The 60285-nt window shown below is 41.9% G+C and overlaps 2 protein-coding genes and 1 long non-coding RNA gene across 3 annotated transcripts; all 3 read left to right on the forward strand.

Annotated features, from left to right (window-relative positions):
- The first annotated feature begins 18247 nt into the window (after positions 1-18247).
- LOC130715400 (uncharacterized) lies at positions 18248-20823 on the forward strand. The gene is made up of 2 exons (XR_009011643.1): positions 18248-19106; positions 20418-20823. It is a non-coding gene; the product is annotated as an uncharacterized LOC130715400 (long non-coding RNA).
- A 189-nt stretch (positions 20824-21012) lies between these two features.
- LOC130713116 (uncharacterized) lies at positions 21013-21923 on the forward strand. Its single transcript, XM_057562915.1, has 2 exons — positions 21013-21766; positions 21889-21923. Exons 1-2 carry the CDS (start codon positions 21013-21015, stop codon positions 21921-21923), a joined length of 789 nt encoding a protein of 262 aa, XP_057418898.1.
- A 7775-nt stretch (positions 21924-29698) lies between these two features.
- LOC130713117 (uncharacterized) lies at positions 29699-30856 on the forward strand. Its single transcript, XM_057562916.1, has 2 exons — positions 29699-30439; positions 30656-30856. Exons 1-2 carry the CDS (start codon positions 29699-29701, stop codon positions 30854-30856), a joined length of 942 nt encoding a protein of 313 aa, XP_057418899.1.
- The last annotated feature ends 29429 nt before the right edge of the window (positions 30857-60285 follow it).

The raw sequence follows: 60285 nt of genomic DNA on the forward strand, positions 1-60285 counted from the left end.
TTTTTGGTAAGATCTTATTTAATATTAAGTTTGTCTTTTCGAGGTTTATAACTCATGAAATAAATAATAATAAATTTATTTATAATAATTTGAAGTTAATAGTATAAGTTCATAGAATGACAATAGTAAAAAAAGATCAAGAGGAAGGGTTAGGGGAGTTTTTTATTGAATGGCCTTAACTTTTAAGGTTTTTTATTTATATTAATTATTAGTTGATTAATATTTCAACAAATCTAAACTTGTCTTATGAAATTCCCTATATATATATTTTTAGTGATATCATATTTAATATTAATTTTGTCCAATGACATTCCATAACTCAAATGAATTAAATAATAATAAATTCATTTAAAACAATTTTGAGGTTAATAGTAGAATGTTATAAGACTAACATTTATGTAGGAAGTAAAGAGATAGAGATGGTTTTCCTTTTCTTTTTGCATCACATTTTATGATATCAACTATATTAAATTGGACAAAATTAGATTTTGCTTTAGGAATAGTGTCACTTGAAGTCTCTTCAGTTATTGAGATGCTCATTCAAGTAATCATGTATTTGTGCTTTGTGACTCTATATTTTCTAGCAGGTGCTTGAACCATAAAATTCTGAATCGTATAAACTTGTCTTGCACATAGTGTGTTACTAAACTGTGGCATTTGAAAAACTACAATTTTAAAAATTCACTTTGCTATGATAACAATAAATAGTTTGAATTAGGCACCATGAAAGTGAGGATAACAAAGAAATTGAATACATTTTCAATGATTAAGAGCACTTCAATACTATTAACAATTTCAGGTGTTTTGAAATCTCTTGTTTCCCACACATGGAACATACGAACTGTTTGAGTCATCCTACATAACAAAAAGTTGAGCAAATTAATGAGAAAATAATTCTTTAGGTGTTTCAATTTTAGATGATGAAATCAAGTTGAAGATCATCATGAAATAAAAAGCATGTTAGAATACATGTTAACATTCTAGGTTAGCACATCAATAGTTAGCCTTTGGATATATGTACTTGGAAAAATGTCTTGAAACTCTAGCCTTTGAAAAAACACAAGTAAATGCTTCAACAAAACTTATGTGAAGTGTACATGTTGAATGAGTATTAACACTTATTAATTTATATAATTGTAGAAAAAAGGGTTAGAGATAGTCTTTTTTTTCTTTTTGATAAGATCTTATTTGGTATTAAGCATACTTTTTTGAATTTCATATCTCATAAAATAAATAATAATAAATTGATTTAAAGTAATTTTCAATTAATAGATGTCTAGAATGACATTGATGAAGGAAGTTCAAGAGGAAGTGATAGTGGAGTTTTTTTTTTATTGAATGGCCTTTAACTTTTAAAGTTTATTATTAATATTAATAATTAGTTGATTAATACTTCAACAAACCTAAACTAATAATATGTGTCTTATAGAATTCATAAACTAATATCATATTTAATATAAATTTTGACCTATGACATTCCATAACTCATAAATTAAATAATAATAAATTCATTTAAAATAATTTTCAGCTTTATAGTAGAAACTTATATACTAAAATTGATGGAGGAAATTGAAGGGGAATATCGAACGGCTGAGATTAAAAGTCTGTTGTATATTGAACGGTTCTGAAAAATCACATATGAAATAATACATATAATTACTTAAAAGCTCATAGATAAAAATAAATATATGAAACATTGTTTATTGATTGACTATTTTACCCTCGAGGTTACTAAACTTCTCAATATATAAATAAATATAAATATGTTTTGAATTTCATAACTCATATGATATGAGAATAAATAATAATAAATTCATTTATTTCAATTAATAGTAGAAGTCTATAGAATGATATTGATGAAGGAAGTTTAAGAGAAAGGGATATGAGAGTTTTTTTTTTACTTAGTGACCTTTAACTTTTAAGGTTTATTATTAATATTAAATATTAATTGATTAATACTTCAACAAACCTAAACTAATGATATGCGTCTTATGGAATTCATAACTAATATCATATTTGATATTAATATTGACCTAAGAAATTTCATAACTCATATAAATTAAATAATAATAAGTTCATTTAAATTAATTTTGATCTTAATAGTAGAAAATTATATACTAACATTGATGGAGGAAGTTCAAAGGGAATATCGAACGACTGAGATTTAAAGTCTGCTGAATTTCGAACGGGTTCAAAACAAATTACATATAAAATAATATTTATAATTAATTACTCAAAACCTCATAGGTAAAAACAACTATATAAAACCTTTTTTTTTAATTCAAGGATATACTTTCAATAGAAAAAAAGAACAATTAAAACTATTCAAATAGAGTTGATAGATAAAAGGAATAAGAAGGAAAAACAAAACCGAAAATTGAAAAAATAGTGTAAAATTAGTGACCACATTCATAGTGTAAATATCACCTAAAAAATGACATAAATTGAATGAAACTTAAGGTAAACAAATTACATATAAAACAATATTTATAATTAATTACTCAAAACCTCATAGGTAAAAACAACTATATGAAACCTTTTTTTTATTCAAGGATTTACTTTCAATAGAAAAAAAAAGAATTAAAACTCTCCAAATAGAGTTGATAGATAAAAGGAATAAGAAGGAAAAATAAAATCGAAAAATGAAAAAATAGTGTAAAATTAGTGACCACATTCATAGTGTAAATATCACCTAAAAATGACATAAATTGAATGAAACTTAAGGTAGACGATGAAGATGACAACATCGCACCAAGTTGTAAAATAAAATAAAGGTGACTCTCATTTAGTCGACTAAGTTCATAATGAAACAATAAAAATTACGAAAAATGCAAGAAACTTACATGTTTTCAAGATGTAACATTGGAAGTATGGAAAACAACAATGGGAAAATTTGAAAAAAAAAAAACAAATTGAAACTAAATTAATGAAATATAAAAGAGAAAAAGAGGCTTCATTCTACAGGATTAGAAGAAAAGATTATCATTTGGTCAACTAAGTTGAAATAAATTAATCAAAATTAAAAAAAAAAGTAAGAAACTTACATTGGTTGAAGATTAAACAGTCAAATAAATGGAAACAAACATCATAAAATTGTGCAAGAAAAATAATGAAACACAATTAGAGAAATAATCAAGGAGATGACCTTAATAGTTTATGAAAAAAAAATATTTTTGAAATGAAATAGAAGTTACAAACAGATCATAATAATATTGATAATCAACAGCAAAGAACAAAACATGCATAAATTACAAAAGTAAAATAAAATTTGTAACTTTCATCTATTGAATAAGCGATAACAACGTGCATATTGCGAATAAGGATTGTATCTTACAGGAGTGGGAGATGAAGAATGAGAAGAATGAATAAGAAAAAAGATCGCTTGGGAAGAACGTAGCATGAGAACAAAATCTGAAGAAGAAGAAATGGAGAAATCAGAACAAATAAATCAAAAGGATAAATAAGGCGGAAAAAGAAGAGCTTTTACCGGATGGAAGATGATGATGGAGAAAAATGTCAATGCTTGAGAATGAAAAGTGATGAAGAAGAAGTGACTGGTGGAGAAGAAAAGACGCAAAAGAAAATTTTATAACCTGATGAAAGATCTTCTTGTGCTGGAATGATGCTGTTGGAGAATCCAAATCGAAGAGATATAACCTGCACATGAATGGAGATGCTGAAGGTCAAAATGAGAGAGATGAAAATAAATTGAAAGGGAAATGGAAAAGTGTTTTATATATAGGAGAAAAAGGAAGAAACCTTTGGGGATTTTGTAACCATAATCCATAATCAGGAGTTACAAAAGCAACAAATAAAACGGCTAAGAATATGAAAATGTTGTACAAAGGGTTTCATAGGAGAATGATCAACGGTTAGGATTAGAAGCAATGAATGACCAAGATTGATTTCATATTGAATTACTCACAAATTTACGTATATGACCATGGAAAATTTTCCACCCATGTGTATTACAGTATTAAATTACAGTTTTACCCCATGGACTGGGCGAGCCCCTAGAGGGGCAATGCCCAGGGTTCAGCCCACCCAAGGGCGAGAGCCTGGCCTTAAGTTGGGCCTCAACTTAGGAGGCCCAATTGGCCCAATAGGTAGTGCCCAAGCTCTATAAATAGGAGGTAGTTACCAATTGTAGGGGACTTTTTGAGCTCATTTTGATCAAAGGACACATGAAATTCAGCACTCTCTCTCATGATCTTTCTCTCTCTAGCATATTCATCCACACTCTAGGTACTATCCCTCTCTCAAACGACCATTCCTAGAACATTTGGCGCCGTCTATGGGGATCGATAAAATTTCGACTCCCATTCACGTGGATTGATTGTGCAAAAGGTTATCTCTGGTTACGATTAGGCGATTCTACAGTTTTCCGATTCTGATTTTGAGACCGGCATTCGTTTTCCATTCGAGTTTGTGTCATTCCTGGTTTAGATGGAGACTCGACGCAGGAAGCAGCATCATTCGCCGGTGCGGCAGAGAATCTCGCCGCCTCGGCGGCCTCAGCGAGTTGTCTTAGATTCTCCGGTGCGAACAGCGGGGGTACAGGCTACGCGCACTTCTTTGCCGCCTTCTCCTCCTCCATCACCACCACCTCCTCCATCGCCTTCGCAGATCAGATCTCAGGAGCGCTCACCGGAGCATTCACCTACTCCGGAGCGACAACCGGCAGTGACGCAGGAGGAATGGCGCCATATGATGCGCAACATTGGCGACATCCAGCTGCGGAATGCACACTTACAAGCTCAGTTGGATTTCTACTGTCGCGAGCAACAAGACGATGGGGGCAGAGAAGCAGATTCTGTAGCTGAGTTCCGTCCGTTCTCGGAGGACGTTGAGAATGTGGCAATTCTAGACAATATGAAAACGTTGGTTCTGGATTCTTACAGCGGGGATTCTGACCCGAAGGATCACCTTCTGTATTTCAACACGAAGATGGTGATAATTGCGGCATCGGATGCGGTGAAGTGCAGGATGTTTCCATCGACTTTCAAATCAACGGCGATGGCGTGGTTTACAACTTTACCGCGCGGATCGATTTAGAATTTCAGAGACTTCTCATCCAAGTTTCTAGTACAGTTCTCGGCGAATAAGAATCAGCAGGTGACGATCAATGATTTGTACAACATTCGCCAACGAGAAGGAGAGCCATTGAAGAAGTATATGGCCAGGTACAGTGCTGCATCGGTCAAGGTGGAGGATGAGGAGCCTCGAGCTTGTGCTCTGGCGTTCAAGAATGGCTTGTTACCAAGAAGGTTGAACAGCAAGTTGACACGAAAGCCTGCACGGTCAATGGAGGAGATGCGTGCTCGTGCTAGCACTTATATTCTTGATGAGGAGGACGACGCTTTCAAAAGAAAGCGAGCGAAACTGGAAAAAGGCGACACGTCACCCAGGCGTGCGAAAAAAGATAAGTATGGCGAAGGCAAAGGGGATGGACGACGGCAGAGAGAGGATAAAGGAAAGTCAGTGGTTAAACCGTCCAGGGAACAGTTGTATCCACGGCGCGATGATTATGAACAGCGCCGGCCTTGGCAATCTAAATCTCATCGCCAGCGGGAAGAGACTGACATGGTGATGAATACCAATCTAACAGATATGCTCCGTGAGGCGAGAGACGCACATTTGGTGGATGAGCCAGAAGCCCCAAAGTACCAACCACGGGACACCAATCCCAAGAAGTGGTGTGAATACCATCGGTCCATCGGGCATGACACGGATAATTACTGGACTTTGCAGCGGGAGATTGACAAGTTGATTCGGGCAGGACACTTCAGACGTGATGGGCGAGGAGACGAGCGTCAAGGCGATGGACGTCAGGACAATCGTTCCGGTGCTGGGCAATATCGAGGAAATCGCCAAAGGGAGTGGCGCTACAGTGGCGATCGCAACAAAGTGGATAAGCGAGAGGAGGAGCGAACAGACAATAGGGACGCGAGGAAGCAAGAATCAGCGGCTATCGCCACAAGAGAGGCTGATGACACGTTCGCCCACCACTCAGGACCGCCCGTAGGGACCATAAACACCATCGCCGGAGGATTTGGCGGTGGGGGCGACACACACGCGGCGCGGAAACGTCATATTCGTGCTGTTAATTCAGTTTAGGAAGTTGCTTTCGGATTCGTGCACCCTGACATAACAATCTCGATGGCGGACTTTGAGGGGATAAAACCTCACAAGGATGACCCAATAGTGGTGCAATTAAGGTTGAATAGTTTCAATGTTAGAAGGGTACTCCTGGACCAGGGAAGTTCAGCTGATCTTATCTATGGCGACACATTTGACAAGTTGGGACTGACTGACGATGATCTGACTCCGTATTCGGGAACCTTGGTAGGCTTTGCAGGAGAGCAAGTAATGGTGCGCGGATATATTGATCTTGACACCATATTTGGGGAAGATGAGTGTGCTAGGGTCTTGAAAGTAAGGTATCTGGTTCTCCAGGTGGTGGCATCTTATAATGTCATCATTGGGCGAAATACATTGAATCGCCTCTGTGCTGTAATTTCGACAGCCCACTTGGCGGTCAAGTATCCACTAAACAATGGCGGGGTTGGCAAGTTAAAGGTTGACCAGAAGATGGCTAGGGAATGTTATAACAATTGCCTCAACCTGAATGGCAAGAAGAGTGCGTTGGTCGGACACATATGTTATGAAATTGAAACTCCGGATGAAAATCTTGACCCGCGTGGCGAGGGGCGAATGAACAGGCCCACGCCAATTGAGGAAACAAAGGCGCTAAAGATTGGCGACCGCACTTTGAAGATTGGGACCAGATTGACCAACGAGCAGGAGATGCGCTTGACAAAGTTGCTAGGCGAAAACTTAGATTTGTTTGCTTGGAGCTGCAAGGATATGCCTGGGATTGATCCAAACTTCATCTGCCATCGATTAGCTTTGAATCCAAGTGTAAAGCCAGTTTCACAACTCAGGCGGCGCTTAGGCAGAGACAAGGGAAGCGCGGCTCAGCAGGAAGTAGAGAAGTTGCTGGCGGCGGAATTCATCAGGGAAGTGAAGTATCCGACATGGTTGGCGAACGTCGTGATGGTGAAAAAGGCGAATGGAAAATGGCGAATGTGCGTGGACTACACAGGCTTAAACAAGGCGTGCCCAAAGGATTCTTATCCCCTTCCCAGCATTGATAGTCTCGTTGATGGTGCCTCGGGCAACGAACTCCTTAGCTTGATGGATGCTTACTCTGGTTATCATCAAATCCGCATGCACCCGGCAGACGAGGACAAAACAGCTTTCATGACCGCCAGAGTCAATTATTGCTATCGCACCATGCCGTTTGGATTTAAGAATGCTGGGGCGACCTACCAAAGATTGATGGATAGGGTTTTTGCTGGGCAGGTTGGGAGAAACATGGAAGTTTATGTTGATGATATGATCGTCAAATCAGCGTGTGGCTTGGACCATCATCAAGATCTGGAAGAAGCATTTGGCAAGATAAGGAAGCACAATATGCGCCTTAACCCGGAGAAATGTTCTTTTGGTATTCAGGGCGGTAAGTTTTTAGGCTTCATGATCATATCCAGAGGAATAGAGATAAACCCAGACAAATGCAAGGCGATTCAGCAGATGAAAAGCCCTTCTAATGTGAAGGAGGTCCAACGCTTAACAGGGCGAATAACAGCTTTATCTCGATTTCTTCCTAAGTCTGGTGATAAATCCTTCCCTTTTTTCAAGTGCCTGCGGAAAAATGCTACATTTGAGTGGACGGCGGAGTGCGAGGAAGCTTTTGTTCGCCTCAAGGAACTCCTGTCATCACCGCCAATCTTGTCAAAGCCAATGCTGGGACACCCGCTGCACTTGTATTTTGCTGTGAGTGATAGTGCTCTGAGTTCCGTGATACTGCAGGAAATAGATGGCGAGCAGCGAATTGTTTATTTTGTTAGCCACACACTCCAGGGTGCAGAGATCAGGTACCAGAAAATTGAGAAAGCGGCACTGGCGGTCCTTGTCACCGCCCGGCGATTGAGACCTTATTTTCAGAGCTTTCCAGTAAAGGTGCGGACGGATTTGCCTCTGAGACAAGTGTTACAAAAGCCGGATTTGTCAGGTAGATTGGTCGCCTGGTCGGTTGAATTATCTGAATATGGGTTACAATATGATAAGCGAGGCACAGTTGGCGCACAATCACTGGCTGACTTTGTGGTGGAGTTGACCCCAGACCTGTTTGAAAGAGTGGACACCCAGTGGACTCTCTTTGTAGATGGATCTTCCAATAGCAGTGGCAGTGACGCGGGAGTAACGTTGGAAGGGCCAGGGGATCTAGTATTGGAGCAATCGCTGAAATTTGAGTTCAAGGCGACAAACAATCAGGCAGAGTATGAAGCTCTCATCGCCGGATTGAAGTTGGCGCTTGAGGTCAAAATCGGAAGTTTGTTGATAAGAACGGACTCGCAGTTGGTAGAGAGTCAAGTGAAGAGAACTTTCCAGGTCAAGGATCCCAATCTGATCAAATACCTTGAGCGAGTGCGATATTTGATGACACTTTTTCAAGAAGTTGTGGTAGAGTATGTTCCTCGAGCAAAGAATCAGCGGGCAGACGCGTTGGCCGAATTGGCGAGCACACGGAAGCCCGGTAACAACAAAAGTGTGATTCAGGAAACGCTAGCGTGTCCCAGCATTGAAGGCGAACTCGTAGCATGTGTGAACAGAGGGGCGATGTGAATGGGACCCATACTATCTATCTTGGCGGGGGACCCAGCGGAAGTGGAGCAGTGCACGAAGGAGCAACGGCGAGAGGCGAGCCATTATACTCTCATTGACGGACATTTGTATCGCCGTGGTTTTTCGACGCCGCTGTTAAAATGTGTGCCGCCAGAGAAATATGAGGCGATAATGTCTGAGGTGCATGAAGGAGTATGTGCAAGCCACATCGGGGGAAGGTCTTTGGCCTGCAAGGTGTTCAGGGCGGGGTTCTACTGGCCCACCCTCAGGAGGGATTGTATGGACTTTGTGAAGCGGTGTAAAAAATGTCAAGTGTTCGCGGATTTGTCTAAGGTTCTGCCAAAGGAACTGGTAACAATGAGCGCCCCATGGCCTTTCGCCATGTGGGGAGTGGATTTGGTAGGACCATTTCCGACTGCCAGGTCGCAGATGAAGTTTATATTGGTAGCGATGGACTACTTTACTAAATGGATTGAAGCTGAACCCCTAGCCAAAATAACCTCTACAATAATAGTTAACTTTTACTGGAAGCGCATTGTTTGCAGGTTTGGGATCCCAAGGGCGATCGTATCCGACAACGGGACCCAGTTTTCAAGCAACCAGACAAGGGAATTTTGCAAGGAAATGGGCATACAGATGAGGTTCGCCTCTGTGGAGCATCCGCAAACGAACGGGCAAGTAGAATCTGCAAACAGGGTAATTCTGCGCGGATTAAGGCGACGGCTTGAGGAAGCCAAGGGAGCTTGGCTGGATGAACTCCCAGTGGTACTATGGTCATACAACACCACTGAGCAATCTACTACAAGAGAAACTCCTTTTAGAATGACCTATGGGGTAGATTGACAATTTCACATGGCGGACTCAGCCGGATTTCGAAGGCGAGAATCAAACCAATATGGCGATGGAGTTGGATCTTTTGTCTGAAACGCGTGACGAGGCGCACATTCGAGAAACGACGATGAAGCAGCGCGTGGCCGCCAAGTACAATAGCAGGGTTCGCGTCCGGGATATGCAAGTTGGCGATCTGGTTCTCAAGTGGCGATCGGGAACCCCAGGAAACAAGCTGACTCCGAACTGGGAAGGTCCCTACCGCATCGTCAAAGTTTTTGGTACATGGGCCTATCACTTGGAGGAGCTTGATGGAAAGCAACTACCCAGGTCATTCAACGGTTTGAGCCTGCGCTATTATTACAGTTGATCGCGGACGAGAAAGCTGGAAAGGTGGAAAGCTCCAAGGTGGAAAGCTCCAAGGAAGAACTTCTGATGAGCAAGATAAATTCTCCAAAGTTAGATGTCTTTAATTTCTCTAAAAATATCTCCAAACTCTCCAATGTACCGCCATGATAAAAGCGTGCTCTTTTTCTCCGAAAGGAGTTTTTTAACGAGGCGCTCCATCAATAAAATGAAAATTCATGAAATTCATGTCCAAAGATTCCAAGGATTCCCTGACGATCGGAATTGCCGATCGATGTAAAGAATTACGGCGATCACTAGGTGGGACGAGCTTGATCCCCAAAGGGGCTTGCTGGAGCCCTGAAGGTGGCGGCGATTCCACAAATGGCCTTTGACGCCTGGGAATCTCCCCTCGGAAAATCTGATTTGATCGCCGGTCCCGTAAACGATGTGCTGGGTAAGTCTCGCCAGAATACGACGAGCGCCGTTAACTAGGCAAAAGTCTTGGGACCCCCAAATGGCCATTGGGACCCAAGCATTGTAAGCCCCGAGCGGGCAAAGCCCCGAGCGAAGCCCTCAAGAATGGAGGCCATTTATCCCTTTATGGAAAATGTTTAAAGTCTTGACGGAGAAATGTCAAGCAATGAGCCCTAGTTAAAACTAATGCACGAAATCGCTAGGCGTAATTCAATCACATGACGCGTGAAAAATAGCGCAGGATATAAGGTCGGCGAATGAATAAGGTGGAAGGCGAGTGCTTGATCACTCAGGATGTTGAGTATTTTATTACTCCGGTGCGTCGGGTCGTTTAACTATGAAATTCATTCTTAAATTTTTTAACAATAAGAACGCGGCGATTTGCGAAAGGGCGACAAAAGGATTTACGGCGAAAGCAATCATTCAACAAAATTCACAAAGTATTTAAAAGCGGTATAAAAGCAATGGCGAAAAGGTTACTCACACATTGAAATGTTAGAAAAGTGCATTACAGAGAGCGATAACGGCCAGGTAAAAATTAAAGTTACACTATTCATTATTCCCTTCTTCTTCTCTTGTCTCCTCTTCTTCTTCCTCTTCAGTTGTGGTCCAGAGGTGTTGATCAATCAAAAGGGGATCGTCAGGACCAACTAGTCCTTCAGCGGTGATTTCTTTCATTATTCCCATGGCGCTAAAATCAAGATTAGGGAACAAGTGTTGAGCCTGGTCCTTGGCGAGGTAGAAGCCCCGCTCGCGATTGTCATAGGCAATGTCGGCGGTTTGTTCCCTCGCCTCAGTGGCCTTGGCTTTCTCCACAGATAGCTCGTCCTCTAGCTCTTTGATCCTCGCAAGGTGGGAGGTAATCTCAGCATCTTTCGTGGCGAGGGTTGCCCCATGAGCCTCGTTCGCCTTCTTGATCTCTTCAGAAGTAGCCCGCATCGCCGCCTCCAGATCTGCCTTCACCAAAGCCAAAGACTCAGCAGACTTTTTCTCCTGCTCCGCCAGCGCCTTCTTTGCTAGCTCCAGTTCAGCGCCCAATGTTCTAAGCTCTGACTCCTTGGCAGCCAGAGCCTCACCTTTGGCGGCCAAGTCCTTCTCTACTTGATCTTTTTCTTTTTTACAAGCTTGGAGGCTTGCATCAAGGTCGTCCGCCTCCTCCTTCATCAACTTCAAATGGTCTTCCAGCTCGCCGATCCTGTTTCCCGCCGCGCCAATCAACTTGTCGGCCTGGACTTTTTCCTTTCCCGCCTGCGCCACCAGTTTGTCGAAGCGCTTTTCCCAAGCAACAGCGGCTTCTTGGTGCTGAGCACTTTCAGCTTTCAACCGTTCAACTTCAACAGCTGCGGAGTTGAAGTTGTCAAACGCATGGGCGAAGATGCACCCAGCGCGTAGAAGACAGGCAAGGGTTTCTTCCTTGGTCTCGTTAATGCCTCAGCTCAATACTTCTTTTTCTATGACGTCACGGTTGAGGCCAGTGAGCAAGAACTCTGAGGGCTCAATAGCATTGAGAAGCATGTTGAAGTGGCTAGAGGACCCACCTCTGTTACCAGGAGCTTGCTCAATCTGGTCCGCCTTGAAGGTAGTGGCAGCATCGGGAGAGGATCTTTCTTCTTGGCGAGGTGGGGGAGATATGGAACGCTCGTCGTTCGTGGGAAGTGGGCTAGGAGGTGTGTTTTGGCGCGGGGGAGACTTTGGGTTTTCTTTTTCTGTTTCTCTTTCTTTCTCCCCGGTGGAAGCGTTGGAGAATGTGGCGGCAGCTGCGGCGTTTATGCCAGCAGTTGATGACTGGTCAGCAGTTGCGGTAGTGGCGCCTATAGTGACAGAATTGGAGGCGGCAGCGGTGGCTGTACCAGCGGCGGCGGAATTGGGGGCTGTGGCAGTGATAGGCCCAGTGGCTGCGGCGGCGGTAGCTTCGGCGGCAGGATGTTGGCTCGTCCCGTCAGTCGGAGACTTGGAGCTTGCAATGGCAGCAGTGGCGGCAGCTCTTTTGCCTTTGGTCGCAGCGGCAGCGGTAGGTTGAGCGCCGGGGTTGGAGGGGCCGGCGGAGGAGCCTTTGACTAATCTCCTCCTCTCGGGGGCCTGAGCGCCCTCGGCTTGGTTCTCAGCACCGCCCCGTTTTTTCCCGTCGCCCTCAGTGTTGAACTTCAGGGAAAAACGGGCCATTTTCCTCTCACGGGCTTTCAAGAGCTCGGCGTTGGTGAAGTTCATATTTTCTGCAACAATAAATAAAAAAAAAGGGGTTAGTAGCAACATAAGGGAAATGATGATGGGAAATGATGATGAGATAACGAAAGAGAAAACTATAAATGACCTAAGTATTTGGGTGTCCTTGAGAGGCGAGCACCCTCAAGGACTGTGGCGCAGTCAAGGATGGGAAGTGGGGCGAGGAGACTCAAAAAGGCTTTGTCGTTGACAGACAACGATTCATCTTAAGGGTCGGTAATCCCATTGGGCTTTTCCGTCCAGTATAGGGGAAAAGGGGCAGTCCCGTCCCTAAGAGTAAAGGCCTCAGGATAGGCAGGGTGAACCGCCACGCGGAAATATCTCCGGGCGAAGGAGGACTTCGCGTTACTCTTGTGAGGGTTCAGGCATTTACGGCCGGCTTGGGCCTTCAAAGAGATCCATCCTTTATTTTTGATGGACTTGGGGTCAACATCATAAAGATAGAAGAAGCTGGTGGGAGATGGGGCGGTGCCAACGGCGGCGCACAAGATCTCGAAGCACCGGATGAAGGCCCAGGCGTTGGGATGGAGTTGACAAGGAGCCGCATTGATATCGCGGAGAACGGTTTGAACGAAGGGCGAAAAAGGAAGCCTGACTCCAAGCTCGCCAAACATATATTCATATACAAAGAAGAAATGGGATCTCTTCACATCGCCGTCGACCCTGTGAAGCCAGGGGAGGTCCTCAACGCTGCAGGGCCAAATCCTGAGTTTGTCTTTTATCTCATCATTGTCAGACAAACCACCAAGTCTACTCACGAATTCCACGATAAGTTTCCTATCCTGGAAAACGGAGGGTTGGTCTATGGCCTCGTGGGAGGGCGCTATCTGGACTGGAAGGGGTAGGGTAGCAAAGGTTCTTGATCGGTGCTGGGGAATTTCCGGGACCTCTAGACGGAGGCCGCCGGCTGCGGTAGAGTCGGGGTCATTCTCAGAAGAGGAAGAGGTGTGATTAGGGGAGTTAGGGTTTGAGGCCATCTTTGGCAACTAAGTGAGGGAAAAGAAAAGATAAGTAGAGATAAGATGCAGAGATAAGGGAACAAGGACTCACCGGGTAAGGACGTGAAGAGTGGGTAGCGGAAAGGGTGAAAGGCGACGGCACCGGAGCGGAAGTTGGAAGAGGGAGCTTGGTAAGCGATAAGAGAAGTAAAGAGAGGTCTCGGAAAGGGATGATTGTAGGGGAGAAGGGTTTTTATAGGCAAGGGAGGGAAGTTGGAAGGGTGACGCGTGGTGGACGCGTGTGGAAGGTTAGAAGTCATTATGGCTTTTGGGAAGTGGGACGCGTGTGATGGGGAGTTACTGCGCATGATTGGACATTTAAGAGGAGTGAGGTGACGGTTGCGGAGAAAGGGGGAAACTGGCGTAACTGACATATCACGTGGAGCAGTTAGGAATTTAAAAGGTTTTTGAAATAAGGGAAAGCGCGAAAGGCCTCGCCACCATGAAGACCAAACGCCATCGCCTAACAAGCGATGTCGGCAATGAAATTTAGCCGCCTGCCAAGGACATCGCCAGCCAAAGTGATCGTTTCCGCCACCTATGGGCTTGTGGACTTGCCGGTTTGGGTTGCTCGCCAAGACCAGTGGACGGGGCAACTAAAGATGCTTATTTCCTTTGCTTATGCCATGTCGGCGACGTAGTTTCTCTCTTTTTTCCTCAAGCCATGTTGGCAGCTTAGATTCCAGCATGCCATAGGATGCATGTAATAGCATTTAAAAGACACACTTAGCTCTCATACTTCGAGCTCGGTGTCTTGTGGACTTGTGGACTGGGCGAGCCCCTAGAGGGGCAATGCCTAGGGTTCAGCCCGCCCAAGGGCGAGAGCCTGGCCTTAGGTTGGGCCTCAACTTAGGAGGCCCAATAGGTAGTGCCCAAGCTCTATAAATAGGAGGTAGTTACCAATTGTAGGGGACTTTTTGAGCTCATTTTGATCAAAGGACACATGAAATTCAGCACTCTCTCTCATGATCTTTCTCTCTCTAGCATATTCATCCACACTCTAGGTACTATCCCTCTCTCAAACGACCATTCCTAGAACACCCCATAGGTTGCAAAAACTCTCCATTTATATATAGTATAGATAGATAGATAGATAGATACTATAGTGTTGGACTTTATAATTTCGCATTTAATTCGTATGCTGAAATTATGAGTGTGCATTAACTAACTTTTTTAAAAGTAATTCGTGGAATTAACTGCATTGGCTTTAGGTAGTGATTGGAGACATTTAACTAAATGACTACTTTCAAGTAAATTCAAAATTCAAATACAAATTTAATATTTTTTTTGCCTCCAAATTGTTATGAAAAGAATTAATCAAATTTAATATTACAAAAAAATATTATTTTTTATTCTAAAAACAATTAATACAAAAATATGTATTTTCGTACTTTTCTTCAATTATTATTTAAGAAAACACATCTGTATTTCAATATTTAAAAAATAATGATCTGTATTTATTATTTTTAAAGTTCTGTATGTAAAATATTAATTTTTAATTATTTATGATATATTTTCGTTTTTACCAATAAATAGAAATGATTTAAGTATTTACCAATAAATAAAACATAATTTTTTTGGTAACATGTTAGTACATTTGTACATTTTCGTTTTAGTCAACTGCATAATAAGAACCACTGGACCATCGTGTCCTTTAGCAACATATTGTAAAAATTGTTGAGCGAAATCTTCCCACAGTGTACACTTCAAGATTTTACTTCCGCTGGAATTTAATTGCTAAAGTAATTAGATAGTTTTTAAAGTTTAAAAATTGAAAGACAATTAAATTATATTACTTACTTCCGCATACAAATACGTTTGAAACATACCGATCAATTTCTCATCCTCTGTAGAATTTTTAAATATTGAAGGATATGGTGCGAAATTAAACCCGTAAAAGGAAAAATTTTCCAGCTTCTATAGGTTTTACTTCAGTTTGCAACTTGAAAATTGATAGGGACGTTGAGTATGACAATTTCGTTGCACAACCTCTCTTTTAAGACTGACTCAAATTTTACAACGGGGCTACTCCAAACTATACACTCTGAAAAATGTAGGAGTTTCATTAAAACATTTTATGGATGCAAGATTTTTTTTTGGGAAAAAACATCAACATACTCAGATCTTGTAAAAAGCGTTTATCTCTAAAAAAACGCTTGATATGATTTTTTTTAACAAACCTTAGCATTCATGAAGATCATGTCAATGAAGTTCCGCTTTGTCAGATTGTTTTGTGTTGAGGACTCTCCATAGTCATAACACTCTAACAACTATCTTTCAAGCTTTATTGTTCGCAATCCTGATTTTGGAGATATAATTATTAGTTTTAAATACTGCCTTGACTTTAGGCAGTGTTTGGAGAAATTTTATTTTTGCTTTATCTGAAAACATTGGAGAAATACTATTTTAATTGACAAAATTTGAATGTAGTACTATTTTAATTGACAACCATTAGAATTAGTATTTAATTGTTAATTGTTAATGACCACTGTTTTAAAATATGCGTTTTAAAATAAAAAAATTAATATATTAATTTAAATATGGTTGTTCATTAATATAAGTGCTAAACTGAAAATTATAATTTTAATTAAATAAGACAATAATAAATAGGATGAGTCATGAATTTGTATGTTGTGACAAAAAAGTAGAATTTTTTTTTCTTGGAGGGAACAGATGAATTTGGGGTGCCATGTTGAAAAATTGAAAACCATTAGAATTAGTATTCAATTGTTTTTTTTTTCTTTTTTGAAAGATTAGTATTCAATTGTTAATAACCACTGTATTCAATTGGGTGAGCCCTTTCATATATATAGTCTTATAGCTTTTGTAAACTCATGTTTTATTCTTAAAAAAATGATTCACTTCTAAGTGTGACCATAAAAAAAAGTTTCTTGGTTTCATCTTAAAAATTTACACGTTGAGATAATAATACTGTTATAGATGAGTTCAAAAACTAATACTGTCATAGATTTAGAAAAAATAGTTTTATATTCCTTTTTCGTAAATTATTAATTTATTTATTGTGTATTTGGTCATAACTCATAAGTATTATTAAACACCGCAATTAATGTGCCAAAAAAATAGTGAAAATAAGTTTTTTATTTTGGAGGGAAAATGAATTACTTAGGGGGGACATGTGGCATAAGGCTTCTAGAAGAAAACCTTATTTTCATATATATATAGATGACAAAAATTAAAAGTTGTGGGATTGACCATTTCTATCTAGCAAGCCCACATTATTATTAGGCAATTTATATTTGGTTATCATATGTACCTCTGCTGTAATAAATCATTTCATAAGGATTTTTGTGCATCGATCTGATTAAGAAGATTAAGGGATAAAATTTCGTTAATTATATGCTAGCAATAAATACCAGATTAATACTTCATCTGTCCCCTATTATAAATCACTTTTTATGAGTTTTTTATCCTCAAATATAAGTCACTTTACAATATCTATGAAACATTAATTATTTTTTTCATGTCTACCCTTATACTAATACTTAACATTTAATGAATTTTTCAACTTTTCAAAATTTTGCTTTATTTATATGACCATTATCATCTAGAGATAGTGAAATATTAATATAGAGCGAGAACTTTCAATGGGGGTAATTTAGGAAAATTATTAGAAGCCTTCAAATTATTGTTACTATCTAATATTTTTGATCATAGAGAATTATGTAAAAGTGACTTATAATAAGGGACATCGAGTAAGTGATTACTCTATCCTATTATATCATACTTTTGGCTTTTTACCCTACACATTATACAACACTTACCGGTTTTGCTTTCAGTTGAAAACCACATACATTGTATTGAAATTCAAGAACGTGTGTAAGTTTGTGGCCTTGTAACGTGTGAAATGTAAAAGAAATTCAAGATTTTCCTTGACCTTCAGTTGAGTTCTTAAAACCAAACAAGCTATGAATGTACGATTTTAAAACAAATCGTGAATGAGATGAAATTGTTTCACTGAGACAACACTCGTTTTACGTTTTCCCGACTTTAATCCAAAGTCCAAACGTACGCGTGATTTCAATTTCTAAGACTATGTACTCTCTTCATTTCAAAATGATTTATTATTTAAGATTGTATACACAATAGTGTTCATCAATTAATTTAATTTTTTTTTACTAAACCACCTTTGTTTAAAATTGAGCACCTATATGTCAAAAAAAAATTGAGCATCAATGTTCTCGAATGATAGCTCAAGTGGTAAGAGCTTGAGGACATGTGTGTTGGGTGGAGGAGGTTCAGGGATCAATCCTAGAAGGGTGCAATTTATCTTTTCGATAACCAAAAAATAAATTGACACCAATAGCTACCCTGGAAGCATTGATCTCCACATTGAATGTGATCGAGTGTGAAGTCTAGAAGGGCCAAGCCAAGAGTTACGTTTTGTTCTTACATGAACATGGAGGTCCTAGATCTAGGGTTTTGGGAAGTCATTGTTGAGCTTAAGAGAGAACCTGTTTCATACACTGAGAGTCTAGCGTTTTATAGTGGGGCTAAGCCTTTAACTTAGGTCTATTACACATGGGCCTTATTATTGACATGTTGGGCTTGATGATAATAAACCCAAAGATCCTAGCCACGTGCCTATGTAACCTGTCTCGCCTAGTTCTGCCAGGTGTCATCTGTATGGGTCTCGTCGGGCTATACAGGGCAGGACTGTAACGACCTAAATTTTTCCCTCAACTAGAAATAATAGGAGTATTTTAATTAGTATTATTATTAATGCAATTATTATAGTATAATAAAATAAAAATAAAAATCAAGATAAGGATAAGGATGAAATCAAGTTCTAGAGAATTCAAAGGATAAGGATGAGAATAAAAACTTATTTCAGGAAGGACTAAACTGCGAACTGACCTAACTCTGAAGGACCTAACCGTGATTTCAGAAATAGTTTTAATTCAAACTTTGGTCCCTGGTTTTGTCTATAAATACCACCACGAAGTTCAAGTTCAAACCAGCTCAAATTAGAGCAACCCAAGCCTCCAAATCCTTGCTAAACCTTCCCCTCAGCCTCCTAAAGCCTTCCCTAACATCTTCTCCGCCCAACAACCACCATAAAACACCCAACCGAGCTCAAGAAATTCCGAAACTTTAAGCTCTCGGTTCTCCCTCAAATCTCCATCAATTTTGTCGAACCAAGAGTCTATTTTGCTTAGAATTTCACCAGGAAGCTATTCGTGCAAGCATTTTGAAGTTTGGAGGTCTAGATTTCATTCTGCCATTGTTGACCGGAAAAGCTTCACGGTGTTCATCGTTTTGGCCAAACCAGAGACCTTTTCAGCTACCCACCTATACCATTGAGTTCCTGGGAGTGAGAGGAAGCTTTTCCAACCGGTTTCCACCCTTAACTCCACCCTCCCGCCGGAGCTCCGCCGCCAACCACCACCTTCTCCGGCGAGCTCACCGGAAAACTGCTCAGAACTTGGATTTTCTTGCATAGTTCAAATCCTTGTCTTCCATAGGTTCCATATACATATTCGGTTCGGAAAATTAACTTGGTTTGATAGGGTTTCAAGAGACGAGAAGGTATGCAACTTCCCGGCCTTATAACTCACTATTCTTAATGATTCAATGCAAAGTAAGAGTCGATTATGATTCATGGGATTAAAATGAACATTTAGAAAGAAACGGAATGAATTTTGGAGATCCAGAACAAAAGTTATGAATTTTTCAAGTTTAAGCTAAATAATTAATAATTAATTAATTCCTTGGATATTATGGTCGGCTCTGCCGCCTTATCCACCAATGGTCGGCTCTGCCGCCTATCGAAAATGCATGGTCGGCTATGCCGCCTTATAAGTTATATAATGATGGTCGGCTAAGCCGCCTGATTTTAAAGCTATATAACGATGGACGACCTTGCCGCCTAATTATTAAAAAAAAAACCGGATATTAAAGAATAACATGGAATTTTATAACCTTAAGGTGAGAAGTGACTAAAGTGATGTACGACATTATTATTGCAGATAATCGATCGGAGGATTTTTCGAAGAAAGGTAAGGGGGGGAGAATGCTCAACTCATGAGGGAGTATAGTGTGAATAAATAGGTGTTGGACCTCCCTTGGGTCCTATTTGTTTTCAAAAATGATTATTTCAAACGGGATTTATTCCTGAGAATTGACTCGAAGAAGGAGCCTCCGAATTTTTCTTAAACATTTTTTTTGAGGCATCCCGATTTTTAAAAGAAAATATTATTTGATCAATTCTCAGAATAATTCCAAGAGATTTCTATTGGCTTGTGGATACTCTATGAGCAGGAAAGGTCAGTGGCCCCAACTGGACAGTCAAGGCCAGGCTGTGCCATTGGGTAACGCTGTGAGATCTAGGGGATACCGTAAGGGTTGCGGTCCTTGGGGTGTGGTTAGGTGGGACCTACCAACAGGTGATGATGAGGTTTGTCCCATCCGGAACCTAATTCACACTGCAGGCCCTCCGAGGATCATCTTGCCGAGCGGCTTCTCGGTGACTTTCCTGGAGAATGTTGGGCCCACATCCTCATCAAGAGTGTGATGGATTTTTAATGATTGGATTTGATTGTGATCCACATCCTCATCAAGAGTGTGATGGATTTTTAATGATTGGATTTGATTGTGATCCACATCCTCATCAAGAGTGTGATGGATTTTTAATGATTGGATTTGATTGTGATCCACATCCTCGTCTAGAGTGTGTTGAAATCTTGGATGATTTTGTTGGATGCGTTATTACTTTTTACTGGATTTACTTGCTTATTTATTTTACACTGTTTCTCCTGTTTGAGTGTGTTGGATTGCTTCTCACCCCTCTTGTTCTCTGGTTTTCTTGTTTTGATTGGTTGTTCTAATTGAACAACTTAGGGACGGAGTTCGAGGAGAAAGATCTCGAGTGAAAAGTGGTCAAGGCAGGGCGAGCTGTAAATAGTTGTGAATATACGAGAGTGTTCGAGTAGAATAAAGACCAGCCGATGGAAGAAGACGTGTGCGACTGGACTCGTACTCTATCAGACTGTAAAATAAGTATGAAAGCAGTGGGTTTTTTTTTTTGTAATTAAGTTTGTCAAAGTTATCGGGAAAGATTCAGAGGAGTCCATGCGAGACTCTGTGACGTCTTGTCTAAGGAAAGGATCGGAATTGCTTTTAATGACGCTTAGTGAGGCTAACTTTCCTGGAGACGTTCTCAGACTATCAATTGGACATCGATGAATTCTGACCCAAAGGTCTTGTACTTCTTCAAAGTTCATCAATAAAAGTGTTGTTCTCTGAAGATATTCTTATTTTATAGTTAGGTAGGGTGTGAGTTTGGTCGTCACAGAGGTGGTATCAGAGCCTGGTTTTTCTAGGCTAGGGTTAGGGTCTGACGTGCTTCCGAGAGTCGAGAGTCAAGGACTTAGGTTATAGATAATAATAAGTAAGGTTTAGACGGTTTTAACCTTAGGTTTGTTACAGGTGAAGAATGGCTGGTAGACCCCCAAACATCAACGCCAATCTTGCTACCGCTCTAAATGGTCTGACCGAAGTTTTAAGGGCACAGGCGCAGTTCATGCAAGGGGCTTATGTTGTTCCGGGAGGAGAACAACGTGGACTTGATAAGTTTTTGAAGCGGAACCCTCCGAATTTCAAGGGGGAGTACAATCCTGACGGAGCTTATAAATGGATGACCCAAGTAGAAAAGATTCTCAACTCGATGAACTGCACCGACAATCAGAAGGTGAATTATGCCAGTTATCTGCTAGAGGGAGAAGCTGAAACCTGGTGGACCCAGGCTAAACCAAGGATGATCCAAGCTAACCTAATGACTTGGATAGAGTTTAAAAGAGTATTTCTGGAGAAATACTTCCCTGAAGACGTCAAGGCTCGAAAGGAAGTTGAATTTTTGGAGCTGAAACAGGGAAATATGACTATTGGGCAGTATGCAGCTAAATTCGAGGAACTGGCTCAATTTCATCCCTCGTACCGCGATGCTGCAAATGAAAACTCCAAATGTATTACGTTTGAAAACGGATTGAGGCCAGACATCAAAGCTGCCATGGGGTACCAGCAGATTCGAAACTTTTATACGTTGGTAGACAAATGCCGCATATTCGAGAATGACGACAAACAGAGAAGGGAGTACCTGAAAACCCTCGGTCCTCAGAAGAACTTTCGAGGAGGAATTGATAAAAAGAAACAATTCCAGAAAGCTTTCCGATCGCAAGGTCCTTCTTCTGGTAAGAAAAACAAAGACCTGATATACCAGCCGCAAAGTTCTCTCCGATGTTACAATTGTGGAGGGAACCATTATCGGAATGAATGTCCTCACACGCAAGCTGTATGTTACCGGTGCAAACAGCCAGGGCATGTCAGTACAAATTGCCCAAATCCTAAAGTGGAATCTTCCAACAGTGAACGTGGAGGAGCTGGCAACCGCAACAACAACAACAACAATAACAACAAAGGGAAGAAGGAGAACAACAAGGCACCTGCCCGAGGTCGTGTCTTCACTCTGACTGGAGCAGACCTAGAACCAACTGAAGATCTGATTCAAGGTACATGTTTTATGAATGACATTCCTTTAGTTGTTTTGTATGATTCTGGTGCTACCCATTCTTTCATTGCTGTTGATCTCGTGAAACGGTTGCGTTTGGCCACGCAATCTTTATCTCGTAAACTCATAGTATCAACCCCTACTGGAGATACTGTGAGTACTACCTTCCTTTGTAAAGACTGTCCACTTGTAATTCAGGACAGAAATTTTGTGGTAAATCTTATTTGCTTACCACTGTCCCAAATCGATATAATCATGGGAATGGATTGGCTTTCGTCCAATCATGTCCTTCTGGATTGCCATCGTAAAATTATAATCTTCGGATCAGATCCCCCACGTGATGGCAGACTTATTTCTGCTAACAACGTTAACACCTCGGTAAAGCAAGGCGAACAAGTCTATATGCTATTGTGCTCACTGGAAGGAGAGGCGGAACATCCGACGCAGTGCATACCTGTTGTGGAGGAATTTCCGGATGTATTCCCTGATGACATTCCCGGATTACCTCCAGAGAGGGAAGTAGAGTTCGCTATTGACTTGATTCCTGGTACAGGGCCGATATCTATAGCACCCTATAGGATGTCTCCTCTAGAGTTAGCTGAAGTAAAGAGGCAAATCGAGGAGTTGCTAGAAAAGCAATTTATCCGCCCCAGTGTGTCACCATGGGGTGCACCGGTGTTGTTAGTAAAGAAGAAAGACGGTAGTATGAGGATGTGTGTTGATTACCGTCAACTAAACAAGGTGACAATAAAGAATCGATATCCCCTTCCAAGGATAGATGATCTCCTAGATCAGTTGCAAGGAGCCTCGGTGTTCTCAAAGATCGATTTAAGATCAGGATATCATCAAATTCGTGTAAAGGCGGAAGATATTCAGAAGACTGCCTTTCGCACACGATATGGTCATTATGAGTATTTAGTCATGCCTTTTGGAGTGACTAATGCTCCGGCCATATTCATGGATTATATGAATCGAATCTTCCACTCGTTCTTGGACAAGTTTGTCATTGTGTTTATCGATGACATACTTGTATATTCGAAAACAAAGGAGGAGCACGTGGAGCATCTAAGGGCTGTTCTGCAAATATTGAAGGAAAAGCAACTGTATGCCAAGCTATCTAAGTGTGAATTTTGGCTGGATCGGGTTAATTTTCTTGGGCATGTGGTCACTGCTGAGGGAATTTCTGTTGATCCCTCTAAAGTTGAAGCGGTGTTAAAGTGGGAAAGGCCAAAGACTGTTACAGAGATTAGGAGTTTCCTTGGTCTTGCTGGCTATTATCGGAAGTTTATTGAAGGATTTTCGAAACTGGCTTTGCCTTTAACTCGGCTTACTCGCAAAGGAGAACCTTTCGTGTGGACTACGCAATGCGAGGAAAGTTTTCAACAGTTAAAGACCAAGCTGACGACAGCCCCAGTGTTAACTATCCCTGATCCTAAACAAGACTTTGAAGTGTATTGTGACGCTTCTAAGCAGGGTCTTGGATGCGTGCTAATGCAACAAGGAAAGGTTGTGGCGTATGCTTCACGACAACTCCGACCTCATGAAGAAAACTATCCCACTCATGACTTGGAATTGGCCGCTATTGTGTTTGCCCTGAAGTTATGGCGACATTACTTGTATGGAGCCAAGTTCGTGGTATACAGTGACCATAAGAGTCTAAAATTTCTATTTAGCCAGAAGGAGATGAATATGAGACAGCGAAGGTGGATGGATTTCTTGCAGGATTATGATTTTGACCTGCAATATTACCCTGGGAAAGCTAATTTGGTAGCTGATGCTTTGAGTCGCAAATCTCTTCATGTTTCAGCTATGATGATCAAGGAGCTGGAACTAATCGAAGAGTTCAGTAATCTGAATCTGGCAGTAGAAACTACCCCCACCAACTTAAAACTGGGAATGTTAAAAATTTCCAATGATTTTCTGGAGCAAGTAAAGGAGGCACAACAAAATGATGAGTATCTCCAAAAACGAAAAGAGGCTGGCGCTGAGATTAGAGAAGATGCCACAGGAATTTTGCGACTCAACAACAGAATCTGTGTACCCAATGATGCAACTTTGAGAAGGTTGATCTTGGATGAAGCACATAAGAGTAATTTGAGCATTCATCCAGGAACCAATAAGATGTACGCAGATCTAAAGAAAATGTTTTGGTGGCGAGGAATGAAGAAGGATGTGGCAAAATATGTAGCGGCTTGCCTGGTGTGCCAAAAAGCGAAAGTTGAGCATCAGAAGCCTGCTGGGATGCTACAACCCCTAGAGATTCCGGTATGGAAGTGGGATGCTATAGCCATGGATTTTGTATCCGGATTACCAAGAACTTCTTCTGGATACGACGCTATATGGGTAATTGTGGATCGATTGACAAAGTCAGCACACTTTTTACCCATCAAAGTTACCCATTCTCTGGAGAAGTTAACCCAGTTATATATAAAAGAAATAGTAAGATTACATGGAATCCCAACAACTATTGTCTCAGATCGAGATCCCAGATTCCTATCAAGATTCTGGGGAAGTTTACATCAAGCTTTGGGAACTCAACTACGACTAAGCTCCGCTTATCATCCTCAAACTGATGGTCAGTCGGAAAGAACCATTCAGACTCTCGAGGATTTGCTGCGAGCTTGTGTACTAGAATACAAAGGGAGCTGGGATCAATACCTTCCTTTGATCGAATTTACTTATAATAACAGTTTTCATTCCAGTATCGGAATGGCACCGTATGAGGCGTTATACAGAAGAAAGTGTCGAACACCACTATGCTGGTTCAATGATGGAGATAAGCTGACCGGAAGTGGTGCAAAGGATGACAGAGATAGTAAGAGACATACGAGAGAAGATGAGAATGTCTCAAGATCGACAAAAGAGTTATTACGATCAAAGGAGGAAACCTCTGGAATTCCAAGAAGGAGACCATGTTTTCTTAAAGGTAAACCCGACCACGGGAGTAGGACGAGTATTGAAGGCCAAGAAACTTACTCCAAAATTTATTGGGCCTTATCAAATTATAAAAAGGGTTGGCCCAGTCGCATACCAGATTGCTTTGCCACCAGTATTATCAAATCTTCATAATGTATTCCACGTATCTCAACTGCGAAAATATGTACCTGACCCTTCCCATGTACTGGAACCGGAGACCATTCAGTTGAAGGACAATTTAACCTTTAGTGTCCCTCCAGTACAAATAGTGGATCGACGAATCAAGCAACTTAGGGGAAAGGAGATTCCGTTGGTCAAAGTAGCTTGGGGGACGGGAATGGAAGAAGAAGCCACTTGGGAATTGGAGGATCAAATGAAGAAAAGTCATCCGTTTCTCTTCAACTAGGTATGAAATTTCGAGGACGAAATTTTCTTTCTAGTGGGGGAGAAATGTAACGACCTAAATTTTTCCCTCAACTAGAAATAATAGGAGTATTTTAATTAGTATTATTATTAATGCAATTATTATAGTATAATAAAATAAAAATAAAAATCAAGATAAGGATAAGGATGAAATCAAGTTCTAGAGAATTCAAAGGATAAGGATGAGAATAAAAAATTATTTCAGGAAGGACTAAACTGCGAACTGACCTAACTCTGAAGGACCTAACCGTGATTTCAGAAATAGTTTTAATTCAAACTTTGGTCCCTGGTTTTGTCTATAAATACCACCACGAAGTTCAAGTTCAAACCAGCTCAAATTAGAGCAACCCAAGCCTCCAAATCCTTGCTAAACCTTCCCCTCAGCCTCCTAAAGCCTTCCCTAACATCTTCTCCGCCCAACAACCACCATAAAACACCCAACCGAGCTCAAGAAATTCCGAAACTTTAAGCTCTCGGTTCTCCCTCAAATCTCCATCAATTTTGTCGAAACAAGAGTCTATTTTGCTTAGAATTTCACCAGGAAGCTATTCGTGCAAGAATTTTGAAGTTTGGAGGTCTATATTTCATTCTGCCATTGTTGACCGGAAAAGCTTCACGGTGTTCATCGTTTTGGCCAAACCAGAGACCTTTTCAGCTACCCACCTATACCATTGAGTTCCTGGGAGTGAGAGGAAGCTTTTCCAACCGGTTTCCACCCTTAACTCCACCCTCCCGCCGGAGCTCCGCCGCCAACCACCACCTTCTCCGGCGAGCTCACCGGAAAACTGCTCAGAACTTGGATTTTCTTGCATAGTTCAAATCCTTGTCTTCCATAGGTTCCATATACATATTCGGTTCGGAAAATTAACTTGGTTTGATAGGGTTTCAAGAGACGAGAAGGTATGCAACTTCCCGGCCTTATAACTCACTATTCTTAATGATTCAATGCAAAGTAAGAGTCGATTATGATTCATGGGATTAAAATGAACATTTAGAAAGAAACGGAATGAATTTTGGAGATCCAGAACAAAAGTTATGAATTTTTCAAGTTTAAGCTAAATAATTAATAATTAATTAATTCCTTGGATATTATGGTCGGCTCTGCCGCCTTATCCACCAATGGTCGGCTCTGCCGCCTATCGAAAATGCATGGTCGGCTATGCCGCCTTATAAGTTATATAATGATGGTCGGCTAAGCAGCCTGATTTTAAAGCTATATAACGATGGACGACCTTGCCGCCTAATTATTAAAAAAAAAACCGGATATTAAAGAATAACATGGAATTTTATAACCTTAAGGTGAGAAGTGACTAAAGTGATGTACGACATTATTATTGCAGATAATCGATCGGAGGATTTTTCGAAGAAAGGTAAGGGGGGGAGAATGCTCAACTCATGAGGGAGTATAGTGTGAATAAATAGGTGTTGGACCTCCCTTGGGTCCTATTTGTTTTCAAAAATGATTATTTCAAACGGGATTTATTCCTGAGAATTGACTCGAAGAAGGAGCCTCCGAATTTTTCTTAAACATTTTTTTTGAGGCATCCCGATTTTTAAAAGAAAATATTATTTGATCAATTCTCAGAATAATTCCAAGAGATTTCTATTGGCTTGTGGATACTCTATGAGCAGGAAAGGTCAGTGGCCCCAACTGGACAGTCAAGGCCAGGCTGTGCCATTGGGTAACGCTGTGAGATCTAGGGGATACCGTAAGGGTTGCGGTCCTTGGGGTGTGGTTAGGTGGGACCTACCAACAGGTGATGATGAGGTTTGTCCCATCCGGAACCTAATTCACACTGCAGGCCCTCCGAGGATCATCTTGCCGAGCGGCTTCTCGGTGACTTTCCTGGAGAATGTTGGGCCCACATCCTCATCAAGAGTGTGATGGATTTTTAATGATTGGATTTGATTGTGATCCACATCCTCATCAAGAGTGTGATGGATTTTTAATGATTGGATTTGATTGTGATCCACATCCTCATCAAGAGTGTGATGGATTTTTAATGATTGGATTTGATTGTGATCCACATCCTCGTCTAGAGTGTGTTGAAATCTTGGATGATTTTGTTGGATGCGTTATTACTTTTTACTGGATTTACTTGCTTATTTATTTTACACTGTTTCTCCTGTTTGAGTGTGTTGGATTGCTTCTCACCCCTCTTGTTCTCTGGTTTTCTTGTTTTGATTGGTTGTTCTAATTGAACAACTTAGGGACGGAGTTCGAGGAGAAAGATCTCGAGTGAAAAGTGGTCAAGGCAGGGCGAGCTGTAAATAGTTGTGAATATACGAGAGTGTTCGAGTAGAATAAAGACCAGCCGATGGAAGAAGACGTGTGCGACTGGACTCGTACTCTATCAGACTGTAAAATAAGTATGAAAGCAGTGGGTTTTTTTTTTTTGTAATTAAGTTTGTCAAAGTTATCGGGAAAGATTCAGAGGAGTCCATGCGAGACTCTGTGACGTCTTGTCTAAGGAAAGGATCGGAATTGCTTTTAATGACGCTTAGTGAGGCTAACTTTCCTGGAGACGTTCTCAGACTATCAATTGGACATCGATGAATTCTGACCCAAAGGTCTTGTACTTCTTCAAAGTTCATCAATAAAAGTGTTGTTCTCTGAAGATATTCTTATTTTATAGTTAGGTAGGGTGTGAGTTTGGTCGTCACAAGGACCAGCCCACAGAGTAACTCGTCTCGCATAGTTCTGCCAGGTGTCATCTATATGGGTCTCGCCAGACTATACGAGACGGAACCAATCCACAAGCTCGCAAGACGTCGAGTATAGAGGCAAGTTCGTTCCACATTTAAGTTAATAAAGGGTTTCATTTAACCAAATGTCTGTTTGGCTTTTTCATTCTAAAAAAAATATAAATAAATAAATTTTCTAGATAGCCTTCAATCGGATCGTAAATAGTACATGTTGTAGTTTTTTTTAGAACTTTAGATAATGTTTCAAAAATAAAAAGAACTCTAGAGGATCATCATTCTCCATTCCACTTTTGAAGAAAAGAGAAGAACCTTTATATCAATTAAATGCCCGAATACTAAAATAAGCCAGTTATCCTCTGCAAAAATATTTGTAATTTCTCTTTCAAGATTCGAACCCTGGACCTTCCTCTCCCACCCTTATGTCCCCTTCATAATATTTACGGTTCCTTTTTTGCATTGAAAATTTTCTTCATCAACATTATTTGTCCGTTTGTTAAACTTATTTTTATAGCAGATATGTTTATGTAAGGGTTTGACAATGTAAATAGTTTATAGTTTGCATTAATGCTATTTTGACCTTATTTTTCATAAGTTGTTTAGACTGACTTATAAGTAAAAGTACATGCTATTTTTAATCACAAAAAAAATTAATATTATTTAAATTCATATTTAAATATAGAATCTCATCATCTTTTCGATGTATAAAAACAAATATAAAATCTCATGAAATATGACATCATGAGAAAAAAATAGATATTTAACTCCCTTAGATTCAAAATCATGGGCTTAATTATATATAGAGTGGATATATATGGTTGAGATTTATTTCTCTATTAACGGATTTATTTCTGATTTGTTATATTCCGACAACTATTGTAGTTTTTTTTATGGTTAATTGATCAGCACTTATGGGCCATTCTATGACCCAGCCCATCTCTCTACATGGCTCGGTGAGCTCTATCAACCCTGAGATGGACCTGAGTCTGAAGCTTGCCCCAGGAAACCAACAACAAAATTTAAACCCGACCCAGGTGGGGGGTGACGGGTTAAAAAATCCCCATTTTGAAGGTAGGGATTTGGGTTCACAAATTGTAGTTCTTGAAACTCAGCACGTACAACCAGCAACTTAGGGAGGGGGACGACAGCAATTTTGTGCGGGTACTTTAGACCTTAACGCGGGCATGAAAGAAGTGATTACGGTAGAGGTGAGCAACCAGTTTGAGATACTGACGAGGAGGGCAAGATCAAGGTCTTCTCAAGGAACAGGAGCCTTACTTGAACGAACGGTGTCACAGAATTCTGCTTCATCCCAAAGGAGAGAGCTTCGACAGGCAATACACCAAGAGTACCCTCAGAGTTCAATTTGCAGCAATCCTAGACATACCCTGTGGTTGGAGGGACGCCAGTCTCAAGCTGAATTGATTTGGGAGCTTGGCAAGAGGTGTGGTGCGTCCTTCACAGGTAGTGATGAGGAGATGATTAGCAGATTGAAAGCACTTCAGCAGAGAGATGAAGCAGGTGCTACTGAAGTACTGCGACATGTCCAAGGTGGGATTAATAATCATGATCAATGAAGATACTCTCATATAACATTCGAGGGTTGGGAGATACGGCTAAAAGGAGGGTGATTCGAGAGGTTCTCTGTAGAAATCAGGTAGACATGGTATGCATCCAAGAAACAAAGTCGAGTTATGTAGATAGACGTTTGTGTGCTCAGTTGTGGGGTGATACAGAGTTTGACTGGCGTGCAATTCCAGCTGTTAATGCAGCTGACGACCTACTGTGCATTTGGAAACTGAACACTTTTGTCTTGGAAGATTTTGTGCAGGGTTCTGGTTACCTTGGCCTTATCGGGTTTTGGGAGCATAGTCACCAGAAGTGTGTTATTGTGAATGTATACTCTGCTTGCAATTTGGACCAGAAAATGATTTTATGGGCTGCACTGAGAGATTGGAAGGCGAGCTGTTCAATCTTGGCTTGGTGCTTGGCTGAAGATTTCAATTCAGTGTGGTGTGAAGAGGAACGCAGGGGCATAGCACAAACCAATAGCTCTCAGCGGCGTGATATGTATGAATTTAATTCTTTTATTTCTGACATGGTTATTTCTGATATCCCCCTGGCAGGGAAAAAATTTACGTGGCAAAGACCAAATAATATGGCATTGAGCAGAATAGATAGATTTCTGGTTTCCGATCACTGGTCAGAATTATGGCCTAATTGTTCACAGCTTGTCATGGACCGTGATATTTCAGATCATTGTCTATTACTGCTGCGACGTTCAGTGGAGGATTGGGGCCCTAAACCTTTTCACGTACTTAACTGCTGGCTCAATGACCCGTCTCTTCCTGCAGTAGTGGAAAAATCTTGGTCTGATCTGCGGTTCCGAGGCTGGGGAGCGTACATACTGAAGGAAAATTGAAGGGCCTTCGCTTGAATCTGAAAGATTGGAATAAAAATGTGTTTGGTAATTTAAACAGCAAGAGGGAGTCTTTGGTTCACCAAATTAATGCCCTTGATGCTATGGCAGATTATGGGGAACTCTCTGTGGCGGATCAAGGGCGTCATAGAGAGTTATCGGCTGAATTTTGGCAAGTCCTACGTCTTCATGAATCATTACTTTGTCAGAAAGCCAGAACAAAATGGATTGCAGAAGGAGATGAAAATACCAGTTACTTCCATTCCACAATTAACTGAAAGCGGCGTGCCAACTCTATACTGGGGTTACTAATTGATGGCATATGGGACGAACATCCTATGCGTGTTAAGGAGGCTGTAAGAGGCTTTTTTGAATCAAAGTTTAAGTCTGTCTCGGGTCCTCGGCCTACATTGGATGAGGTTGTCTTCAAAACTTTATCAGATGTGGATAATTCTTCTCTATCAGCTCCTTTCTCTGATGAAGAAATTCGGTCTGCGGTTTGGGGATGTGGTGATAAAAGCCCGGGCCCTGACGGGTTTAATTTCAAATTCATCCAAAAATTCTGGTCAATTCTAAAGGGTGATTTCTCTAAGGCAGTAAAGGAGTTTCACCGTCGGGGAGCTTGGCCTAAGGGCAGTAACGCATCTTTTATTGCTCTCATTCCAAAGGTGAATTCTCCCCAAAATTTAAATGAATTCAGACCTATCTCCTTGATTGGTTGCATCTACAAGGTTGTTTCAAACCTGCTTGCATTGAGGTTACAACCTGTGATGGGGAAACTGATTGATGAACGTCAATTCGCTTTTATTGGAGGGCGGTACATGCTTGACAGTGTTTCAGTTGTGAATGAGGTTGTGCATGATGCCAAAGTTAGGAAGAGACCAACATTGATTTTTAAAGTGGACTATGAAAAAGCGTATGACTCTGTTGAATGGGATTTTCTGTTGTATATACTAAAGCGGATGAAGTTCAGCGATAAGTGGATTCTTTGGGTTAAGAGCTGTTTGGAGTCCGCCTCTGTGTCGATTTTGGTTAATGGAAGTCCAACAGCGGAATTCAAGATGGAACGTGGACTTAGACAAGGCGATCCGCTTGCACCTTTTTTATTCCTTATTGTGGCGGAAGGTCTTAATGGCCTTTTCATGAATGCTGTTAAACTGGGAGAATTTAAAGGTTATCAAGTGGGGACTAATAGTTCTTGTGAGGTCTCCCTCCTTCAGTTTGCCGATGACACTATCTTTATGGGAGAAGCCTCGTTCAAGAATGTGGTTGTGATGAAGGGAATCCTTCGATGTTTTGAGTTGATTTCTGGGCTCAAAGTGAACTTTCGTAAGAGCAAATTAGCTTCTGTTGCTCTTGATTTGAACTCTGCGCAGAATTTTGCCTCCTTCTTACACTGTAAATTGATGAGCATTCCGTTCGTTTATCTTGGCATTCCCATTGGGGCTCGGGCCGATCGCCTTCAAACATGGGAACCAGTTATTTCAAAATTCCGGCGTAGGCTATCATCTTGGAGGCGTAAATCAGTATCTTTTGGAGGGCGCATTTGCCTTATTCAGAGTGTTCTTTCAGTTGTACCACTGTTTTCTTATCTTTCTTCCGTATCCCTGTGTGTGTGGTTAATACTTGTAACAGGATTATGAGGGAATTCTTGTGGGGCGAAAGAGAAGAAGAGAGAAAGATCACTTGGGTCAGTTGGGCAACCATTTGCAAACCTAAAGACGCTGGTGGTTTGGGCATCAAGGATCTATCAATGTTTAATAAGGCGATGCTCGGGAAGTGGATGTGGAAATGGCGTATGGATCCTAACTGTTTGTGGAGTCGGGTAATTAGATCAAAGTACCCAGATCAGTCTTTTCAGCCTGAGTCCGCGTGGTGGCGTGATGTACAAGGGGCTTGCACTGTAGAAGGATCAAATTGGCTTAGTGAGGGCTCACGGAAGTCAGTCCGGATGGGGAAACAACACCAGTTTTTAGCACAAGGACTGGGTAGGTCAGGGTAGTCTCCGCTGCAAATTCACTCGACTGTATAACCTTTCAAGGCTGAAAAGGGCTGCTATTTCTGAGTGTGGGAGATGGCTGAATGGCAGTTGGCATTGGGAATTTCGATGGCGTCGACCGCTGCTGGGTCGCGAGCTACAATGGGAGGCAGATTTGATGACTGATCTCAGTCATATTTAGCTCTTTGAAGGTTCCTTAGATCGCTGGACTTGGCTGGCTAGCGATGATGGTAATTTTTCAGTAAATTCTGCTTACTTACTTTTGCAGGGCTCTACCTTCATGGAGCAAGATCATGCGGCTTTTGAAGTTTGGCGGTCTTTTACACCTTCAAACGTAAAGGCTTTTGCATGGAGAATTTTATTGGATCGAATTGCAAGCAAGGAGAATCTTCTCAAGCGTAGGGTCTTGACTGATGAAGAACAAGCTCAATGCAGTTTCTGTTGTAATTGTGTGGAATCTTACTGGCATTTGCTATTCATGTGCCCATGCTCGCCGTAGATTTGGCAGCTTGGTTTTGATTGGCTTGGTGTAAACAGTGTTACTGCTTCCTCCCCGAGGGATCTTCTAATTCGTTTTAAGATTGGCTGGAACAACACACAAATGCGTGCAGCTTTATCTGTGTGGTTAGCGACTGTATGGAACCTTTGGTTAATGAGGAACTCAATTGTGTTTAGAGGTGAGCAGTTTAATCATGACAAGGTGTTGGAGCTTATCAAGAGACACTCCTGGGCGTGGTCTAAAGCTAACACAAAGGATTTTCATTACCCCTTTTATGATTGGTTCACTAATCCACTAGTTTGCATTCATGGGTTGTAAACTGCTGGGCTTTTAGTATCACTCTGATGTGGTTTTGGTGGACTGTGTTTCCAATAATTCACTTGGAGGATGCATTTCTCGTTGCTGTTCAAGTGGTGGTGGTACTTGATAGTGTTGCTTTCCTCATGTGTTACTTGGAACCATTGTGGGGTCTGTTAAGGGGATTGCAGTATCATTTTTGTTTTGCTTTGCATTCATGGGCTGCTTGGAAAGTAACTACTTTTACCTGGGATCTGTGTCTTGCATTTTGTTGGTTTGAGCGTGGACTATGGTGGTGCTGCTATGTGTTGGAATCTGTATCTGCTAGATGGAGAATAATATTTTGAGTTGGGGTTTGTCGGGTTTATGTTTTTCTCCCGGCAGTGCTGCTTTGTACTTGTAGTTAATGTACTCTTTTTCCTTACTAGATTTTTCCTAAGGGGGTTTTTCTAGCAAGGTTTTAATGAGGCATTTCTATTAAGATTTGCTTCCGGTGAGAGGGGTTTTTTTTGTTTTGAGCTGTTTTATGTCGCTTTCTCTTCTGCTTTTTTTTTTCCTGCATTGGGTTGAAGTACCCCTTGTAGTTCATTCAATAAAATTTGGCTTATCTAAAAAAAACCATTTTTATTATTGTACATCAGTACATGTATAATTACTACAATTACTAGGATTTGATTTATTTTTCTGTAATTGTATATTATAATGAGATGCAATTATTACCTTAATTTTCCTCGTTGTGGCTTATATATAAATTCATCCATCATTGTATACTGTATAGTAAACCAAGCAATAGTAATATTTAGTTTCGTTGTCTCCGGTTATAAAGGGGAAGAAATTAAATTAAACATTCTTTTCAGTCATCAAGCACATTCAAGCCAACACATTCGTGTTAAAAACAATGGTATCAGGTATGCATCTTCTTTCACTTTTCCTTTCATCTAATTCATCAAATTATAATCCCATAATTATTTTTACTTGACTTGTGAATTGTGATTAAGATTGATCATGTCTAAATTTATAAAAACAATTCTAACCTTTTTATTGAATTTTTAGCTTTTCTTTTAAATGATTTTTTTTTCCGAAATTGACATATATAATATCATGTGAGCAATTCCTGGGTTTCTTACCGTTATTTCCTTCTAAGACCATTTACAATGGGTGAGTTGAGTTTAGTGTTTAGTGTTGAGTGGGTAGTGTAGTGGTGTTTAGGGGTGTGTTGAGTTTGAGAAGAGAGGAGAGAGGTGTTGAGTTTATTCAACATGTTGAGTTTGGTCTCGGAATGCCATGTGACGGCCAACGAATGGCCGGGCCAGGCGCGTGTGATGCACGGCTCGACAGGGCGCGTGTGTCATGCGCTGTAGAGAGAGAAAATGAAAATGTTGGATAGGGTCTGACACGTGGCGAGCCCTGATTGGTTCGCTGGATTTTTATCTTCTTAATTTTTTAAACTCAATTATTTCATTAGAAAAAAAAATTTCGGAAAAATTTTTTATACCAAAATTCATGATTTTTTTTCCTCTATAAATAGAGACTTGGTTTTGTTAGATTTGGACACAGAAAAAAATCCAAGTTTTTCACCATCTTATTGTGTGCTTAGTTTGTTATCTTGCATTTTAAGTTAAGAAAATAAAATATATTATTTTCTATATTTAAAAAAAATTAAATTGTTAAATGTTTATTGTTTTAATTTTATTTAAATCGATAATTGTAATTTTATATAATCATAAAAACAAAAATATAAAATTAAATAAAAATATGAAATAAAAAAGTGGTGGGGTAGGGTGAGTGGTGGGATAAGGTGTTGAATGAAAAATTATTGGAGTGGATAAAAGTTGAATGAGTGTTGAATTGGAGAGAGAAGATGATGTGGAGTGTTGGGAAGAAAAAAAAGTGGTGTTGAGTGTTGAAAACCATTGTATATGATCTAACATATAGCAGTAGTAGTCTGAACTAAAAACTGTTATTTCTGGGTGACACAGGTAGATACGTCACTGCCATTATTGAGGTCCTAGTGGTTGTGGTACGACTTTGCTGGTTATCTTTTGTTTTTGAAGTAACACGTTGAATCCAATGAGCAGGGAGCAGCAAAAGCTCCAAAAATAAAGTAACAAAAATATGGGAAAGAATGTAAATGCTTTTTTCAGGGTTATTATTTGTGAGTAGTGTGTGAGTGAGTTTTGAAGTGAGTGGAATGGGAGGGTATATTTTTATTTTCCAGATTAGAAGAATTATATATATTTTTTATTATAATAAATAAGTGATTAATATTGTGTTTATGTTATTTTATTATTTTATATCATTAATTTTTAAAAATTATTAAATTGCATCATATTTTAATTGAAAATAAAAATATATTCTCCCACCCTTTCCTAAAAAAACAACTCACAAATGGAGTGAGTAAGCGGGCCAAAGTCTACATAACCAGCAGTCCGCTGGGCTTTAGATGGAGAATGGTGGTTGTTTAAATGTGGGTCTATATGGGTTAGCCTGTTTATCACATGGATTAAATGGTTTAACTGACAAATTTGAAGAATGATCCGTGGGCCTAAATAACTTTTAAAAAAATAAAAACTCACATGGACCATGTAGAGATGCCTAGTGTTATTTTTTTATTAAAAAGAAGAAACGCTTGTATATAAGGATTTTTTAAGGTTGGAATTTTGTATTTTATTTTTCTAAATTTTAAGGGGGGTTTAAGGTATTTTTAGTATTAATTTTTTTTATTTTAAAATACATTAATGGCATGCGGGTTAGCCTGTTTATCCGTAGGTTAAGCAGAGTAGATGAAAACTACCCAAAATACATACTCATTTAAACGCGAGCCAACCTACACGAAGAGAACCCACGCGGGGCATACCTAGACCACTTACCTCGCTCTGCTCACAAACAATTTTAGCAATAATAATAAAAATGTGCTTAAAGGAAAGAGTGGTTTGAGGAATGAAGTGAAGGTATGAAAAACACTAGAAATGAGGGTTTGAATAGAGTTTTGCAATAAAAATGGTTTCTTTTTAAGTTCACTAAAGTCTCTCGGTTTCAAAGGTAGAAGAGCAAAGAGTAAAGAGAGAAACACACAAGGATTTTATCATGGTTCACTTGAACAAATCCTCAAGCTAATCCAGTCCATCCGTTAAGGTGATTTGTTCCTTCGTCGAATGAAGGTAATCCACTGATCAAAGGATGTTACAACTGCACTAGCACACCTTGCTCAGTGACTAACAATTCTAAGAACTAGCAAACACTAAGACACATAAGTCTTAGTCTTCTCAAGACTATTGACCTAACCGGTCCCTTAAGGAAATACAATCAAGAGTTTGAAAGATTGTGTTTACAAGAAAGTAGCTTCTAAACAAGCAAAGTGTAAACAAAGTACACTACTAAAAAAACGTGAATTACCGACGGATTTTAGCGACAGATAATAATCCGTCGCTATTACCGACGGACTGCGACAAAAAGTTAGGACTTGATGGAAACTGAGACTCCAAGATGCTAAAGTGGCTCTAAATTACTTGCCATGAAAAATAGAAATAGATTATAGAGGACCTATAGATTACTTCCAAGATGCTAAAGTGGCTCTAAATTACTTGCAAAGAAATAGTCTAATAACAACATCTTGATGATGAGATAAATCCTAATCATATAGATTATAGAGGACCTGAACTAGTCAACCAAGATTGTACTGAACATACTTTTGCAGCCAGGGAGTAATATTTGGATATTTGGATCTAAGGACAGAGGTTTAACACTGTTGGAGGGTAATGTGTTTTGTATCGTTCCTGTTCAGTGTTTTTCAATATTTAAGAAGAATTTGTGATTTTTCCTTTCAGATTTTGATTGTTTAAAATACAATGTAAAATATTTCATATACATTCATTCACCTAAATGCTTTATCATTAGTCTTCGTTTCTGTTGTATTTTTGTTCTGTTGTGTTGGGCTACTTAGTTTACTAGTTAGCCTTTTAGATTTTAGCTATTAGTTTTAGTTGGCTACTGTTCTATTTCTATTTGCCTATTTTTTGCACTCCGTAATGTTGAGCAAGCTCTCGAATCAGTTCACATGTTGTGTCATATGCCTAGTTTTAGTTTTATGCAATCTCTCGAATCAGTTCACATGTTGTGTCATATTTATTTCAATTACCCTTGCATAATTAATTTTTGATGACATGAAGGCTTACCAGTTAGTTCTTCTTGTAGATCCTGCTGTTGCCAGAACCAGAACACCAAGCCAAGAGGAACCAACAAGATGAGAATCCTTGAATGTCAGCAATAAAACAGAGGAACCAGAACAACTTTTAATATCAAGGTTTTTTTACTCAATCTGTCACTAACTGTCTTCTTCTCAATTCAGTATGGTTAATAAGCTATTTTTCTTTTAGACAGAAAAGAGTTGGAGCATTTTCAAGCTCTTGCTAAAGCTCAATATCCAAAGGTGCTGATAACAAGAGGATTTGTGTATTCCATTCAATTATTTGTTACATAACTATTCCCCCCTTTTCATTACATTTTAGCTTAATTTCTTTGGCTCCTGTATGTTTACTGTCCATGTTGTAATTCAACTAAGACATTGGTCTTAACTCTTAACTGATAAATCCAAGTACAGTTTTTTGTAATTGCTTGTGCAGACTCTAGGGTATGCCCCTCCAACATATCGGGATTCCAACCTTGAGAAGTATTCATAATACGTAACATCGCCAATCTTGTACCTGTGATGAAGGTATTTGCATAATTGCTTCTGGTTGTTTTTCCTTATAACTATAACTAAGTGACATTCAAACTATTCTTATTTGTTATTTCCATTCTCATCATTTTTCTCTTCTGTTGGAGGGCAGAATGGATCATCAGAGTGTAATGCTGCTCTTGAGTTTGCAGTAACTACTCTTGAGATAGGTACTTATTTATGAAAATACATCATATTACTAAATGTGTTCTAGTTATTGTATGTTTGCATACTCTAATTTAGGAAGAAATAGATAATTACATCTCACACAAGCCTAAATATCATTTCTGGTTATCAGTTCACCTAATCTCATTTATTCTTTAACTCTGAAAGTGTTCACTTTGCATATGAAATCAGTGAGGAATTTCTTTGATAATTTTTCAGCATTGTTTTGTTTCACGTTTAGCTATGTGTAGCAAAATATATATGCTATGTTTGTTGAATCACTTTAACTGCTTCTTCTTGTGTTGTTTTAGGTTCCTTAACCCACTTTGTGTAGTCCCTTATGTAACTTTTGCAGGCCTTGGTCTCTATCATCTTGGTTTCCCAAAGGTATAAAGCATCTATCATCTTGTACCTTTCTCTAAGTTTAGGAATTGAGAATGGGAATATGTGATTTATTTCCCTTTATTTTGGCCAATTACTGTTGCAGCTGGCAAAATGTGTTGAGGTTAGGCTTCCTGCAGCACAGATTGTTATGGTTTTCATCTCATAGGCAAGTAGTGAATCTATCTAGCTCTAGCTATTTGTTATCCCTCTCCTTTATGTTGTTGGTACTAAACTAATTAGAGCCAACCAATTAAGAATTATTTTAAAGTTCTCTATAACAAGTTAGCAGCAGTCTTATAATGCATGTTTTTGCAATTTACTTGCTTATTGATGAATGCTTTGATTTAAGCTTGAATGTGCATGAAAATTGAGGATTCATTTACTGAACTGCTTCTTATTGGTTGTATATTGTGTTTGTGTTAGAAACATGGATGTGCCTGAAAATAAGAAATTGATGGATAATAGATTATACTGTGATACGCACGTGACAGTAGAATTTCAATAGGAATTCATGAATTAGCGAGGGAAACATTCCGTCGCTAAATTAGCGAGGGATTTAGCGGAATGGAAATAAAAAGGTCAGATAGTTAGCGATGGAATGTGATCCTTTAGCGACCGATTGTACCGTCGCAAATAGCGACGGAATAAGAACTAATACGCTAAATGATTTAGCGACGAAATTATATAAATTAGCGACGGCCTATTTCCGTCGCTATTAGCGACGGATTTAATTTTCCGTCGTTAAATATTCAGCGACGCCACTTTACACGGCGGATGGCGTTCCGTCGGTAAATTTAGCGACGGATTTCGCCCCTCCCTAATTTGCTATTTTTTAGTAGTGGTAAGAATAGTGAAGAAAAATATTACTAAGGTATATCGCTTGAATGAGAGTTGTATTGCAATGTAGTGTCTTAGCTTTTTCTTCCTTTCTTCAGCCTTTCAATACTCCAAGCACAAGGTGATATTTCTGTTGTGAAATTCTATCCGTTGGAGGGTACTTCTGGAATTTCCAGAGCGTACAATGGCTGATCCTCGTAGGTAGACTGATCAGGATAGTACACTGCGATTGTACTATTTGATAGTGACTCTTTGTCCTTTACTGTTGACTTCTGATCTTCAGAGGCGCGCTTCAAATGTGAACTTGTGAAGCTTCTAGTTAGAGTCACGAGGATGCTTGGATCTTCAGAACTTCAAGTCTTCAGCTTCTGGACCGTTCCCTTCAGAACTTCTGGTGTTCAGAATAGAAGCACTTGGTCTTCAGAGCCAACTTTCTTTGGGTCTTCAGAATCTTCAAGTCTTCAGAGTCTTTGACCATTCACTCAGAACTTCTAGTCTTCAGAGTCTTCAACACTTGATTCTTCAGAACCCTTATCAGAGCTTTAATCTTCATAACATCTGAAGCATTGAACTATCGTTCATCAGAACGTAGTGAGTGCAGAAGCGGTTTGTTGGTCAACACTTTGGTCTTTGATTTCTGATGAATACCAAATTCAATCAGAATCAGAACATGTTTGTCAAGTACACAAAAGACAAACGTTAGAGTACCAAAGTTATTCATACTCAAAATATATACTTGCTATCATAAAAAACTAGAAATGTACACAGAACCAAATATTGGTCTTACATGATAGTGGCACAGAGGTAACTGGACTAGAGGAGAGACCATATTGACTTGTGGAGATAAAGTGATTTTTATTTGAAAAATGAAAAATATCTTCCACAAATTGAACATGACGAGAGTGATACTTTTTTTTAGTTTTGAAATTATAACAAATGTAATCACTCTGTGTGAGACTATAACCCAAAAACGAGCATGGTTCAGAATGAGGTTGGAATTTATTAGTTGTGTATAGTTTGAGCCAAGGAAAAGAAAGACATCCCAACATTTTGAACTTAGAGTAATTTGGTTTATGGTGAAAAAGGGTGAAAAATGGAGACTTCATGTGAAGAGTAGGGGTGGGAAGTCTATTTATTAGATAAACAACGGTTTAAAGTGCAAACGTCCAAAATGATGGGTGCCATGGTGGAAGAGATGCTTGATCAAGTTGTGGAGATGATGGCCATTGATACGGTTTGTGCGTGGTAAGCAAGATGAGGATCGATTGCCTTGCAATTTAAGCAGAAGACTTATCTGATACCACATAGAAACTTGAAAACAATAACTTTATTTTTGAAAAGCTTAAAATTACATGACTCTGTTATACATGTATATATACAACATTGAAGAGTTGTTAATTTAAAAATAAAATCCGAACAAACTTACTATCACTAATAGCAAGATATCCTAACAACATGTTACATTTAAATTTAAATTTCAATTTTATGTTTCTGTTAGTAGTCCTACAAGAAGGAGGTCAGTAGATGAGGGGATGGAGAAGGTAGGTTTGGGGAGAAAGTTCCTCCAAGGAACGCACGAGGATTAGAGAATGAGCATAGAAGATGACGACAAGTCGACAAGCACTTTATTCGTGGATGGATGGATGAAACAAGCTTCCTACAACCATACGAAAGAGATTTTGAGTAGGGTGGGTAGAGTGGAAAGGTTGTTTGTCTAGAGATTCCGAAAACAGAGGCAGAGATTCAGAATGGAAATGAAGGAAACACTCATAGCTATTGAAGTTTTGATTGGGGTGAAGATTGATGTCGCACCCCTGGTTGTGACGATGGCAAGGTTCCATTTGCAATCCATAGGAAATTTGTTGAGTATGACTCATAGGCAGTGTCAAGTGGGCAAAGGGTCGTGGGCCGCAAAGCGGTATAAAGGTATTATTGTAATTTGAATCATTGGTATCTCTATATATGCTTGTAACACTAAAATCATAATTATTGTATTCAGAACGAATCAATAAACATAACTATAGCTGCTCTATAGTCGCAGATGTAGGTAATTTGACCGAACTGCGTTACCAAAGCTTTTGTGTGTTTCTCTCTACTCTAATATGTAATACGCGTTGTTGTTCTAACAAAAATAAACATGAGTCACCCTCAATTTTGGAGAGCAGACAAAACACAGAGAGACCGATGAAAAATTCTTGGACGAAGATACTCCGAGAGCATAATGACTTTGACAATGGTGAGGCTAATGATTTCAAATGCTCTTATTTCACAAAGGAGGTAGACAGGGTGAGAGTGGGGAATATGTGAAATTCTCAATCGCTTCAATTAGCGATGTCCAACGAATTGAATCAATTCAAAATCTGCTGAGCTGCAAAGGGTTTAGCTCTGTTAAAGTGAAAGCTCTAGGAGCAAGAGAGGCAGTGCTCGAATTCCAAGAGGCTGGAGACTTATAAGCTTTTATGGAAAAAGAGAAGGATTTCATTGCATGTTCTCAGTGTCCACAAGACACTTTATCTAGCTGAAAATCATAAATGTTCCAATAATAGCATGGGATGATTCACTCAGGGTCCTCACTCTTCACCTTCCAGTATTGTCTAGTGAAGAAAGGTACATCGAATAAGTCTTTAAGGAGTGAGACAATTCGTTTGCTTAAATGAGAGAACCAAGCTAGGAGAAAGATAGGAATCTTCTCATGATGGTTTAAAATAATAGAGTTATTAATTTTAATAAGTCATAGAACTCTCTATGAATTCATGAGCCTAATTTAATACCACTCGTGCCCAAATATAAATGTATTATTATTATTATTATTATTATTATTATTATTATTATTGTAATTTGTTCACCCTTAGAAGCATAAAATAACGATGTCATTTGTATTCTAAGTATCTTAAACTTATTTCTAGTTTTAATTCTCACTCGTTTCTATGTTCTTTATCACTTAAACTTGTTCAAAGTGATTTTTATTCATACTAAAACATGTTGTGCTTCGTCTAGTGTCTAGCAGCCAACCCAATCGGCATCACTAAAACCATACAAGGAAGATGGAGTTTGGGAAAGGTAACGAAGTCCCCAATTTTGTGTGCCCTTAAGATAGCGCAAGATGCGCTTAACAACCTTCAAATTTGCCTTAGTTGGGTTGCTGAAGCGTTGACATGCGCAATTGACAGCATGAGTGATATCTGGAAGAGTGAATGTCAAATATTGAAGGGCACCTACAATACTACTAAATTTAGTAGCATCAGTAGTATTTCATCATCAGAAGAAGACTTTTCCTTGAGAACTTGTGTGGCAATGACACTACTAGATAACATTTTTGTTTTGGATAGAAAATCATTGGTATACTTCTATTGACTTAGGAAGAGACCACTCTTAAAGCGAATTATCTATACACCCAAGAAGTAGTTCAAAGGTCCAAGATATTTGATGGCAAACTCATGAGCAAGGTGTTGTATAAGTGTTGCAATAAAGGAATCATCATTGCCTGCAACTAAAATATCATCAACATAGATTAGAAGCAATGTAGTTGCTGAGTTTGTTTTTAAATTAAATGATGAAGGATCTGCTTTACTACAAAGAAAACCAAGATGGAACAAGAATGTGGATAGACGATCAAACCAGGCACGATGTGCTTGTTAGAGACCATAGAGAGACTTCTTCAACAAACAAACATGGTCGGCTTTGTCGGGGTGCACAAATCCAGGGGATTGTTCCATGTAAACAGTTTCTTTCAAATGACCATGTAGAAATTTATTTTTCACATCAAGTTGCCTCATGCCCCAATTTAGAGAGAGTAAGAGCAATAACAAGGCGAATGGTAGTTTGCTTGACCACAAGGCTAAAAGTTTCATCAAAATCAATTCCAGAAATTTGAGTGAAACCCTTAGCAACTAACCGAGCCTAGAAAAGAGCAATAGAGTCATCATCTTTGTATTTGATGCAATAAACTCATTTTGATCCAATGAAATTGGTATTGGTAGGTCGTGGGACAAGCTCCCATGTTTGATTTGAATATAGAGCATGCATTTCTTCCTCCATTGCATTGACCCTGGACTGGGCGAGCCCCTAGAGGGGCAACGCCCAGCATGTATCCCGCCCTGAGGCGGGGCCCTGTTCTTCAGATGGGCCTTGACCTCGGAGGCCCAATTGGCCCAATAGGTAGTACCCAAGCTCTATAAATAGGAGGTAGTTATGAAGTGTAAGGGACTTTTGGCTCATTTGATGAAATAACACATGAAATTCAGCATTCTCTCTCTTACTCTCTCTCTCTAGCGCAATCTCTCTACCCTTAGGTACTATACCTTTCCTCAATGTTCATTCCCAGAACATTTGGCGCCGTCTGTGGGGATCGAACCCACGACCACGTGGTTTGATTGTGCATGAAGTTACCTCTGATTGTGAATAGGCAATTCTCTGGTTTTCTGATTTTGATTCTGTGACTAGTGTTGGTTTTCCGATCGAGTTTGCATCATTTCTGGTTTGGATGGAGACTCGACGCAGGAGGCAGCATCATTCACCAATGCGACAGCGGATTTCGCCGCCTCGACGGCCTCATCGTGTGGTCCTGGATTCTCCGGTACGAACGGCAGGAGTACAGTCGCCTTCTCCTCCTCCATCACCGCCACCTCCTCCATCGCCTTCACAGGTGGGATCTCTGGAGCGCTCACCAGAGAATTCACCTGCTCCGGAACAACAACCGGCGGTGACACAGGAGCAATGGTGCCATTTGATGCGCAGCATTGGCAACATCCAGCAGCGGAATGAGCATCTACAGGCTCAGTTAGATTTCTACCGTCGCGAGCAGCGAGATGATGGAAGCAGAGAAGCAGATTCCGTGGCTGAGTTCCGTCCGTTCTCGGAAGACGTCGAGAGTGTGGCGATTCCGGATAACATGAAAACGTTAGTTCTGGATTCTTACAGCGGAGATTCCGATCCGAAAGATTATCTTCTGTATTTTAATACGAAAATGGTGATAATTGCGGCGTCAGATGCGATGAAGTGCAGGATGTTTCCATCGACGTTCAAATCGACGGCGATGGCGTGGTTCACAACTTTTCCGCGTGGATCGATTTCAAATTTCAGAGACTTCTCATCCAAGTTTCTAGTGCAATTCTCGGCAAATAAGAATCAGCCGGTGACGATCAATGACCTATACAATATTCGCCAGCGGGAAGGGGAGTCACTGAAAGAGTACATGGCAAGGTATAGCGCGGCGTCGGTTAAGGTAGAGGACGAGGAGCCTCGAGCTTGTGCTTTAGCATTTAAAAACGGTTTGCTGCCGGGAGGGTTGAACAGCAAATTGACACGTAAGCCGGCGCGCTCGATGGAAGAGATGCGTGCTCGTGCCAGCACTTATATTCTCGACGAGGAGGACGACGCTTTCAAAAGAAAGCGCGCGAAGTTGGAAAAGGGCGACACATCGCCCAAGGGCGTGAAAAAAGATAGGAGCGGCGAAGATAAGGGGGATGGCAAGCAGCAGAGACCAGGTAAGGGGAAGTCGGTATTCAAACCGACCAAGGAACAGTTGTATCCACGGCGCGATGATTATGAACAACGTCGGCCTTGGCAATCTAAGTCTCATCGCCAGCGGGAGGAAACTGATATGGTGATGAACACAGATTTATCTGATATGCTCCAAGGGGCGAGGGACGCAAATCTAGTGGATGAACCGGAGGCCCCAAAGTATCAGCCACGGGACGCCAATCCCAAGAAGTGGTGTGAGTTCCACCGGTCTGCCGGGCATGATACGGATGACTGTTGGACTTTGCAGCGAGAGATTGATAAGTTGATTCGGGCGGGATATCAAGGAAATCGTCAAGGCCAGTGGCGCAACGGTGGCGATCAAAACAAAGCGCACAAGCGGGAGGAGGAGCGAGCGGACACTAAGGGCAAGAAAAAGCAAGAATCAGCGGCTATCGCCACAAAAGGGGCTGATGACACGTTCGCTCAACACTCAGGCCCGCCCGTCGGGACCATCAACACCATCGCCGGGGGATTTGGCGGCGGTGGCGACACTCATGCGGCGCGTAAGCGCCATGTTCGTGCCGTTAATTCCGTTCATGAGGTCGCTTTTGGATTCGTACACCCTGACATAACAATCTCGATGGCGGACTTTGAGGGGATAAAGCCTCATAAGGACGACCCGATTGTGGTGCAGTTAAGGATAAACAGTTTCAACGTTAGAAGGGTACTCCTGGATCAGGGTAGTTCGGCTGATATTATCTATGGTGTTGCATTTGACAAGTTGGGACTAACTGACAATGATCTGACTCCATATGCGGGAACCTTGGTAGGTTTCGCGGGGGAACAAGTAATGGTGCGGGGATACATTGATCTAGACACAATATTTGGGGAAGATGAGTGAGCAAGGGTTTTGAAGGTAAGGTATCTGGTTCTCCAGGTGGTGGCATCTTACAATGTCATCATTGGGCGAAATACATTGAATCGCCTTTGTGCTGTAATTTCAACAGCCCATTTGGCGGTCAAGTATCCGCTAAGCAGTGGAAAGGTGGGAAAGCTGAAGGTGGACCAGAAGATGGCGAGGGAGTGTTACAATAATTGCCTTAACTTGTACGGCAAGAAGAGTGCGTTGGTTGGTCATAGATGTTATGAAATCGAAGCTTCGGATGAAAATCTTGACCCACGTGGCGAGGGGCGAGTAAATAGGCCCACGCCAATTGAGGAAACGAAGGCGCTAAAGTTTGGCGATCGCACTTTGAAGATTGGGACCAGACTGACGGAAGAGCAGGAGACGCGCCTGGCAAAACTGCTTGGGGAGAACTTAGACTTGTTCGCTTGGAGCTGCAAAGATATGCCTGGAATTGATCCAAACTTCATATGCCATCGGTTAGCATTGAATCCAAGTGTCAAGCCAATTTCACAACTCAGGAGGCGCTTGGGTGGCGACAAAGGGAAGGCGGTGCAACAGGAAGTCGATAAGTTGCTGGCGGCGGAGTTCATCAGGGAAGTGAAGTATCTGACGTGGTTGGCGAACGTCGTAATGGTGAAGAAGGCGAACGGGAAATGGCGAATGTGTGTAGATTACACAGACTTAAACAAAGCATGTCCAAAAGATTCGTATCCCCTTCCCAGCATCGATAGCCTTGTTGATGGTGCCTCGGGCAACGAACTGCTTAGCTTGATGGATACTTATTCTGGCTATCATCAAATCCGCATGCACCCGGCAGATGAGGACAAAACGGCTTTTATGACCGCCAGAGTCAATTATTGCTATCGCACCATGCCGTTTGGACTAAAGAACGCTGGGGCGACCTACCAAAGATTGATGGATAGGGTTTATGCTGGGCAGGTGGGAAGAAACATGGAGGTTTACGTTGATGACATGATTGTTAAATCAGTACGTGGTTTAGACCATCATCAAGATCTGGAGGAAGCATTTGGCGAAATAAGGAAGCACAATATGCGCCTCAACCCGGAGAAATGCTCTTTTGGTGTTCAGGGGGGCAAGTTTTTGGGATTCATGATCACATCCAGAGGAATCGAGATAAACCCAGAAAAATGCAAGGCGATTCAGCAGATGAAAAGCCCTTCCAATGTGAAAGAGGTCCAACGTTTGACGGGGCGAATAACAGCTTTATCTCGGTTTCTTCCCAAGTCTGGTGACAGATCTTTTCCTTTTTTCAAGTGTCTTCGCAAGAATGTCGCATTCGAGTGGACGGCGGAGTGTGAGGAAGCTTTTGTTCGCCTCAAGGAACTCCTATCGTCACCGCCAATCTTGTCGAAACCAATACAGGGACACCCGTTGCATTTGTATTTTGCTGTGAGCGATAGTGCTCTGAGTTCTGTGATGTTGCAGGAGATAGATGGCGAGCATCGAATTGTTTATTTTGTTAGTGACACACTCCAGGGCGCGGAGGTCAGATATCACAAAATTGAGAAGGCGGCGCTGGCGGTCCTCGTCACCGCCCGGCGGTTGAGACCTTATTTTCAGAGTTTTCCCGTGAAGGTGCGGACGGATTTGCCCTTGAGACAAGTATTACAAAAACCGGATTTATCAGGTAGATTGGTCGCCTGGTCGGTTGAATTGTCAGAGTATGGTTTGCAATACGATAAGCGGGGCACGGTTGGTGCGCAGTCACTAGCTGACTTTGTGGTCGAGTTGACTCCAGATCGGTTTGAAAGAGTGGACACTCAGTGGACTCTCTTCGTGGATGGATCCTCCAATAGTAGTGGCAGCGGCGCGGGAGTAACGTTAGAGGGGCCGGGGGAACTAGTGTTGGAGCAATCCCTGAAATTCGAGTTCAAAGCAACGAACAACCAAGCAGAATATGAAGCTCTCATCGCCGGATTGAAGTTGGCGCGGGAAGTGAAGATCGGGAGTTTGTTGATAAGAACGGACTCACAATTGGTGGAGAATCAAGTGAAAGGAACTTTCCAGGTCAAAGATCCTAATCTGATCAAGTACCTTGAGCGGGTACGGTATTTGATGACACTTTTTAAAGAGGTCGTGGTGGAGTACGTTCCTCGGGCAGAAAATCAGCGGGCGGACGCGCTAGCCAAACTGGCAAGCACGCGGAAGCCCGGCAATAACAAAAGTGTGATTCAGGAAACGCTGGCGTACCCAAGCATCGAAGGCGAGCTCATGGCCTGCGTGAACAGAGGGGGAACATGGATGGATCCCATAATATCTATCTTGGCGGGGGACCCGGCAGAAGTGGAGCAATGCACGAAGGAACAGCAGCGGGAGGCGAGTCACTATACTCTCATTGACGGACACTTGTATCGCCGTGGTTTCTCAACGCCATTGTTGAAATGCGTACCGCCAGAGAAGTACGAAGCGATAATGTCTGAGGTACATGAAGGAGTGTGCGCGAGCCACATCGGGGGAAGGTCTTTGGCTTGCAAAGTGTTGAGGGCGGGTTTCTACTGGCCCACCCTCAGGAAAGATTGTATGGACTTCGTGAAGCAGTGCAAGGAATGTCAAGTGTTCGCGGATTTGTCTAAGGCACCGCCAAAAGAGTTGGTAACGATGAGCGCCCCGTGGCCTTTCGCCATGTGGGGTGTGGACTTAGTCGGACCTTTTCCGACCGCCAGGGCACAAATGAAGTTTATATTGGTGGCGGTGGACTACTTCACTAAGTGGATTGAGGCTGAACCCTTGGCCAAGATTACTTCTGCAAAGATAGTCAATTTCTACTGGAAGCGTATTGTTTGCAGGTTCGGGATCCCAAGGGCGATCGTATCTGACAACGGGACCCAGTTTTCAAGCAGCCAAACAAGGGAGTTCTGCAGGGAAATGGGCATACAGATGAGGTTCGCCTCTGTTGAGCATCCGCAGACGAACGGGCAGGTGGAATCTGCAAACAGGGTAATCCTACGAGGACTAAGACGACGGCTTGCGGAGGCTAAGGGAGCTTGGTTGGATGAACTTCCGGCGGTGCTGTGGTCGTACAACACCACCGAGCAATCTACTACAAGGGAAACCCCCTTTAGAATGACCTACGGGGTAGATGCCATGTTGCCGGTGGAGATTGACAACTTTACATGGCGGACTCGACCAGGTTTTGAAGGGGAAAATCAGGCCAACATGGCGGTGGAGCTGGACCTTTTGTCGGAAACGCGCGACGAGGCGCACATTCGGGAAACAGCGATGAAGCAGCGCGTGGCGGCAAAGTTCAACAGCAGGGTTCGCGTCCGAGATATGCAGGTCGGCGACCTGGTCCTTAAGTGGCGATCGGGAGCCCCGGGGAACAAGCTTACTCCTAACTGGGAAGGGCCCTACCGCATTATTAAAGTTCTTGGTAATGGGGCCTATCACTTAGAAGAGCTTGATGGAAGGCGGTTACCTCGATCGTTCAATGGTTTGAGCTTGCGCTACTTTTATAGTTGATCACAGGCGAGAAAGTGAACAAGGCGGAATCGCCGGAGCCAGATATCTTTAAGATTTTCCGAAGTGTTTTCAAATTCTCCAATCCGAGATATGCAGGTCGGCGACCTGGTCCTTAAGTGGCGATCGGGAGCCCCGGGGAACAAGCTTACTCCTAACTGGGAAGGGCCCTACCGCATTATTAAAGTTCTTGGTAATGGGGCCTATCACTTAGAAGAGCTTGATGGAAGGCGGTTACCTCGATCGTTCAATGGTTTGAGCTTGCGCTACTTTTATAGTTGATCACAGGCGAGAAAGTGAACAAGGCGGAATCGCCGGAGCCAGATATCTTTAAGATTTTCCGAAGTGTTTTCAAATTCTCCAATCCGAGATATGCAGGTCGGCGACCTGGTCCTTAAGTGGCGATCGGGAGCCCCGGGGAACAAGCTTACTCCTAACTGGGAAGGGCCCTACCGCATTATTAAAGTTCTTGGTAATGGGGCCTATCACTTAGAAGAGCTTGATGGAAGGCGGTTACCTCGATCGTTCAATGGTTTGAGCTTGCGCTACTTTTATAGTTGATCACAGGCGAGAAAGTGAACAAGGCGGAATCGCCGGAGCCAGATATCTTTAAGATTTTCCGAAGTGTTTTCAAATTCTCCAATGTATTGCAATAACAAGGCGTGCTCTTTTTCTCCGAAAGGAGTTTTTTAATGAGGCGCTCCATCAATAAAATAAAACGAAAATTCACGAAACTCGTGTCCAAAAATTCCAGGGATTCCCTGACGATCGGAATTGCCGATCGACATAAAGAATTACGGCGATCACTAAGTGGGACAAGCTTGATCCCCAAAGGGGCTTGCTGGAACCCTGAAGGTTGTGGCGATTCCACAAATGGCCTTTGACGCCTGGGAATCACCCTCCGGAAAGTCTGACGTGATCGCCGGTCCCGTAAACGATGTGCTGGGTAAGACTCGCTAGAATACGACGAGCGCCGTTAACTAGGCAAAAGTCTTGGGACCCCCAAATGGCCATTGGGATCCAAGCATTGTAAGCCCCGAGCGGGCAAAGCCCCGGGCGAAGTCCTCGAGAATGGAGGCCGTTTCTTCCTATTGGGGAAAAACGTCTAAAGTCTTGGTGGTGGAATACCAAGCAACAAGTCCTAGTTAAAATTAAGGCACGAAATCGTTAGGCGTAATTCAATCATATGACGCGTGAAAAATAGCGCAAGATATAAGGTCGGCGAATGAATAAGGTGGAAGGCGAGTGCTCGGTCACTCAGGATGTTGAATATTTTACTACTCTGGCGTGTTGAGGGGTTAAACTATGAAACTTATTCTTAAATTTTTTAAGCCATAAGAAGGCGGCGACTAAAAAGTATACGGCGGAAGCATTCCAACATGACATACAAAATATCCAACGGCGATATAAAAAGCTATGGCGAAGGGTTGCTTAAACATAGACGAATGGCGGAAAAGTACACTACAAGGTGACAGTAAAAGATAAAAGTAATGTTAAAATTACATTATTCATTGTTTTCTTTCTCCTGTTCTTCTTCTTCCTCTTCTTCTTCAGTCGCTGTCCAGAGGTTTTGGTCAATCAGGGGAGGATCGTCGGGACCAACCAGTCCTGCGGCGGTTATCTCTTTCATTACTCCCATGGCGCTAAAGTCAAAGTTCGGGTACAAATGTTGGGCCTGATCTTTGGCGAGGTAGAAACCGCGCTCGCGGTTGTCAAGGGCGATGTCAGCGGCTTGTTCCCTCGCCTCAGTGGATTTGGCCTTCTCCATCGCCAGCTCGTCCTCTAGTATTTTGATCTTTGCCAGTTGGGAAGCAATCTCAGCATCTTTCGTGGCGAGGGCCTCGGCATGAGTTCCGGTCGCTTTCTTGATCTCCTCGGACGTAGCCTGCATCACCGCCTCCATGTCAGACCTTGCCCTTTTCTCTTGCTCCGTCAACGCCTTTTTCGCTAACTCCAGCTCAGCGCGCAGTATGGCAAGCTCTGACTCCTTAGCAATCAGCGCCTCGCCTCGGGCGATCAAGTCCTTCTCGGCTTGCTCTTTTTCCTTTCTGCAAGCTTGAAGGCTTGCATCAAGCTCATCTGCTTCTTCCTTCATCAGCGCCAGCTGATCCTCCAACTCGCCGATTTTAATCCCCGCCGTGCCAATCATCTTGTCGGCATAGACTTTGTCTTTTCCTGCCTGCGTCGCCAGTTTGTCGAAACGCTTTTCCCAAGCAGCGGCGGCTTCTTGATGCTTAGCACTTTCGGCCTTCAACCGCTCAGCTTCAACGGTGGCGGCATTGAACTTCTCAAACGCGTGGGCAAAGATGCACCCAGCGCGTAGGAGGCAAGCAAGAGTCTCCTCCTTGGTGTCATTAAGGCCCCGACTCAAAACTTCTTTTTCTATGAAGTCACGGTTAAGACCAGCAAGTAAGAATTCTGAGGGTTCAATGGCGTGGGGGAGCATATTATAATAGCTTGAAGAACCGACCTCGGGAGCAGGGGCTTGTTCAATTTGAGCCGCTTCAGAGGTAGTGGCAGCGCCAGGACAGGATTTTTCCCCTTGATGAGGCGGGGAAGGCATGGAGCCCGCATCATGTGTTGAGGGCGGGCTAGGAGGCGCATCTCGGCGAGAGGGAGACTTCGAGGTTTCATTTTCTTTTTCCTTCTCCCCAATAGGAGTGTCGGAAGACGCAGCAGCTTTTGTGGCGTTGACGCCGGTGAGTTCCTCGGCAGCTGAGGATTGAGAAATGTTGGTGGTTGTGGCACCGACGGAGGCGGCTGTGGCGCCAACAGAGGACTCAGCGGCAACAGCAGCGGTCGCACCGGCGGTGGCAGGAGTAGAAGCTGGTACGGTGGTTGGCTCGATAGCCGCGGCGACGGAGGCTTCAGTGACATTTTTGCCTTTAGGCGCAGCAGCAGTGGTGGGCTGAGCGCCAGGGTTGGATGTGCCGGCGCCGGGGGAGGCTTTGACCAATCTTCTCCTTTTGGGAGCTTTGGTGCTCTCGGCTTGGTTCTCAGCACCGCCCCGTTTTTTCACGTCGCCCTCAGTGTTGAATTTTGGGGAAAAGCGAGTCATTCTCCTCTCGCGGGCCTTCAGGAGCTCGGCGTTCGTGAAATTCATATCTTCTGTAACAATAAAAAAAAAAACACGATCAGTGACAACATAGGAGTCGAGAAAGGAAATGTCGATAATAAAAGTGAGCTATGGGCAAGGACTGTTGTGCAGTCAAGGATGGAAAGTGGGGCAAGGAGATTAAGAAAGGCTTTGTCGTTGGCGGACAAGGGTTCCTCTGAAGGATCGGTGATCCCGTTGGGCTTCTCCGTCCAGTAAAGAGGAAAGAGGGCGGTCCCGTCTCTGAGGGTGAATGCCTCTGGGTAGGCGGGATGAGCCGCCACACGGAAGTACTTTCGTGCGAAGGAGGACTTCGCGTTACTTTTGTGAGGATGCAAACACTTCCGGCCGGCTCGGGCCTTCAAGGAAATCCATCCTTTGTTTTTGATGGACTTGGGGTCGACGTCGTAGAGGTAGAAGAAACTGGTGGGGGATGGGGCTGTAACACCCCGATTTCGGTGGCGTCACTTTAGTAACCAAAAGAAAATACTTTAAGCGGAAAAACGTGAATTATTTTTTTTCGACAATATAACTAAAGACAAAAAGCAATAAAACTCCCCAACAAAAGATAAAAGGAACTACTATACAACTATATATACATGCCTCGTGTCGGGTGACAGAAAAGAGTAACGCCCGAAGGCAATATGTACAGTCCAAGATGAAGATACTGTGTCCGCAACACTAACCTACAAAAACTGAGAGCAAGTTGGCCCAGCGGCCTAAGAAAAGACCCCCTAAATCCAACCAGCTCTCTGTGATCTCCATAGGAAACCACACAAAAGCTACCGGTAGGAAAACTACCCTGTCCCCAAAACGGAAGCATGACGGTCAGAGCATCGACACAACTCCTACACTATCCCTACCCGAGGAGCCCACACTAGCACTCGATCCTACATGCTGGCGCGGTCGTCATCCGAATCTGCATCCAGGACGACTAGGTCGACGTACTCAACACTGCCCTCTCTGTCCACCCTAATGCGCTCCCGCACTGGACTCTCGGGCTCGGGGCCCGGAACGAGATCCGCAACGACAGCAGCAGCAGTAGACGGACTAGACTCCGTCGAAGCCCCACCTACTGGCAACTCCTCAGAAGGGTCCTCATCATCTGAAGGAGATGGTGGCGGTGGAGGTACTCCCAAGCCGGGTCCACAGTGTACTCCTGGAGGCAGGTTGAAGCTCACTATGTGCCTCCTCATCACTCCCTCCGTCAAGCGTCCGAATCGATCGACACGGTCCTCCATGATCCGACCGGTGTAGGTCGCACGGTGGCCCTCGGGATCGACCACCCATGCACCTGGGTCGTCTTGGTCAAGCATCTCGTACCTGGTCCCCCCTGACGGGCTGACCATGGTAAACCAATCCCCCATACTCATCTGACAAATGGCGTAGTCCGCCCAAACACACACAGCAGACGCGAGGGTCAACTCCAAAGAATTATATAATTAATAAAACCAGATATAATTATAGGATAATAAATACTAGCCTCTCAGGCTTATAAGTTTTGGGATAGCTTCCTAGGGTTGCATGTATCACAATAAATATAAAGAGCCATAAAAACAAGTAGCATGCCTCAAAAATAGGATAAACAGTTACCAATCACACTCAGCAACTAAGTTAGCATGTATGTTGCATGAAATGCAATGCTGAGTAACAAAATGCATTCCGGAAGAAGGATGGACATCAACGAGACGGCCCTAACACCAGCCACGGTGGGTACCTTCCTGCTCGCGTGTCTCTTACACCACACAAAAGTAGTCAGATCAGCAGTGAACCCGTAGGTCTGCCATTCCGTCTGCTACTGAGGACCACCGTAGTGTCCTAAATATGGAAATCCGGGTCTTATGACCATTTTGGAATCCACCGAGGTCCGGTATCACGCCGTGTATTAACCTCAAAATGAGTGCATGAATGCAAGTGATTAGCCAAACAACGTCTCCGACCTCACCCGACACGTCGCCACGTGTTCTAGATTAACTTAAAGTCTCTAAAAGAATACCCTAAGGTAAATGTCGATTCTGCGACAAAATACAATTAATCATAAACAAAAGAGTGCAACCACTCACGACAACTCTTCGAGTCATCAATGCTCTCACGAAGTCTCACGCTTCTGTGGAGTCTCACACATTCACAAAGTCTCACGCTTCAGTGAAGTTTTATGCTTTCACAAGGTCTCACGCCTCAGTGAATTTACACACTTGCACGAAGTCTCACGCTTCAATGAAGTATCATGCTGTTCACGAGGTCTCACGCCTCAGTGAAGATCCATGCTTTCCACAAGGTCTCACGCCTCAGTGGAGTATCACGCATTCACAAGGTCTCACACCTCCGTGAAGCTTCTCGGCTCATCCCTTGGATGGCTAAACAAACTGCTCCCAGAGCGAATGAGTATCAACATACCCAAAACTCGAAATCTTCCCAACACTTGGATCCGACGACACTTCTCATTTTCCAAAACTAAACTTCAATCCAAAGCTTGCATCCGAGATTGTTATCTTTATTTAAAGGTCTAGAGGTTGTTTAATATCTTATGAATTTCTTTATAAAAATAGCTCTTTTTAGTCTTATCGTATTCCCTATGAGTTCAAAGTTCCCATAAACCCAAGTAATTCCCTGAGAAGGTCTCGATCCATTGGAGCATGACAAGGTCCGAACTCCGTTCGTCCTTTTAAAACTCTCTCAAAATCTCATAAAAATTCGGCATGACCTGCCCGTAATCCTCACTTTTCAGAATCTCAGGTACAAGTGGAAAAGCCTCATTGAAACAGCTCAACCAAAAGACATAAACAGCATATTCCAACACATCCTAAGTTAACCATGTAGCACATAGCATGTGAATCATTTAGCACACAATATCATGGCATCAAGTACTCAACAAGTTCGGCCGAAGCCTCAGAAATCATTTCAGACATTTAGCAATTAGGTGCATAACACATAAATCAAGTCGAATTTCATCGACACCTAAAGCATTATCTAGTAATTCAGAGAGTAGCCCTCACCGGTGGGTCTTCCAGCTTCCTCCTCCAAATGTTCTTCAAGCTCTTCTCCTTGGTTTCTTGGAATCTCCTCAAACGAACCTTAAGCAAAAATCACAGAAATCAACACCAAGAGTCAGAAACTCAGCAATCAAAGAGTCCTAGGGTTACACAGTACACTACTACCTCCGTGGTACGACAATCTAACGCGTTAAGACAAGTTTTCGAAAAATCGGATTCTCCTCCCCCCTTGATATAGCTCTCGGCCACTTTCCTTAATTGGGAGGGTCGATTTTTCTTCGATCAAACTTGGTTCCTAGGTTAACATAAGCCGTAACTAAGACGGTTCTAGGCTCGGAAAAATTTTCGGATCGAAAACTGATATAGGGGTAGTTTGGTCATTATTTTTAGCTCAGAATTTCAAAATTGGATTTTTGAAAAACAAATTGGATGGGGACGTCCACAACGACGTTTATGACGACAAATCCTACTAGCACTAAGCCAAGTCGATAGATTAGAGCGTAAAGGTTGCAACTTTGGCGAAAAATGGGTATTTAGGGTAGAAATTGATCCCGGCGGCATTTCGTCGACATTTGACAAAATCTAATCCGCAGAACACGCTCAGGAGCATGCAGGGAAGAAGTTTAGACGCTGAAATCAACTGATTTGAACAGTTTTTCAAAAACCTCAAAATTTTGAACTCAGAAAGTCGCAGGAGAAATGGACAGAAACGACGATTCGAAGGAGAGTATAGATTACCTACCTCGAGGTCTTCGATTAGTGACGAACGGTGAAGCAAACGGGCAAGAATCGACGAAGATCCGGATCTCTCTCTCTCTCTAGAAACTCGCGGCTTTGGGGGGTGGGGAAAATGGGTTTTGTGAAAAAAATCTAATTTTTCAACTATTTATAGGTTTTGGAAAAAACGGAAAAATGATTTTTTTGCGATTCCGATTTTTCCTGCGCGTTCCTCTGCGCATTCTAAGATAGGTTCTGGCGACAGAATTCCAGAACTCAAAATAGAATTCTTGGAATTAAACCAAAAGATCCAAAATCGGCATAAGTCGGTGTAAGTCGGTTTATCCCGAAAAACTACTTTTTGCAGTGATCGTCGGATGAGAAAACTTCCTTCTGAAGAAAGATTAGGAATGATGAGAGATGTAGGAGAACGCGGGTGGAATCTTCGTTTGAGTTTCCGGATAGAAAAAGTCTTCATCGTCTGTCGATCTTAGGTTTTCCGAACTATCAGGGATTCCGTTTCGGCAAACTTCCGAGAATTGGAATTTGACGTTCGTACATTCCAGGATTTCGCATCGAAATGGTTGTTTAAGGACGGAAAAGAGAAGTTCTAACATTTCTCTGAGGATTTTTGGAATTAGTTTCCATCGTGTCCTAAAGCGTAAATTAACTATTCACTAATACCTTCGACCTAGGATTAAGCGTATGTTAGTCGTGCTATAACTCTTTCAGTTTTTCGATACATTCTTGGACTTTTCCTGAACCTCTTTCCTTCCCAAATTTATCTTAATCAAATAACTTATTTATTTTATTCACTTATCCAAAGCGTTAAAACTTGGGCCTTACATTACTACCCTCCAAAAAGAAAGTTTCGACCTCGAAACTTAAGGGTCAGTAAAAAGTTCTGGATACTGTTCCTTGATCTTTTCCTTCAGCTCCCACGTTGCGTCACCGGTGTCCTTGTTCCAAATAACCTTCACTAACTCGATCTCTTTACCCCTCAACTGCTTTACCCTTGTGTCACCAATGCTGATTGGCGGTGTCTCGAAAGACAAGTTATCCTTCAACTCAATGTCATCCAGCTCGATGACGTGCATCGGATCAGCAATATACTTCCGCAGTTGTGACACATGGAATACATCGTGAACGTTTGATAGAAAAGGCGGTAGTGCGATCTGATAAGCTACCGGTCCTACACGACGAGTAATCTGATAAGGTCCAATGAACTTTGGCGTCAGCTTTCTTGACTTGATTGCTCGACCAACTCCTGTAGTCTGGGTAACTCGCAAAAACACATGATCCCCTTCTTCAAATTCCAGGGTTCTGCGCCTTTGATCTGCATAGCTCTTCTGTCTACTCTGAGAAGCCTTCATCTTTTCCCTGATCTGTTTAATCTTCTCAGTTGTCTGTTGCAGAAGTTCCGGTCCTACTAACAAATTCTCTCCATCTTGATACCAACATAAAGGTGTTCTACACTTGCGGCCATACAATGCCTCATACGGTGCCATACCTATGGTCGTATGAAAACTGTTGTTATATGTGAATTCAATCAGTGGCAATAGGGTGTCCCAACTGCCCTTATTGTCTAACACGCAAGCTCGTAGCAAATCCTCCAATGATTGGATAGTTCTCTCAGTTTGCCCATCAGTCTGTGGATGATAAGCAGAGCTTAATCTCAGCCTCGTTCCCAAAGCCTCATGAAGAGCTCCCCACAGATGTGAAGTAAACTTCGGGTCTCTATCGGAAACGATACTTGTTGGCACTCCATGAAGTCGCACAATCTCAGCTATATAAATCTCTGATAGCTTATCCACGTTGTACGTAGTTCTCACCGGTATGAAATGAGCCGACTTAGTCAGTCGATCCACGATTACCCAAATCGAGTCATATCCTCTTTGAGTTCTTGGTAATGCCACGACAAAATCCATCGATATGCTATCCCATTTCCATTGAGGTACATCCAAGCTTTGTAGCATACCCGCAGATTTCTGATGTTCCACCTTCGCCTTTTGACAGGTCAAACATGCAGCTACATATTCTGCCACTTGTCTTTTCATTCCTGGCCACCAAAAATTCACCTTCAAGTCCTGGTGCATCTTTTTCATTCCAGGGTGAATGCTCAGCTTACTTTTATGACCTTCGTCCAATATCAACCTCCTTAGGTCAGGGTTGTTGGGTACGCAAACTCTACCCCTACACCGTAGGATATTGTCACTTCCTACCTTGAATTCCGGGTCCTTACCCTGAATTACCAAATTCCTTTTTCCGAGTAAAAATTCATCTTGTAACTGTTGGTCTCGGATTTCTTCCATCAATCCATTGGTAATCCTGATCATCCCGAACCTCAGTTCTCCCTCGGATAATCTTACGTCCAAACTCAAATCTCGGAATTGTTCCAGCAGTTGTAGCTCCTTCACCATCATTGACGAGATATGCATTTTCCTGCTCAATGCATCAGCAACAACATTAGCTTTTCCAGGATGGTATTGTAAGGTAAAATCGTAATCCTTGAGAAACTCCATCCAACGTCGTTGTCTCATGTTCAACTCCTTCTGGTCAAACAAGTACTTCAAGCTCTTGTGATCGCTAAATATGGTGAAATTGCATCCATATAAGTGATGTCTCCAGATCTTCAACGAAAACACAATGGCAGCAAGTTCTAAGTCATGAGTCGGATAGTTCTTCTCATGAGTCTTCAGTTGTCGTGAAGCATAAGCCACCACTTTCCGATGCTGCATCAGCACACATCCCAAACCTTGATGCGAAGCATCACAGTACACTTCATACGGTTCCTCTGGTTGCGGTAAGACGAGTACAGGTGACGTCGTCAAACGTTCCTTCATTGTCTGAAAACTAGTTTCGCACGCTTCGGTCCATGCAAAAGGTTGATCCTTTCTCGTGAGTTGAGTCAAGGGTCCAACGATCTTGGCGAAATTCTCAATGAAGCGACGATAGTATCCCGCCAAACCGACAAAACTCCTGATCTCAGTCACGGTCTTTGGCCGTTCCCATGACAACACCGTCTCTACCTTTGCTGGATCCACAGCTATACCTTCTTTAGAAATCACATGGCCCAAGAATTTTACCTCTTCGAGCCAAAATTCACACTTAGAAGGGTTGGCGTACAACTTTGTCTCTCTCAACACTTGTAAAACCTGACGCAAGTGCCCTTCATGATCTTCAGCGTTCTTTGAGTAGATCAGAATGTCGTCGATAAACACCACGACGAATCGATCCAAGAACGGATGGAATGTCCTGTTCATGTAATCCATGAAGATAGCAGGTGCGTTTGTCACCCCAAATGGCATCACTAGATACTCATAGTGTCCATAACGAGTCCGGAATGCCGTCTTCTGGATATCCTCAGTCTTTACTCTAATTTGATGGTAACCCGACTTCAGGTCTATCTTTGAGAATATCGCAGCTCCTCGTAGTTGATCCATCAAATCATCAATTCTGGGTAGCGGATACCTATTCTTGACGGTTACTTTGTTCAGTTGTCGATAGTCGACACAAAGTCTAGATTTCCCATCCTTCTTCTTCACCAATAAGACGGGTGCTCCCCAAGGTGAAACGCTTGGTCGGATGAATCCTTTCGACAGAAGATCCTCAAGTTGAGACTTCAACTCCACCAATTCCGCAGGTGCCATCCGATATGGTGCAATCGAAATCGGTCCTGTTCCCGGTACGATGTCAATAGCAAACTCAATGTCGCGTACAGGCGGCAAACCAGGTACATCGCCAGGAAAAACATCCGCGAAGTCCCTCACAACTGGAATATTACTCACTTCCGAATTTCCTTTACTCTCCAAGCTCAACAAAACTGAATACTCTTGAGATCCTTCATTCAGAGAGACATTAATATGATTGGCGGATAGATACTCGGAAAGGTCCGAGTCAGGAAATACCACTCTCTTTCGGCTACAGTCCAGAAGACAATGGTAGTGAGACAACCAGTCCATCCCTAGGATAACATCTAGGTTCTTGAGAGTTAGGCACACTAGGTTAGCATGGTAAACTTTATCCTTATAGGTTACTGGGCAATACATGCATGCAGTATTGGCAAGCAGAGTTTTGGCAGGTGTGGTAACTATAAGATCGAAACTCAAAGCAGTAACGGGAAGTTTTAATCTAGTAGCACATTCCCTAGAGATAAAAGAGTGCGTTGCTCCGGAATCAAAAAGTACAGGGG

The sequence above is a fragment of the Lotus japonicus genome, chromosome 4, assembly GCF_012489685.1.
Source record: "Lotus japonicus ecotype B-129 chromosome 4, LjGifu_v1.2".
Classification (NCBI taxonomy): Eukaryota; Viridiplantae; Streptophyta; class Magnoliopsida; order Fabales; family Fabaceae; genus Lotus; species Lotus japonicus.

Coding starts and splice junctions, on each gene's coding strand:
- LOC130713116 (XM_057562915.1), top strand. CDS start 21,013: ATGGCTGGTAGACCCCCAAACATCAACGCCAATCTTGCTACCGCTCTA. Junction 21,767..21,888: donor ATCGCAAGGTCCTTCTTCTG/GTAAGAAAAACA, acceptor CGGTGCAAACAG/CCAGGGCATGTCAGTACAAA.
- LOC130713117 (XM_057562916.1), top strand. CDS start 29,699: ATGAAGATACTCTCATATAACATTCGAGGGTTGGGAGATACGGCTAAA. Junction 30,440..30,655: donor GGGGCCCTAAACCTTTTCAC/GTACTTAACTGC, acceptor ATGCTATGGCAG/ATTATGGGGAACTCTCTGTG.